Source organism: Cervus canadensis, chromosome 5 (assembly GCF_019320065.1).
Source record: "Cervus canadensis isolate Bull #8, Minnesota chromosome 5, ASM1932006v1, whole genome shotgun sequence".
NCBI lineage: Eukaryota > Metazoa > Chordata > Mammalia > Artiodactyla > Cervidae > Cervus > Cervus canadensis.
Window position 1 is genome coordinate 24,555,596 of NC_057390.1, and position 71,123 is coordinate 24,626,718.

Below are 71,123 nucleotides of genomic sequence, written 5' to 3' on the forward strand. Positions count from 1 at the left end.
CTGCCTGCCCCCTCCATTCAGCTGAGCAGACCAGAACCCTGGGGTCACCCTTGCTAGCACCCTGCCCTCGGCCCCTCATGCCTGTTCATCACATGGCTCTCTCACACCTGTCCTCTCACCTCTAACCCCACAGCCCCAGGTCCCAGCCATCAGTGCTTACTGGGGTGCAGGCACAGACTCCCAAATGTCCACTCTTATGTCCCATTCAAGGCTTTTGCAAATTTCTGGTAGCGTGAGTTTTCTAAAATGCAAAGCTGCTGTGTCTTTTCCCTTTTAAAAAGTGCTGGCTCCTCTGGTCAGCGGACCTTGCCCCCAGTGACCCAGCCCATCCTTCCTCCAGCATCTCTCCTCCCTGAACTTTCTGATCCAGGCCCAGTAAACTCCTGGCCTGACCCAGGCCCGCGTAGGTGCTCCTTTGCCTCTGTAACTTGGCATGTGCTGTTCCCCATCTCTGGCACATCCATGCTGGTCAGCCCGTCTCTCAGCCCATGCCTGACCACCTTGAAATGTTGTTCCTGATATCCCCAGTAGAGCTGTGGCCACTCTCAGCATCTCTGTCCATAAGGTCTGAGCTTGATTCACCAAATTTTTTCTTTGATCATCTTTCTGGAAAGCCTGGGTGTAGCGTGAGGGCAGGCACCATGTGAGACCCCCAGCTCAGCGCCTGGTCAGTGCCCAAGGAGCAGAGGAGTGAATGAGTATGTCTGGGTGAAACCCATAGGCCAGTGCCCCCTGCCCTCTTTCTAGGCCAGGTCCCAACTGTACAGGCCCCCAAGACACCCTGTATACAAGGCATCTGGGCCTTGCAGAAGTAATAAACATCCCAGCTATGGAGTATGATTTTATTTTTTTAAGTTTGGGTTGTTTTACATCTAGCCCAGGGCTGGAATGGAGAGGCTCCTGGCTTCCTACTCACCATGTCATTCTGGAGGGAGTTCCATGAAGGTCATTGTTCAGTCACTCAGTTAAGTCAGACTCTTTGTGACCTCATGGACTGCAGCACACCAGGCCTCCTTGTCCTTCACCATCTCCCGGAGCTTGCTCAAACTCATGTCCATTGAGTCAGTGATGGCATCCAACCATCTCATCCTCTGTTGTCCCCTTCTCCTCCTGCTCCCAATCTTACCCAGCATCAGAGTCTTTTTCAGTGAGTCAGCTGTTCGAATCAGGTAGCCAAAGTGTTAGAGCTTCAGCTTCAGCCTCAGTCCTTCCAATGAATATTCAGGGTTGATTTTCTTTAGGATTGACTGGTTTGATCTTGCAGTCCAAGGAACTCTCAAGAGTCTTCTCTTGAGTCTTCATGGAGGAGAGCAACACAAATCTGACAGGAGGCTGGGAAGTTGACCTGGTTCCATCTACCCAAGCTATGTAGCTGCTCATTTCTTTATTCATTCCACAAACATTTATCGAGCACCTACGGTGTGCTTAGCACTATCCCAGGAGCTGGGATATACATGGTGAATGAAACAGTCTCAAGCCCTTCCCTCTAGGAGGTCAGAGTCTGAGCAGAAAGACAGACTTCAGATAAACACACACGAAATCATGTGCATGAAGGGAAGGGAACGGAGAGGCAATACAGAGCAGACCTCTTCAGACAAGTGCTCAGACAGGCCCTCTCCAAGGGACAGCTTTTAAGCTGAGACCTCAAAGATGCTACTCAGAGAGCCAAGGAAAGAAAGACCCCAGGGGAGGCAGCCTGTGCAGTGGCTTGAGTGAGGGCCTCCATCCCTCTTCACACCTCAGTTTCCCCTTTTGTGGTGGGGAAGCTGCCTCCTCATGGGGCTTGGTGAGGGATGGGAAGAAGGACATGTCCAGTCAGACTCAGCAGCCATTTGAATCTGTTCCGATGTTTGTGGCAAGATGGCCGCCCCTTCTGTTCTTCCTCAGGGAGGCACCACTGCCTTTATCCTCCTTTAAGGGTAAACCACCCCTGGAGGGTCTCCTCTCAGCCTTCTCAGCTGCCCACTTCTCAGTCTGAATTCCACCATCAGAAGCTATCAGGAGACCAGATTTCATAGATGAGAGTGCTGGGACCTGACATAGAAATAGGGGCAAGAGACCACTGTGGGGAAAATAGAAGACCAAGAACCCTCAAGAATGAACCCAGTGCCTGGCATCGTGTTTGGAGCAAGGCAGGGGCTCCAGATAGGTTTGCTGAGTGAATCAGCAAACGTTCCCCACGACCTCAGACCCACAGAATGGAGACTTCTGGGTGACAAGAATTCTCTAGGGCTCCCACTCCCTACCCTTTCCCCCTTTCTTGGTTCAGTTCCAGTCTTTCCCTACTTTTCTTTCAAGCTTTCAGTGGTATTAATGTTCCCACTTTCCCAGTGGACATTTGGCTGGGCTGCTGGGATGGTGTGCGTGTGTGCGGGCACGCAGGCTATGTGGGGACTGGAGACAAAGGCCCCAGAGTGAGATTCAGGGCACAGCTGAACTGCCCTGAACTTTCCTTTTTGTTTTCAAGGAAATGCATAATCCAAGAACCACCCACGGCCCTGGCGGCTGGCTAAGCAGGGCTGGAATGTGCTGCCTTTCCCGTTAGTAATTGTTTTTTCTGGTTAGCCTGTAACCCTTCCCCTGCCATACCCTGTCTCCGGGTCCAGGCCCGCCCTTTGGGGCATGAGCAGAGCTGAGGTGGATGCCCAGGCTGCCCTCTTCAAGGTTACCCTAAATGCTCCTACCCGACCCCAAAGGGCGTGGCATTGCATCACAGACCGTCTGCTACATAGTGATTCCTCTCTGCTCTTGCAAGAGCTGCCTAGGGGGCTGTCAAGGACTTGGGGACCTCGGGAGCCAGTTTGGTTTTGTCTGGGGCCTGCTGGCCTTTTTTCCAGGGTCTGTGTGTCCGACTTTTGCCCTGTCTGTGACTCTGAGTGGGTGTCAGTAGGAGCCTGTGCAGGAATGTGAGTATGTGTAGGTGTCTGTGATCTGGGACGCTGAGGGCCCACTTGTGGCCTGAGTGTGTGTGTGTGTGTGTGTGTGTGTGTGTGTGTGTCCTGGGAGGGAAAAGAGGCTTGCTCCTGAGCTGACTCAGCGCTTCTGTTTCCCACCCACCCAACTGAGCGACTGACCCTTTCCCCAGGGCGGAGGCTACATCAGGTTTTTGCCTTTGGCTGCCCCACCCCCAAAAGGAGGGGGCGACCATGGCACCCTGGGCCCCGTCCCAGTTAGGTCCTTATCTTTAATTCGTAGGGACTCTAGAGGTCAGGGTCTTGTGCTATTTCCTGACCCTCCCAGCCGGGCCCTGTGTTCTCCGGTTCTGGAAGAATCTTCTGGGGCCCTCTGGCTGCATTTTCCGAGGTGACTGTGGCTCAAGGCTGCCTTCTGCTCAGATGCAGAGGGTCTCTGCCAAGTAAGAAGAGGCACTGGGGTGTTCCTTGGACCCCAACACCACCTCTCTCCACGTTGACCACAGCTGCCTCCTCCTCAGATAGCCCTGACTGTCGGCTTTGAATTCTTCAAGCAAACACTGACTCCCCATATGGGGAGTGGGTGCTGGTGTGGCCTGGGTTCCCCCATCTCCAGGAGGTCTGCACCTCCAGAACTCAGGAGCTCAGGATGATGGAGGGGCTGGAAAGTCAGGGGGTGGGAAGAGCCAGGGTCTCAGTTCGCAGCCTTGGGGTGGAGGCCTGCCTGCGCCCTAAGCAGCTGGAAGGGGAGGCAGTGCCAAGGCCCGGTCCCGTGTGGCCACTGAACATTTGGTGCGAATCAAAGGCTTTTTCCAGCCAGGAGAGGAATGCTGCTGAGTGGGGTTTGGGAACGGGTCTGGCAGGGCAAACACTGCCCTAATTGAGGCCCTTTTAGACTTTTAATTACAAGCAGTGTTTTCCCAAGCTTCCTAAATTGACCGTGGAGACCCGCTGGTGCTATTGCCCGTGCCAGGGACAAGGAAAAAAAAAATGTTGTTAAAGCTTTTTCAGCGAGGTTTATTTTTGCCATGTCTTGAGGTGGAAGAGCTCACACAAGTGGAAACCAGAGCCATTTGTTCTCAGAAAGCCTCCTCCAGACACAGAAGGACCGACGCCCACAGGTGTGATTAGACACTCAGATAGAACACGCAGAGGCGCAGACGCATACACCTGGAGAGTAAGACACAGGTACAGACAGACGCGGTCATGGACGCGGCCGCAGATGCTGTAAACACAAGGCTGGAAATCCAACCCAAGCACCCGGAGCGTTTTCAAAAGGAAAACATTGTTCCTGGCTCCTCATGAGGCACACCTCCACCTCCGTCTCCTCCCACCCTGCAGGCTGGCCGGGTCCGGGCCTGCTTCGAGCCCCTGTCCCCCTCTCATGGTCTGTTTACAAGGGCAGACTGCAGAGCCCCAGCTGGGTGTTCCTTATGCCAGCGAAGCCTTTGTCCTGGTCTTGTCCCAGTCCCCGGGGGATGTGACTATCTGGGGAGGAAGGCCATGCCCTTGTCTGTGGAAAGAGGACAGCTCCACAGCTGAATCCTCGGGGCGCCTTCCAAGAGAAATATCCATAGTGTTCTGGAGGCAGCCCGTCCAGGTTACAGGTTTGGAGGACGGAGGTGCTGCTGGCCACCTGAGTGCTGAGCTCTGCTTATGGACAAGCATCACCTGCATCCTAGGACCCCCTTTGGCAATGAAATCTGGACCCCAGTGGCTGGGGCCTGGGAGCCCGCATTTCATACCACTGCTTACCCCTGGGAGTGCTCAGCGTGTGTTCGCCGAGTCAGTGAATGGCTCATGCTGAGCTCGGGGGGCCCCTGACAACTCTGAAGGACAGAGTAGGTTCTCCCCCCATGGATGATCTGAGAGGGAAGCCCCCGTGGAGCCCTCTCACCCTCTTCTCTTTCCGTTCCCCTCATGCTCCACGCCTGTGGGTCTGGACACCCAGGTAGACTCCAGAATCCCTCCTCAGTGTTCAGCTAGGAGTCCAGTAATACTGCATGATAGAAATGGGCAGAGGGAGGGAAGGAGGCCAGAGACAACTCTTTCCAAACTGCCATCTTGCCAAGGGTCCCCTTGGGCCTGGGCCGTGCCTGGGCACAGAGAAGGGGGCCAGGGCCCAGGAGCAGAGGGAAGCCCCTGAACCAGGGCTTGGGCAGGGGGAGCCTTGGTGGCAGTTACAGGACGTTGCTATCGTCCCTTATCTGGGGCTCCTGGCTCTTACACCACGTCCCCAACCACCCCTGGAGTCAGGGGGCCCCTGCCGCTCCCTCCCAAAACAGACCGTTACTGGGTTTCCGTTGTCTGGGGAAGGGGCGAGAAGCTGTCTGCTTAATTAATCATGTTAGGCCACCCTGGGAAACTCATTAAGCCACCTCTCAGGGCTTGGAGCAGGAACACTGCTTTCAAAGTCGGAACTTTCTGGTCTGCCCCGTTGGGGTTCATTTTCCCTTCCACTCGTGTACACACACGTGTGTGAGAGTGTGCCTGTGTGTGTGTGTGTGTGTGTGTGTGTGTGAGTGAGCGAGCCAACATTCCCCTGTATCCTTGTGTGTGTGTTTGCGTTTCCTAGATTCTGCAAGGAACTTCCCCTGATTCTTCTTAATTACCAGCCTAGAAGAAATTCAAGATGCTCAGAGCAAAGGTCAGACTCCACCTGTTTTCCCTGCACTTCATTTTCTGGCAGTTCCCACAATAGTACAGATAAGTAAAAGATTAAGGCAATCTTTTCTAATTAAAGTAATTAAAAAACGGCGATGATTGCACCTTTCATCTGAAAGGGAAAATATTTACTCATCCAAACTGCAGGCCCTTAAAAGCATTCAGGTCTATTTTCACAGACAGAACCTCCTCCCCTCCCCCAGTCACTTCCCTCTCCTCCAGGACACACACACACAAAGGTAGGTTTATTTAACAAGAGGCAGCTTGACAGTGGCACCGTGAAAGCTGGGCCGGAGAATGGGAGCCTGTGGCAGGTTCCGAGCAAGTGGACACTTCAGCCCAGTCCCTCCCAGGTCCTGCAGGGCTTTTTCGATCTGACCAACTAATGCTTTACTGTTGTTCCTTCTCTCCACTGGGGCACCCACCTGAGGGCCCCCTGCCTCCCTCTGACAGCTCCACTTCCTTTTGGCCTCTTTGCTCTGAACTTGCTAGCATGGGGAGCTCAAAATGCAAGGCTGGATATAGCTTGTCCATCTGTCCATCTTCTCATCCTTTTAACCAACATACATGTAGTAAGTTGCCTGTGTACTTCACATCAACGGTGAAGGGGTGCTGTGGTGGAGGGGGAGAGGTAGGACAGCCCCTTCTCCCAAGAAGCACAGTCTAATAACCTTTTAAGCAAACTCCCCTTGGTTTCCCCAGGAGAAATTGAACACTTTGTGTTTTGAGGCAAGTATATCACCTAGTCTCTTGGTGAATGGGAATTGCAAACTTTTCCCTAACTAGGGAGTTTTTCCTGGGACACGTGGCAATGGAGAGAGAGATACTCTGACATTCCAGGGCCAGGACTCGAGGGATGCACGGTCTTTGGGGGGTGTGAAAGGTGTGAAGGGGCAGAGGTGTTGACTGCCCAGTCCCATGACCTAGGGGTGACACAGTCTCTACCCCATACTGCCCCCTTCTTATCCCCACTGCCAGGAGACAGGGTGTGCTCTGGAGCTGGCACAGCCAGAGTTTAAAGCAGCCTTGATGGGATAATCCCATTTAGAGGCTGTTCCCCAGTTCATGGAACATGACATGAAGAAAAATCCTGGGAACCTGCTCCAGGAACATCCGGCCCCAGCTGTCCCCTGAGAAGGACCTGGTGGCCTCTGCCTGTCCAAGCGGGGCTAGACAGTGTCCTCAGCATGACTGGCAGCTCTCAACTGCCTTCTCTGCAGAGGCATGGCCTCAAAGAGCCAGCCTGGGCAGATCTGTTTCCGCAGGGAGCCTGCTGTCCGGAGGGCTGGGCGAGAAAGAGTACTCCATGTGCTGTGTGTCCAGCCTGTTTGTGGATAGTCTTACTTCATACCCAGAACGTCTCATCAAAGACTGGGTCCAAGCCTACAGGGTGCTTCCTGTCCCACAAGCTCACTTGGTGTCAGCTGTCGCTGGACTCTGGACTCTGGCAAAGTGCTAGTCACTCAGTTGTGTCCGACTCTTTTCGACCCCATGGACTATAGCCCACCAAGCTCCTCTGTCCGTGGAATTCTCCAGGCAAGAGTACTGGAGTGGGTTGCCATGCCCTTCTCCAGGGGATCTTCCTGACCCAGAGATCGAACCTGAGTCTCCTGAATTCTTTACCACCTGAGCCACCAGGGAAGCCTTAAGTCAACTCAAGGTTTCCCTCTTTTTCACCTGGATCGACAGGTCTCATTTTACCACTTTTCTACCTGATCACCCTCAGCGGCTCTGCAGCTCCTAGGAAAACAGATTCACTGGCACAACTTGAAGCAGGGGCTCCCAGTGGCCTACCTCACATCACAGGGGACTTGATTCAGCCCTGACCCCAACTGATCTCTTCCTGCTGCTCCCAAACATCACGGGAGCCCGTGAGATGCTGTGAAAGTTGTGGGTTCCCAGGAGTGCACATGTCCAGCACACAAAGATGGGAACAGTTACAGAGCCCTGGGTGCCCCAGAACCCATACCCAGAGCCCAGCTTGAGAGCTCTTCTTTCCCACAGGCCCATCTGCTGGGTTTGTCACCAGACTACCCTACCCTGCCCTCCTCTCAACCCCGGTCAAACCCGTCCTAGGAAGCTGCAGTGCCAGGGCCTGGGCCTACAGCCTGAGTTGGGGAGGTGGACCTGAGTGGCCAGGTCAGACTCACTCAATGGATTTTCTTTGATCAGCCAACACATTTGGTGATTAAGTTGTTCAGTGGAAACAGTCCCTGGGGGACTGGAATCTTTGTTGCAAAAATAAATTTTCTCTCTAGACCTAGTTTTTATAATCTTGCTCTCTCTGCATTCTGGCTTTTTTTTTTTCTTTCTTTCTGGCTTTTGTCTTTCTAGTATCCCAACCCACTTTTATCTTTTTCCTTTCCTCCCACTGAGTCCCAAACAAACCTCCTGGTAAATAAACTCTCAGGCCGTGCTCTTAAAGAGACAGTGCATGCTTATTGCCAGCTGGGCGCTCATTCCTGCTCACTCTGTGAGAGACCCACATGTGATGGGCCGGGGGTGTTGCGGGGTCACTCTGGGACACTCACAGGAAGAAGTTGCCTTTGAGCAAAGCTGTGCTGTGCTTAGGCGCTCAGTCATGTCCGACTCTGCGACCCCATGGACTATATATAGCCCATCAGGTTCCTCTGTTCATGGGATTCTCCAGGAAAGAACACTGGAGTGTGAGCAGTTTACTGAAAAGTATCCTAGGAGAGGCCTCTCTTTTCCCACATCTTTCTGGAGGACACAAATCAGGTAGAAAATAGTTTGGGGTTTTGCTGTAGCAGAGGTAGCCCTGAATGGTACTTGTGAGGTTTGACTGTGAGACTACTATTTTCTTTTGTGTGTACGATCTGAAAAGGGTTCCTTCCCTTTCAAGTGTGATTTTAAAAATATATATTTGCATCTCTGCAAGCCGCGCCCCCCCTCCCCCACCTCCACCACCCCTATCACCACCAAGTGAATATATCTCTAAAGTGATCACATCAGATGAAGAGAAAATACAATTAAAAGGACAAATCTAGTTTGCACACAACCTGTAGCTTCACTCTTTTGTGACTCGAGGAGGCTCTGGTCTAGAATAGTATCGTTTGTGTACTGCTGGGTTGGTGCGCTGGAGTCGTTGTGGGGTGGAGTAGTGTGTGTGCGTGTGTGTACACACAAGTCTTCAGAGCCTGCGTTGGTGCCCGATCGCTGCCTTTTGAGTGTCTCTGCCCTGAACATGGTCTCCCCAGCACTGGGGATGTATACAAGCTGAGTTGTCAGGGCTGAGGAGACAGCAGTTCTTGGAGAGGCTGGGCCATTTCCACCCGCCACGTGGCCTGGCCCAGGGAGGACGGTGTCCACTCCAGGACCTGGGCTGCAGGTTCGGAGGGGCTGAGAATCAGCCTCTGTAACAGTTTCCTGGCCGGGCTGAGCTGCTCGTCCCAGCCCACATCTGAGTAGCTGACCCAGAGAAGCAGCCGTGGTCCTGCAGGGCCCCCTGTACCCTTTCCTTGTCCCTTGCATCAAGGGCTGACCTCCACCGGGCACTGCCAGCAGGCCCAACTACAGACACGCCTGAACCAGAGACCCCAGTGGAGCAAACGAAACCTAACTCAGGAGGTTTTCCCCTTTAAGAGAATACGCTCCTCAGAGGGCCAGTTGCCCCCAGGGTTCTCTCCCACTCCCACTTGGAAGCCAGGCAGAAAAATTGCCTGATGGGCAGGATTATGGGATTAGTCAACTTTCCCAAAACAGGCCCAGAGGCTCTGGGTCCAAAATGAGTTTTGGTCTGAGCCTTTCCCTGTGATTAGTGACAGATGTGTCCGTCGGGCCCACCTCCTCCCTCTCAGCTTTGCCTCTTCCCTGAGTGCTAGAACTCATTGTGTTTATTTCTGTGAAAATGGGCCCTATGGTTCAGTGGCCCAGGGCCTAAGGAGGAAGGTATTACCGATTAGACCAAGCGTCTGGCTTTGCCAACCTCTCCCCATCTTCACCAGAGAGCAGCTCCTCCTCCAGAAATCCCCCTGGACTAGAGGGATCGAGGGGGCCTACCAGGCCTTGATAGTCTATAGTCTGTCCAGCGCCTGTCTCAGATTCCTGTCCCCACTCACTGCACCCTTGTTTCTGGGTCCAGCTTCCAGGATCCCCCTACATTCTAGGCTAGGCTGGGCCCCTGGCCCTCCTGGACTTGGGCCTGCCCTGCAGTTTCAGTAAGGTGGGGAGCTGGCCAGTGCCAATTCCAGAGCTGGTGTTTCCCAGGAAACCAGATCCTAAAGACCACTCAGCTGAGGCCACCCTGCTGGGACAGTCAAACATCTGACGCTGTCCCTGTGGACAGATCTAGGGCTTGGATCTAAGCCAGGAAGGGTACCTCTTCATACCCTGCATGACCTAGAGGTCTCGTTTGCATTTAGAAATCCCTTGCAGAGGGGTTGGGAGACTCTCCTTGGAGTTCTGAGTAAAGGCTGGGGGCAATGAAATAAAATTTGTTTCTCATTATAATGCCTGTGATCCCTAGAGCTAGCATAGTCTTCCATTTAGCTCTTTGCCTCCTCCAAATCTTCTGGTAGAGCTGACCTGGAAGTCTGTTTGGAAATGAGATTTTGTGACAGCCACTGGTGTTGCCTGAACTTGGCTCTTCTGGCCTATTATATCTCAGGCCACATCCAGAATCCAGAGTCCTGAGCCCAGGTCAGATCCCAGAGCACAGTAGGAATAAGATCTGAGTTTAGGCAGAGCTCAGAGCTCTGGTGAGGCCAACTTCATACCGGGCTGGAAATGGGGACAAGACTGAGCACTCAGTCTCTCTCAAGGGAAGAGCTGGTCCTTCTTTCAAGGGTATAACATAACCTGGGAAGTAAGTAGGTCTTTTGGGTAAAAGAAACACATCTCATTAGATACTAGAGCTGGACAGAAATACAGAAAGCTCTCCTGACTTTAGCTGGGCTTCCCTGGTGACTCAGTGGTAAAAAAAATCCACCTGCCAATGCAGGAAACGTGGGTTTGATCCCTGGGTCAGGAAGATCCCCTGGGGAAGGAAAGGCAACTCATTCCAACATTCTTGCCTGGGAAATCTCATTGACAGAGGAGCTTGACAGTTCATGGGATCTCAAAGAGTCGGACACAACTTAGCAACCAAACAACAACAACTTTAGCTGGCATCAAAATCACCTGCAAGGCTTGTTAAAACAGATTTCTGGGTCCTGCAGAGAGATTCTGATTCGGTAGGGGGCAGTTTTGAGGATTTGTATTGCTAACAAGTTCTCAAGGGATGGTTGTGCTAAAGGGGACACACTCTGAGAACCGTGATACTAGCCCTCCTCTCCCATTTTACAGATGTTAGGGACGAAGCATCTTGAGCCAGGTCAGCGGGAAGTGATGGTGCAGCTGGGAGGGCAGGATTCTAACCTCCCTGTTAGCAGCCCTTCTCCTGCCCAGCGCTGCCTTGCATCAGTCCTTAAGCCCAGGGTCACACAGCTGGTAACCAGCCCTCCCTGCTGGTGACCACGGCCCACTGGGCACTGTGTAGTGCTGGCTGTGACTTAGAAAATAGGCTTGTGCCCGTAGCACCCAGTTGGTGCTAGAAATGGAAGTGGCATGTTTTGGCGTGTTCTGGCCTCCGGGCTGAAAACTGTTTATTTGGACAATTAAGAACATGACTTCGGCTGAACCACAAATTGGACGGAAAGCTTTATCTTGGGTGGCACGCTCTTGGTTTCCTCCCGTACCCTTGCAGACTTGTGGAGTGGGGCTGCATTGGACAGGGTGCAACTGGGGGTGATTCTAGGGGCTCTGGCCTTAGCTCGGGAGAGATCAGAGTATCAGGAGCAAGCCTTCTTGGTCACCCTTTGTGCTGCTGAGGGGATGGCAATGGGGGTGTTAGAAGAAGACTCAAGTTCTTTATTCAGGGTTGCTAGGGCCTCTGAGATCCCTTGAAGTGAGGTTGGGATTTTTCCTGCAATTGTCCATGAGACTCAGGATTTGCTGGGCTGTCTTCCGCTCCCCAGAGATCACTGGCTCCACTTAACTCCTTGTCCTCCTCCAGCCAAGAAAGCTCATGTCCCCTGTCCCCACTCCAGCACACCAGGGGGTCCTTGGTGCTGGTACCACCCCCTGGGCATTCCTGGGCCTCTACCACAATGAGGGGCTCATGGGTAGGTAAGTCAAAGTGTCTGGTTAGAAACCTTGAAGTTTAAGCTTCTCCCCAAACAAAACCCAAACCTCAGCCTCCCCCAGTGGCTCTGAAACGAGCTGGCCCACCTCAGACAGAGCAGGTCACGGTTGGCCACTGTTTCAAGACACGGTCTCATGACTGGGTGCTTGGGGGCTCTGTGGGGGTGGCCATGCCTGATTGCCTTCCTCCTCAAGATGCCCTTGCTCATCCACTCCTCTCTACGGCAGCAGTGTAGGCCTGCCCCATTCTCAAACCCTCTGGGGCCCTACCTGGAGCCCACCAGGTCCTTGCAAACAATGGTAGGACTTGTCCCTAGAACCTCAGCTTTTAAAATCCTACATCTTATTCTGTTTCTAAATGGTTCACATTTGTCAATCTCATCTCTTTAGCTTCATGTTGAAAAATCTTCTTGGGGCAGGAGCTGGGTCTCCTGCCCATTATAAGCCCCTGCCACCAACCCCTCTGTTCCTGGGACCCACCTGGGGTCCAGGTTGGGACTGATGACGGATTTTAGCATTCACCCCAGGGGTGAAGGACCTTAGTTCCAGGGCGTGAGGGGGTGCGGGGACAAGAGAAACACATCTGATCCTTCTTTTATCTGACTTGGCAACTACCTTGGGATGAAGCCCCCTCCCACAGCTCCCTCTCACAGCACCCCGCCACCACACACACACACCTTGGGGATGGGTACAAAGGCGGAGGGCTGGCAGGCAGGAGGGTGATGTTTTCCTTTGATAAGTGCCTTCTCGCCCAGGGTGGATTCCAGCGAAGGGGTGGAAGGCCGGCATTTCGATGGAAACAGTCAAATCCCCGGTCTATTTCTTCATCCTGGCGCCAATCCCAATTTTCCAAAATAAAAAAAGGAAAAGAGCACAACAGAGAAAATAAGCCTGCCTGGGACTGAGCAGAGGGTAGAGGAAGTCAGCATTTCCAGAGAGGTGAAAATCAGGCAAAAGCATGAAAAATCCTACTTTGTTTCAAAATTGGTCAATTGCTTCCATATTCATATAGATTGGTAAAGATGACATGGCTGGGGAAATGGGATTATAATGAGAGAAGGGAGAAGAGACAGCGAAACACAATGGAAAGCTGGGGAGGAGACTCTGGGCTGCCCATTTGCCCGCAAAGCCAGAGGCTCAAGGAGATGGGGCACCCTGCCCTCCTGCCTCGGTCCTTCCAGAGCCTGTTGGCCCAGCCTCCACCTCCGCCTGGGCAGTTTAGAGGCTCGACTGTAAGCAGGTGCTTGCCCCTGGAGCTGGGCCCTTGCTGCGTTCCCCCATTTCCTGAAGGCATTACAAATGAGAAGGGAGGCTGGGGCGAGGAGGAGCAACAGACTGGGCACTCTTCCTCCGGGAAGGATACGGGTGTAAGAAGAGGGGAGGTGGCTCAGTGGTTCCTGCCCTCCAACCCAGCCCTCCTTGACCCCCTGCCCTCATCATGCTTTGGGGGAAGAGGCTGGGCCGTGAAGGCTGTCCCGGCCTCCTTTAGAGGCAGCGCTGCTCTGCCCAGAGCCCAGCCCGCATGCTAACCAGCCGGGCAGGCCGGCCTCCTCACCAGAGGTGTGAACATGCCTGGGTGCTGGGACCGGAATGAGGCACTTTCATGGACAAGTTGGAATTCGTTTGTGAACAGTAAATTGCCCCAGTCCCCGGGGCCATTTTCCATCATAAATCTGAATGATTGGACTCAGTAGAGCCCCAGTGCTGGAGCCATTTCCAGGGCAATAGGAAGGCTGGCAGGAGCTCTGACAGGGCCGGGCCTGCAGGGAGCTGGAGCCGGGCCCCCAGCGGAGGCCTTGGCCCTGGGCCACCTCCCGCCCTCCTTCCCCACCGTACTGGGCACTGAGGGTCCTGCCTTCCTCCTGGAGAGCCTGTTCAAAGCCTGTCCTCAGGCCATTGACCTGCTGCTTCCAGCTCCTTCTGACTCCTCATTCAATTGCCTCCCTCCAGGTTCTAGTCAAGGGTCTCCCTCCTGTGGGTGCCCACAGCTTAGGGAATCACGCTCCGTGTATGACTTCAAAGCTGTGTCCCCATTCCTAACTTCTCTCCTGGTCTGCCTGTAAGATTATCCATGAGAGTGGCCCTCAGGCCAGGAGTCCCCAACCTCCGGGATTTAATGCCTGATGATCTAACGTGGAGCTGATGTAATAATAATAATAGAAATAAAGTGCACAATAAATGTAATGAGCTTGAATCATCTTGAAAAATTGTCTTCTATAAAACAATCCCCTGGTGTCAAAAAGGTTGGGGGCTGCTGCCATAGGCACCTCAAATTCATGAAACCTGAATTCATCCTCCCCTTGTCCCCATCGAAGCCCAGCCCACCAACAGGCCCAGAATCAGATTACTCTTGCTGACTCCATGATGTGGCTCTAGGTGCCTCTGCTTGCCACCAACAGGCCTGCTTCTGCCCATCACAATCCTACCCTTTGTTTAAGACCCAGCCTAGAGGACTTCCCTGGTGGTCCAGTGGCAATGACTCCATGCTCCCAGTGCAGGGGGCTTGGGTTCAATCCTTGGTTAGGGAAATAGATCCCCCATGCCACAACTAAGACCTGGTGCAGCCAAATAAATAAATATATATTAAAAAAAAAGCAAAAACCTAACCTAGTCATCAAGCACCCAAACATAAATGGTAGAACAAAGAAGGTAGAGTCAGACTGACCAGGTGCAAAACCCAGTTCTACTACTTCTGTTGTTTGGCCTTTTGGTTACTTAACCCTCTGTGCCTTGGTTACTCATCTGTAAAATGAGAGTAGTAATAGTAATACCTGCCTCGTTGGGTATTTGAAGATTAAGTGACACTAAGTGTAACATGGAAGAGTGTGTGGCACGTGGTCAGCACTCTATGTGTCAGCAATAATAACCTAGATTATGAAGCCTCCTCTGACCCTGCAGGGCCAAATCTCCATACTTGCATAGCATTTGTGTTGACACTGCTGTTGGCACGCGCCACACTTGCCTGCCTGAGGAGTGAGAATTCTTTGATGGCAATTGTCAGAAATCCACTGGCGCAAACAAAGGGATTTTCACCACAGGTATATGGTTGCTCTTATATCACCCAAGAGCAGGAATGCTGCGGCACCTTGGGCCCTGGCATTGGCAGCCAGAAATATAGTTTGGGCAATATGCTTTGTGAAAACATTCGCTTAAGCATTTTCTTTGTAGACTGTAGCCTTGAAAACCTTGCTGAAATCTGCTGCCTACCACCCTGGAAGGCAAATGCCGCTGTCCAATATGGAAAGATGGAGTCTCTCTTAGTCTCCATTCAGGAGATCAACCAGCCACTCTTGGAGAAGGGCAGGGGGAGAGGTCATGTTATGCAGGATTATTGTGGGGCTGCTCCACTATGAGAGAGGGGATGAATTTATGGAGATCCATACCACCAATGGCAAAATGTTCCCCGATATACGTTCCCCTGTCTTTCTTAGTCAAAAGAAAGTGGAAGTGCTAGTCTCGTCTGGCTCTTTGAGACCTCCTCTGTCCATGGAGTTCTCCAGGCAAGAATACTAGAGTGGGTAGCCATTCCCTTCTCCAGGGCATCTTCCTGACCCAGGGAGCGAACCCCGGTTTCCCACATTCCAGGCAGATTCTTTACCATCTGAGCCACCAGGGAAGCCTTCTTAGTAAAAGAACTCCCAGTTTTTGCTGTTCTGAATAAAGACTACATTTCCCAGCCTCTCTTACAGTTGAATAGAGCCTTGTGACTAAGATCTGGCCCAAATATCATTGAAGGGCAGGAAATGCCCTTCTTAACTCCTTCCTAGTAGCTGGACTCTAGAACCAAACCAAACCCTAGCCCTGCCACCTCAACCCATGTGACCTTGGGCAAGTTATTTAAACCTTTTCAAGCCACAGTTTATGTTGCAGTGGTAAAGAAGCCACCTGCAATGTGGGAGACCTAGGTTTGATCCCTGGGTTGGAAAGATCCCCTGGAGAAGGGAAAGGCTACCCACTCCAGTACTCTGGCCTGGAGAATTCCATGGGTTATACCCATGGGGTTGCAAAGAGTTGGACACGACTGAGAGACTTTCACTTTTCAAAACAGGAATAAACATAATATTGCTGTAATGGGGTTATTGTGAGGATTCCATGAATTGATATTTGAAGAGTGATTAGGGTGGTTTCTGGCACACAGTGCGTATTCTGAAAGTGTGGTGAGGAAGATGATAACGAGGATGAAGAAGGGGAAGAGCCGGCTGGAGCTTGAATGACACATTGGATAATGGGGTAGAGCCGAATACTGAGGGCGGCCTGGATCCTTAGCATTTGTTGAGCCACAAACACAAAGAGCCATAGCATTTTTGTGGACATGACTAGTCACCAGAAGAACTGGCTAATTGATGGCAAGACAATAGTAGAGTTTGTCTTTATCCCCTTCTTATCTGCCTGTTACTTGATTGTCACCATCTTATGTCCTGTTAGGAACCTCACATGTTATCTCAGCAAGGAAATGTTCATCTTGAAGGAAGAAAATTAAGAATGAAAAACTTAGTCCCTCAACCCCCCCCCGCCCCAATCCTAAATGATAATTTCATAGTGAGATTTCAGGCAACAGAGATTTTGAGGTTGGAGAACTTCTGCTTGAATTTTGTTAAACGGTTTGCTCTCAGAGCACCAAAGCCACATGGAACTGCCCTGGATACTGTTGCAGGAATTTCTACTTTGGGAAGTCATTACAAAAAATTTTATTTATTTGACTATGCCAGGTTTTATTTGAGGCAGTCTGGATCTTCGATCTTTGTTGGGACATGCAGGATCTAGTTCTTAGACCAGGGATCAGACCCAGGTACCCTGCATTGGGAGCATAGAGTCTTACACACTGGACCACCAGGGAAATCCCCATAAAGTCATTTTAAAGTGACCTCTTAAGGCTCTTTCTGCCCTGAGATTTAAAGTTTCTCTACTTTTCCTCTTGTTTCCCCCACGGGGCGTGATTCACTGTTGGGTAGTAGGTGCATAGGAAGGATTTATCAAGCTACTAGGGTTTCCTCTTTCAGGAATCAAGCATGAATGTCCCTTGAAGCAGTGGTGGAAAAGTTCTGCCATTTTCAAAGATCTCCTGACCAGGAGGCCTCTCCAAGGCAGTGCACTTTCTGGTTTGGGGATCAGCGCTTTTTTGAGGCCCCTGTGCTACCTGCTCTTGATTGTCCGGCAATGGGCGCTCTGAAGCCCCCTCTGGTCTGGCTGGCCTTGATGCTCGTCTGGTTCCAGTGTCTGGGCCTGTCTTCTGGCCTGGGCTGGACATGACAGCCGGCCCTTCCTGAAATGACTCAACATCCAACTTGGACTCAGTTCCAGGCCCGCCCCCAGCTCTAGGCAGCCGGTCCCACAGGACCAGGCCTGGACCACAGAGGTCCCAGCTTTTCTGAGAAAGATCCTACTGCTGACCAGAGACAGCTGTGCCAGAAATTCTACAAAATGCAAGCGCAAGCATTTTTAAGCCGTGGGCTTCGTGTTTCCTGTCCCCACGGTCTCATTCTACCAGACTCCCTGCTGCCTAGATGGAGTGCGTTCATCTCAGACTGGAGCATGTTTCCCCTCTGACCCAGCCCAGGAGCCTGCTTGGGATGGGGCTGGAGAAGAGCGGCAGAGCCCCTGCGGTTGGAGCCAGGGTAGAGCACCCCACCCCTGACCCCAGCACCCCTGGAAAACATGGTCCCTTGGGGAGCCCACTCTAGACAAAGCCAGAGGAGGTGTTTGGATCTGGGTTTGAGTTTGCACTGTGACCTGGTGTTCAAAAGCCCTTCAGGTGCCTAGGCAATGGCACCCTTGTGCCTGCTTAGGACCTTCCTGCATGCCTCTCTCCCTCCCCAACGCTCTAGCTACAGGATGGAATGAATGGAGGGGTGACTGAAAACAGGTGGAAACAATGACCCTTAACATTCGCTTGGGTCAAACCCCCAGGACCTTTGCATTTTTGCCTCGCCTGAATTATTCCTCCCTGAGCACACTGAATCCACTGCCTGGAATGGTCTCCTTCCTACACTCCAGGCTGTGGTTCAGTCCTGCCTTCAGCACCTCCCTTCCCTATCGTGGAGCCCCCAGGGACCTCTTCTTCTTCTCTGAGTTCTTTACTCTTGACATCTGCATCTCTCGTGTGGCGTTAATCCACATTCAACACTGTGACATTCATTGTTCATTGTCTCACACATCTATGAAGTGTTTTGTGTGTTTGTTTTCCATCCATTTCCCAAACACTAAACTAGCTCTTCCCAATAGGCGTATACTATGAACTATATATGTAATTTAAAAATTTTTGGTAATGACATTAACAAAGTACAAAGAAACAGGCAAAATTAGTGTTTTATTTAACTCAATATATAAAAAATACACAGAAACAATATAAACATTACTAATGGGATATTTTACATTTTAAGGGTACAAAGTCTTCAAAATCTAGCGTGTATTTTACATTTATAGGATGTCACTTTGGCTGATAAATTTTCATAGGAAACTCTTGATCTGTATGTAGATTTAATCATGGCCTCCGATGTTCTTACAAATATGACAAATATTTGACCAGAGCAACGCCTTAGCATTTCCAAGATGGAACCGTACAATCAAGGGAATTCTGGGAATTGTAGTTCTTAGCCTCTCCGGGCCATAAGGTGGGATGGTCGTGATGCTGAGCTGAGGACAAATAATCTGTCCATCATTCCATTAGCTGGGAGCTCCTAGGGTAGGAGGAGTTTCCAGATGGAAGGAGAAGCAGAGGCAGAGCACAGAGAGAGAGAGAAAGCAGTAAGTAGAGCAGGGACCCTGGATTAGCCAAGAGGGGGAGAGTCTTTGGTGATGGTAGGTGAAGCCGAGGAGGAGGAGGATGGAGGGAGGAGAAGAAAGGGTCTCTTGGGGGTCCTTGAATTGTCCCGAGCATCTAGATGCTTCAGTGTCATGAGGTGGCCAGGCTTACATCTCAATGACACTCTATGGGGGAGGGATGGGGAGAGGGTTCTCACCGATCCATGTCCCTCCCCTGACTCTAGGTGCTAAGGTTTGCTGGGACAAGAGCCTAGTAATGAGGAGACCCCCAGCTGAGGACACTAGTTTCTGACCAGTGGATAAACCACTAAGTGCTCTTTCTAGATGGTAACTCCGGAAATTGGAGGCACCCATGACCCTGTGTTCCTTCTCAAGGACTTTAGGGCTGGGCTCAGGTACGGGCTAGAGCCCATCTAGTCCCTCACCATCACCTCACAAATGAGAAACCAAAGTGAATTAAAGGCCAGGTTTTTGGTAGGGTCTAGTAGGGATGGGGGAGCCTGGTGGGCTTCCATCTATGGGGTCACACAGAGTTGGACACAACTGAAGCGACTTAGCAGCAGCAGCAGCAGTGTTCTGGCTCTTCCCAATGGGTTTTCCTTCTTGCTTTGGTCCTTCCTACTCTTCTCGCCATGTATACTCTCTCATCCTCTCTCATCCTGGGGTCTTTTTCTGATATTTCATCTTCTGAAGAGTTAGCATTGCGCATAGGTTTACAGATTTTAGCAGTGTTGGAGCAAGCGTTGAGTGCCTGGTACATCTGAACACCTTATGAATGGTTAGTGAGGTCACACGCAGTGATCAGCAGGGAAGCACACACAGGACAGAAAATCAGACCCAACAGGTCCATTGAGTCATCTGAACACCAAAGTCAGACCGTAATGTTTAAAGCAACGAAGTAGGGTTGATTTAACAAGGATTGTCTCTGGGTTCTGTCCACCCCACCCCTCACCCATCTGACCTTGTGCCTGCAATTCAAATGTCTGGCACCAGATGGCAGTGTTACTCTGCTAGGAATTTTAGACAGTTTCTCTTCTGAGAAAGGTTTTACGTTTCATTCATTCATTCATTCAACACATATTTACTGAGTTCTTATGGTATGCCAAGCACTTTCTGGATACCTGGGGTACAGCAATGAACTGAATACAAAAGCTGTGCCCTCTTGGAGCTTATATTCTTGTGCAGGAGAGGATGAATGAATGAGCAAAACATATATATATCAAGTGACAATATCAAGTATATCAAGTGACAATATCAAGTGACAATATCAAGTGAATATATCAAGTGACAACAGGTGGTATGGACAATAAAGCAAAAAAGGGGCAAAGAAGAGCTTGGATAGGGGGGTCTTATGAAGGGGAGATCAGAAGTTATAAGACCATAGAAACTTGGAGCTTGGAAATGGTATGGAGGCTTTAGGTAGGGTGTGAATAATAGAAGCAGAAGAATATTTGCATGGGAAGTGTTATAAAGGGGGCTATACTTGGCAGGTAGTGGGGGCTGGGGTGGGGAGACTGAGACTCAGAGAGGGAGAGTGACCTGCCCAAGTTTAAAAAAATCTGGAGGGCAGAGGCTGGCAGCCTTCAGTTCCAAGCCTACCCGACCTTCCTTGCTGCCCCTACCTCTTCCCAACCCCCAACTTGGTCCTGTGAGGGGCCCTCTCTCAATGTGGCAGAGACTATGAACTCTTCAAGTGCTGTGTACCTTTTTTTCCTGAGAACATTCTCCAGCCAACCTTGCCATTACTATACGCAGTTACCAAGTTCTGGCCAATGGAAACTGGACCAGAGTGATATGCACCAATTCTGGCCATAGTCCCTGAAAACTCCTCGTAGGACCTGCTGTGCACTCCTCTTTTTCCCATCAGTGCAACTGGGAGCGCAGGACTCCAGAGCCCTGGAGAGTAAGGCAGGAACCAAAACAAGGGTCCTCGGATGACCGCATGAGGGGCACCCCCACACCCGGCTTTGGACTCTGAGGTGAGTGAGTCTGGTATGTTAAGCCGTTGAGATTTGGAGTTTGTTTGTTACAGCAGCTAACTCACCCTAACTGATAACACTTGTCATGACTGAACCTAACTGAATACAGGTCCAACCTGCTTTAGTTCCCAGCCCTATGCGTAGGGGATGCCTGCTGTTTCTTCTCTCTTTTCGAGGTCATAGCTCCCATTTTCATTAGAGGAGCTTCTCCGCTTCTTGGTGAAGCTTTCCTTATGGAGCCTCTTCACCACCATCCAGAGTGGGGTGTATGACCCAAGTGGCCATTGGTGTATACCATCCTCTTGGCCACGTGATTGGTTCAGGGGTACATATATAGTGCAATCAGAGTCTCACTTAAGATTTGGGCTTTGGATGCTGGAAAAAGAGTCTCTCCTCCACTGAGATCCTGTTATGAAGAGATACTGAATGATGCGAGCCTGAAGCTACTGGAGCCGTTGCCCAAGGACACAAGAAAGAAGCTGTTGGCAAAATGAAACCAACACATTGAGGAAAGGAGGCCAGGGGGCCAGAGAGAAGATTCAGTTCTACATCCTTCCAATCTTCCCAGAAGCCAGGCCTGCCTTCAGTTTTCCTAGTTACAAGAGCCAATGACTTTTTTTTTTAAGTTGACTTAGTTTGAATTTCTATTCCTTAGCACTCAAAGAGTTGTGATTAATAAGTAATTATTGAGCCAATATGTATTGAGACCTACAGCTTATGTTGTGAGCCAGAGACTGGGATAAATTGTGAGCAGATTAGATATGAGCTGTTAGGACCTCCTGTCCCCATATATTATTAGGTAGGTGCAAACATAATTATGGTGTTGGACCATGAATTTTAAGTCATTATAACTAGGCTCAAACACATCTTTATTAATCAAAATAGGAATAATTACAATCAACACATTTTTGCCAACGAGAAATAAGTTTGCTTATTGCTGTAGCATAACCTGTGCTTCGGGATTCAGTGAATTCTTGGAAAGCAATTTCTGCCTCCTGCTGGTTGTGGAAGCGTTTGCCCTGCGAAAAAGTTGTCGAGATGCTTGAAGAAGTGAGTGATAGTTGGTGAGTGTTTAGGTGAATATAGCAGATGAGGCAAAGCTTTATAGCCAAATTTGTTCGACATTTGAAGTGTTGGTTGTGGAATGTGCTGTTGGGCTTGTCATGGAGAAAGAAGAATCGGTCCCTTTCTGTTGACCAATGCCAGCTGCAGGTGCTGCAGTTTTCAGTGCATCTCATTGTCTTGCTGAGCACACTTCTCAGATGTAATGGTTTCACCAGGATTCAGAAAGCTCTAGTGGATCAGACGAGCAGCAGACCACCAAACAGTGACTATGATCTTTTTTTGATGCAAGTTTGGCTTTGAAAGCTGCTTTGAAGCTTCTTCTTGGTCTAACCATTGAGTTGGTCATCACTGGTTGTTATATACAATCCACTTTTCTTTACATGTCACACTCCGATCCTGAAATGGTTCATTGTTGTTTCAAAAAATAAGAGAAGACAATACTTCAAAATGACGAATTTTTTTTTTTTTTGGTTAGTTCATGAAGCTCCCACTTATCAAGATTTTTCACCTTTCCAGTTTGCTTCAAATGCTGAAAGACTGTAGAATGGTCAACACTGAGTTCTTTGGCAACTTCTCCAGCAGTTGTAAGAGGGTCAGATTCGATAATTGCCCTCAATTGGTTGTAGTCAACTTCCCATGGCCAGCCACTACACTCCTCATCTTCAAAGCTCTCATCTCCTTTGCAAAACTTCTTTAACCACCACCGTACTGTATGTTCGTTAGCAGTTCCTGGGCCAAATGCTTTGTTGATGTTATGAGTTGTCTCTGCTGCTTTACGATCCATTTTGAACTCAAATAAGAAAATCACTTGAATTTTCTTTTTGTCTAACATCATTTCCATAGTCTAAAATAAACAGCACTAATAAGTTATTAACAAAAATACATAAAGCCAGAAGTGCACATTAAAAAGCTGTATAGCATAACCACATTTATTTAAGAACATGTTCTAACACCAAATGGCAAATTTCAACAATGCAAAACCTGCAGTTACTTTTGTACCAACATAATATGAATACATTTGGCATGTGGGCCTGATGCCAATATAAAACAACAGAACAAACTGTCAAGAAATGGGGTCTAATTTTTCTACTTTTCAGATTGCTGGCTTATCAGGATAAAAGAAGGAGTTGTGTGCCTTTCCTTTACCCTTCTGGAAAGCCCAGCCTTTGAGTTCTTGAGGTTTGAGCTTTCCTTATCAGCAGGAGGGAAATAACAGTCTTTGGTCTGAGTTTCCGGCCAAATGGAGAAGTTGTCAGGTTGGGGTGGGCTGCCCTGTGATTTGGAGGGCCTGTGCCCATCAGGTGGTTAAACGGGGTGGATGTCCAGAGGGCCTAGAGGGGCATGGCCTGTAGGAAGTGTGGACCTTCTTGGACCGCAGAGGAGAAGTGCTGGGGGTTCTATGGGGCATGAACCCCAGAGATCAGCCCCCCAAGAGTTGCTGAGGTGTGGCCCTGGGCGGAGGAGGGGCTGTTCTGTGCTTCGGGAAACTGGACCCCAGATGCTGAGGCTCAGAAGCCTTGAGAAAAGTCCCCAGGCCAGGTCTTCCTCAGAGTCAAGGTACCCCTTCTGCATGGACCGTGTCGGTGACAGTAGGGACAACCACGCATTGATGATTAAGCCTCTGCCATCCATTTTCATGGGCCAGGCTTAGCCTGGGGTCCTTCTACTCAATAAAACTTTCTTTATCCACTGCCTATCATCATGACAAATGCAGATTGTAGCTAGATGTAATTTATTTAGGGAAATTAAAAAAGCAACGTTTCTTTTACCCTAAATGGCTCTCCATGCATTTAATTATAAATTGTTACAAATTATGCAGGGAAATCACTGGGTTCCATGAATCCATTGAACGGAATCTCATCAATTCTGTGGGAATAAATGGTATTTTTTAGTCAATGTGGGAGTTGATCTAGGAAACCTCTTTAGGTGCTACTTAGTCTTAGGTTAAATGGAGTTCAGGGACTCGCATAGTTTCTGGAATTTATTTTCTATCAAGACAAAAACAATTGCTCGTTATATACAAGAGCTACAAACTCTCTTGATCTCATCACTCAGTATCTCAGAGGAAGATCAAGTCTCTCCAGCTTCCATAAAGAAATCTTAAGCAAAACTCTGGGGACTTCCTTGGTGGTCCAGTGGTTAAGACTCCACTGAGCGTGGAGTCCACTCCATTGAGCGTGGGTTCAATCCCTGGTCAGGGAACTAAGATCCCACATACTGCACAGTGCAACAAAAAACAAACATTTAAATAAATAAATTCAAAGTAATATAAAAATTTTTTAATTAAAAAAGAAACTTCTGATTGGCATCACTGAGGTGTGTCCATCACTGACGGTGAGCCAGTTTGTCATGAGCACTGCGTACTTGGAACGGCTAGCCTGAAGATCTTATTCAATCCACACAACAACCTTCTATGGAAAATATCATTATCTCCATTTTACAGATGAGCAGATTGATGTGGAAACAGGTTAAAGGACTTGAAATTGTGTCCTGCCTGCCTGCTAAGTTGCTTCAGTCGTGTCTGGCTCTTTGTGACCCTATGGACTATAGCCTGCCAGGCTCCTCAGTCCATGGGATTCTCCAGGCAAGAATACTGGAGTCGGTTGCCTTGCCCTCCTCCAGGGGATCTTCTGGACCAAGGGATCAGAGCTGCATCTCTTATGCCTCCTGCATTGGCCGGAGGGTTCTTTACCACTAGCATGAAGTTGTGGAAAACATTATTATTACTCACCAGCCCTGAGTTCCCGTCTCCTTCCCGGAACATGGGAGGATGGTGCTTCCCGGTCCTCTTGAAGTTAGATGAGGTCATGTGACTTTCATATGAATAGAGCTGATATTGCCACCTGGGTCCCTTCCCAGTGGCAACACTGAATCACTGGTGCTTGACCCCCAGTATTCTGCCCCCTCCGTAGTGATCGGGAAAGGCTGTGTCAGTCTGGAAGCACACCACAGGCTCTTCATATGGAAAGCAGCTGCGCAGAGCCACCCAGACATGCAGCAAGGCTTTGTGTCCATGAGCAGACCTTTGTTGTTTTAAGCCACTGCCATTTGGGGGTTATTTGTTCTTGTAGCATAACTTAGCCTATCCTGATTGATGTAAATGTCACTCAGCTAATAAGCAGCAGAACTTGAATTTGAAATGTGTCTGGCCCCAAAACCTGTGTTCATAGCTTATTCCTCTAAATTATCAACATTCTTTGGGAGGAATCTTATGCAAAATTTGCAGTTCTCCTAACTCTATTCTGTGTAAACTCTGAATTTTGACCTCCAAGAGATGCAGCTTTCTCCCTCAGCATTCATAAACCTCCTGTGTAACCATATTCCTTGTCATTCTCATCGAATGGAGTTTGGGCAAAAACAGGCGACCTGCCTCCAGAAGCAGCCAGCATGCCTAACATGGGTCTCTGCCCCTCACTGTGATTCCTATCTGGGAACTTGATTCCTGCTGGAGACTCTCTGGGGGAAGATCCAGGTAGGAGTCCAGGGTTATTCCCAGTGTTGCGCCAGGGAGGGAAAAGCCTGGAGATCAGGTTGTTGCTGTGCCATTTGCTGGGAAGGAGTGGAAGGGAAGACAGTCACTGGAGTGACAGGGAATCCAAGAATCCCTGAGATGCTAAGAAAATGAGGGAGCTGAAACCTGAATGGGGCAGCCCTGAAGCTCCCCTATCAGTGATTTAATGTCATTGGTCTGCAGCGCAGGCCTGGAGATATATATGTATATAGCACTTTATTTTTTAGAGCAATCTTAGATTTATATCAAAATTGAACATATGGTAAAAAGAGTTCCTATATATCCCCGCACAGTTTTTCTAGTACTAGCATCATTCATTAGTGTGGTACATTGTTAAAATTAATGAACAAGTGTTGCTAGATTAAGATTATTACTAACTGAAGTCCATGCTATATTCAAGGCCCCCTTATGTTAGTCTAATGTTCTTTTTCCATCCCAGGAGCCCATCCAGGATACCATATTACATTGCGTCATCATGGCCACTCAGGGACATGGCATTTTATCTGCCTGTCCTTGCTTCTGAGAACCTTGACAGGAAAACTGGTCAGGGATATCAAACTTGTCTGTTAGCTTCTCTCATGATTAGACTGGGGTTTTGAGTTTTTTTGAGCAAGGGGACTTTAAAAAGTTTTTTCCAGGTAAGTCTCACTTGCAGGCAAGATTACCCAGATGATTAACGCACAATGGACAGGTTCTGGCCTCCCCTGGGCTGGGCATACAGGGAGGCCAATACAGATCTGCAGATTGTCTGTGGCAAGTCTCAGACCTTCTTCCTGCTCTTGGAATCATCAATGCAATTGCACTTAATTGGACTTGAGCCTATTCACGCACTGTTGTTTCAGGGTGAAGAGTAACCCCTAGGGAAGAGGATGTCCCTACAGCCTCAGGGTGACCAGTCAGGGGACGGAGCAGGAGTCTGGGAGGTGGTGAGCTCTCCTAACAACAGGGAGTACATTCATGGCCATTGTGTCTGATCTTTAGATACCCACTAAACATTATGCTAGTTGGCCATCTAAAGGCCATTTTCAGTTCTGGCTAACAAGATCTAGGAAAAAATTGCTGGGAGTTGTGGGGAATCGTGATAGAAAAGCTTCTGAGAAAGATTTTTCACCCATGATCAAATAGGGAAAACACACAAAGAGAGCTCTTTTCACTTTTACTATCACCCTATATCCAGACATTGGAGGAAGTCTGAAGATGTGCTATATGGAGGTATGGCAGCCATTTTGCAACCATGAGGGAGACCATTTGGACCCTGATCCAAAGCACTGGCATCTTGAAGTTTCCAAGCCAGCTAGATAACTGCCCACCTCTAGACTTCTTGGTCTTATGGTTGAAGTCCCTGTTGGTCAGTTTCTATTACCTATAGAAAAATCACACAGAGTCTATTATAGACATCATCCTTAGAGCACAGATAAGACCTGGAGAGGGTAGGGACATGCCTGAGGTGTCCTGATGTGGAAGGACATGCTCTATCAGGGAGTGAGTGGCCGAGCAAAGAGTGGTGTCATCATTGTGGATACAAAACGGGATGGCCTTAGGCAGGGGTGGGGCATTTGGAACATCAGGAGAGGATTAGGGAGCCACTGTAAGTTTCTGAGTATGAGGGAAGGGGTAGTTGGAGGAGGCACAGGGGAGGTCTGGGGGGACTTTGGCCTGAAAGCCACACACAAACTTGCAGGTGAAACAACAAAGGTCAGCTGCCTTCCAGCAGGGCCTTCCTTATGGCCACCTCCAAAGAGCCTGCAGGAAGGAAGGAAAGGCAGTGGCTGGGATTCAGCATAGACTAAAAGGACCTAAATTTAGATCAGACATCCAGGGAGAGGCTAGGAAAGCCGCTTGCAATTCTCTCTCTCTATAATGCTTTGGCCTAAAGAGCATCATCCAGCTATGCTCGTTTAGATGCCCACCCCCACCCCCACCCCAGCAGTGCTTCATGGATGGCAGGGCTGAGAACTGTCATTTGCAAGTGAGGCCACAGCAGCACAAAACTACATGGTGGAGAAAGGCCAGACCCCTGGTCTCATGGGCCCAGGTCTCAGCCATCTCTCTGAGAAAGGAAAAAAATTTACCCGGATTGATAATAGCATTTTCCGATTTCCATGGTATAAATGCCTTGTGGCTGGTTTTGCCAACATTGAAACAAATTTCTTGCAAGTTTACTAACATTTAACAGTGTGCCCTGGCACACCACTGCTTTAGACGTTGTCCACCATGGCCCCTTCCTCCTGACCCCCGTGCCTCATCCACTTAGTCCAGGCCCACAGGCTCCTCCTTCCTTCTGGAGGCAGATCTGGCCCTCTGCCGCCCTGACCCTGGTTGTGGGTTTCAGCTCCTGGCCCACAATTTGATGCTGCCGTGTGTGTCCATGATCCACCCCCCCACTCTCCCTGAGTCCTGACCCCTGATTCCTGCTCCTGGCCTCTCCTGGTGGCTGGATGGATGGCTTGAGGGACCCACTCCCTCCTGCCTTGGCCTCAGCTGCTCCGTGTCACTGCCAGCCTGCTTGGATCAGCCCTGAGGCCTCATATGGAACATAACGTTCCATTCCTTGACGTGGGGCTGGGGTGTCTGGATGGTTGCAGATGAAAAGGCCCTGGGATCTCACTCAGAATTTCTTTCATTTTCCAAATGTCACACTCTTCCCTCCCGGTGCTCTGCAACCCCCTCAAAGTCTGGATTCCCTCCCATCTTCCTGAGGGCAACCCTCTCCTCTGCCCGCATTCACTGACTGTCTCCTTCCCTGAGTGAAGGAACGTGTCACATCTTGACCCACGGCCCTCCCAGCTCTCTGGGACCTCTGTCCTTCCCAGCTCTCCCTTTCAGATCCACCCCACTGGTGTCTGCATCTGCTGTCCTATGTCCAAAACCTACTCTTCCGTGACCCGTCCCTGCCTTTATTAAGGTCTTATCACTGTTCCATAACCCAAATCCTAACCATGGTTACTGAGGTTTATGTCAAACCCCACCACCTCCCAGCCCCACCCCTGAAGTCCCACTGCACTTCCAGCTGAACTCCTCAGCATGCTCGATATCCCTTCCTCCAGGAAGCCTTCCCTTCTTCTCTGCATCCTGAGCAAACCTTGATTTTAACTCTCCTCCCACTGTGAGGTAGTCATTTATTTGTTGATCTCTCCCATCAGGCCATGGTTTTTTTTTTTTTCTTTCATTTCAGGCCATGGTTTTTTGGGAGGAGGAGATTTATCACTCTGCCTTGAAGCCCAAGACAGTACCTGACACATGATAGGTACTCCATGAACAGGGTTTGCTTTGATGATGCCTGGGGTTAACGGTCATTTCTCTTTCAGCACTCTAGAAGCACTTCCTGTTGGATTGCCTCCCAGCTTTTCCACTAGAGTGGGAGTTTCTTGGGGCCAAGAACCTGTCCTCAGGACCCCTCTCAGCATGTAGCTTCAGGTGGGTCCTGATGGTGGGACACAATAGCTATTTGGAGGAGGGTGGGCAGAATCAGCTCTGTCCCAGATTTCTCCAAGTGCACCCCACTGTTGACTGAGGCACCTCAAGAGGCAGTTAAATTTAAGATAATTTTTTTATATGCTCACAAGCCCTTGCCCTAATTACAAAGACCCTTGGAGGAACAGGGGGTCATATGTTCTGCATGGAACCTGGGTAATAGGACGGCCACTTGGAGCAAAGACAGGAGGACTGGGAGCCAGGCAGGCCAGTTCTCAAATGGCCCACCCCATCCCAGAGAGGCCAGAGGAATCTTTGAGTGTGTCTGCGGGGCTGGGGACCTCTGGTGAGGGCGGGCAAGTCTTCTCCTCCACCCCTCCACCCACTGGCCAGCCTGTGTAGCAGGGAACATGGACTCTGACTCCCAACTGGAACCCCACAAGGAGAAATGTTCTTTTGGTTTTCCTGCTGGAATCCCACGAGCAGGAATGTTCTCGTGGTTTTCCTGTTGGAATCCTCAGGGCAGGAATGTTCTCGTGGGTTTCCTGTTGGGATTCCATGAAAAGCACTTTCATTCTTCCAGCCCCGTGCCCCTGAATTTTCAGGGGCATGGGGTCCTGAGGGATTCCCAAGTCTGCTCCCTCCCAGGCTCTACCTGCAGGCTCTGGGTATCTAATGAATGTGGAGACCTCCTGGAGTGGGGACACTTCAGCCACCGACGATGCTTCTGCTGCCAGTTCTGAGCTAAGCTCTAGTGATTTTTGTTCTGTTGCTATAATGGGGTCACCTAGAAAGTGGCCAGCTTGTCTGGGTTACGGGCTAGGGTGGAGCAGTACTGAAATGGAGAGATGCTGCCTGAATCTGGATCTGAGTTACTTAGTGGTTGTGACTATAGACACACCCGAAATTCTAAGACTCAGTTTCCTCATCTGGATGGTAATCGAATCCATGACAGAATTGTTGGGGGTGATGATAAATGAGATGACTCTCTCCATCTCCTTTCACACCAGCCACACCCTTGGCAAGGTCCAGTCTCTCTGAGCCATTGCTGGGCAGAATCTTGCCTTTCCCCTTGCAATGTCTCATCCATCTCACAACTCCACTCCCAGGGCCCCTTCCTGCTCCCAACACTCTGGCCAGTGTGGTCAAGGGTCATATGCAGGTGTCCATGAGCCCTACCCTTGTCCCCCACTCACCTGCATCCACCTCCCCTGAAGTGTTTGGCAGGACGAGGGGCCCCATTTGAACCCTGGGTGTTTGAGGAACGAGGCCAAAGGCTGAGGCCAGAGCGAAATGTGTCCAGCTGGCATGGCTCAGCTCCTGGGACAACGGTTCAGTGATTCTCCCACTGGGCGCCTCCCATCGCTACCCCCTTCTTCCACCTCCGCCCCTTCCTCCTCATCATCCCAGTCTTCCTCAGGGCACTTGTGTATTCACTTTCTCTTTGAATCCCTACGAAATCCCTAGTCAGGCAGTTGAGGCCTAGAGCACCTTCCTCATTAAGGGAAGAAACTGAAGCTCAGACAGAATAATAGTATCAGTAGCTCACGCTTTTATGTTAACTGAAAATATTTTGCAATAGGTAATTCGCTCACATGGGTGATGGATCAGAATCGCATGAAGATGTGTACAGTCAAAAGGCCTGCTGCCCCACGCCATCCCCTTTCATTCTCCCAACACAAGGTAACCCTGTTTACTAGTTTCTTAGGTATCCTTCCAAGATGGTGGTGGTGGTTTATTCGCCAAGTCATGTTCGACCCTTGCAACCCTTGGACTGTAGCCCGCCAGGCTCCTCTGTCCATGGGATTCTCCAGGCAAGGATACTGGGCGGGGCGGGGGGTGGGGTGGTCACCATTTCCTTATCCAGGGGATCTTCCTGACCCAGGGATCGAACCTAGGTCTCCTGCATTACAGGCAGATTCTTTATAGTCTAGGCCACTAGGGAAGATCCTTCTAGGATACCCTTCTGTAAATGCAAGCAAATCAGACACGTGGTCTGATTTCCTCACTCCCTGCCCAGATGGTAGCATCCTACACGCCATGCTTTCCACTCAGCATGCATCTTGGCGGTCTCTCCCCATTCTGTTCCTAGAAGGTGTCTCTTTTCTGTGCCTTTACCATAACTGACCACCTGCCCTGAATATTTGCTGCCAACAGGTGCTGTGCTGAAGGATCCAGGTGGACTGCTTTATTAAATCATCACCTCTAACCAAACACCTGGGGAGCTCTTATCATCCCCGTTTACAAATGAGCAAATTGAGGTGTAGAGAGTTAACCTAGTCAGGGGACATGCCATCTTATTCCAGAAATAGTGCTTTCATCCACCACGCACCCTCCAGGTTCTGGAAGGACCAGCCTCTTGATTTTATCTGCCTCCCAGTGAGTGGTTTGAATGCAAACATCCAGCCCTGCTGAAAGCCATAGTCTTTAGGTTGCCAACAAACACACACCCAGTTGCTCTGATTCCCCACCCACGAAAGGAACGGGTCAGAGTGTTATGTAAGTGCTTAGATATGTGCTATTGTCTCCCCAACATGCAAAGATTATTATTCCCATTTTCTGGAGGAGGATCATGAAGCTCTGAGAGGATGAGCAACTTTTGCAAAGGGATCGAGCCAGGATGACAACTCAGGTCTCAGGACTTCCTCCCGGCAGCCTGCACAGTCTGATTCCCCTTCCTCTACTTCCCTTCTGAGATGGGGAAGTGTTTCTGCTGGGGTGCCTCTCTGGGAGGGAGGTGGCGACTGTGCCTATGTCCCCACATGGCAGCTGGGGAGGCAGAGCAGGCTCTGGGTCAGCTTAGGTGGGGGTGGGGTGCTTCTTGAAGGCTGTAATGAGGGATGAAGGTTTGTCCCCTCCCCAGAACTGGGCTTCCTGAAGGATCAGACTCTGTCCCTTCCTGGGACAGAAGGATCAGACTCCCTACAGTGACGCTGGGGGCTTCTGGGAGCCTTTTCACATGAAATGGTTCAGCCAGGATGACCAACTCTGCTTGGATTCTTGCTCTTCTCTGATGCCCTGGGGGCCGGGGCAGGCCTCGAGTCACCTGCTGGCCCATCTGGCTGCTGCTCTGCTCCTCTTGGCACTCACTGTTCCAGATCACCAAAGGGAAGACATCCCCAGGGTGGGGGTAGGGGGGCTTAGGGTTTGATGGGAGGCTGACCTGTGGTCCCAGCCTGAGCAGCGTGGAACCAGGGACATGTAGGAGGGGAGCCCGGCTCTCCTAGTCTCGGACCCTGCATGGGGTCCACATTAGGGTCAGCACGAGGGGTGCCACAGATGGGTCAGGGTGGTCTCAGCGTACATCCAGCTTTGGCACATATGGTTCCATGCACTCTGCATCACCTTCCTCTGGCCCCCTCTCCCCAGACTCCTCTGCCTCCCCATCCTGCCCACCCTCCCCTCTCCCTCCAGCACTCTCCCAGCCCCGCCCGTCTCCTGGGAACACCAGCAACAATAACCACCACTTATGCTCCACAGGCCACATGCATTAAGGCTGCCATGCATCAAGCCCTCACTGTGTGCCAAGTCTGTGTGAAGCATTTACACACAGCACGTACATGCGATGTCAGTTAGTACTCGAAACGCCCCAGGGAGGAAGGTACTATCTCCTTTTTGCGTTTGAGAGGACTGAGAAATGAAGGGAACCAGAGAACCATTCAAGGTTGTGCAGCCAGTGCACATAGGAGGAATCTGAGTGAGTGTGGGCTGAGCTGTGTCCCTGGTGTGGGGAAGGAGCGGGGACACAGCTTCTCGTGGTGCTCAGGCAGCGGCTGGAGACTTCGTGCTCACCATACCGCGAGGCTATGGGCCATGGACCCGCTGGAGAAAGGAAATGGTCCACAGAGCATGTCCCTCTATTGTGGTCCTCGTGAACGGTCCCCCTTCCATCCAGCATCAGAGATAGGAGCTGGGGTTGGGGATCCACAGAAGAGTTTCCTCACTCTTCCTCAATTTATATCTTTCCATCTCTCTGCATCTTTATGCTTCTGCTTCCTCTATTTCTCCGTCTCACTGGAATCTCTTTCTTTCTCGCCACCCCTCCATCTTTCTCCATCTCTTGGTCCTGGCGGTGGGTAGTGGGGAGGCCTCTGAAGCCTTGGTGGGGTTGTGTCCTCACAGGAAAAAACCTTTAGAGATCTCAAGAACAGAGAGGCTCCTCTTACTGCCATTGGATCTTTGCAGCCCAGAGTCCAAGGCCTGCCTCAGCTTTGGAGACCCACCTGGAAGCACCCTCTTGGTCCCCGAACTCACCAGCTGCTTGAAGCATCTGCCCATAGACTTGGGGGGCTGGATGGTGTTGAGAAGCCATTTCCTCTGTGTGTGACCTGTCACCCTTTTCTATCTCCAGGGCAGGTGGCTGTTTATCCCCCCCCCCCCCAATCCAAAGGGGCCTCCCAGGGCGGAGCTGTGCCACAGACGGAGTGCCCCACCACTCTCGGATCCTACCTCTGTCTTACTCCCTTGCTCCTTCCTCTTTCACCGGCTCTCCTGTATGTCCAGACCTTTCACTCCACTTCCTGGGGCCTGGATCTGGGGGCCTGTGCCCGCCGCAGACGAGGGCACAGCCGCAGGGGGCTGCGCTCCCACATACACCTGAGTCCTTCCCGCAGGGCAGGAGGGCAGGCCAGCGGAGGGGTCACCCTTGGAAACTGTTGCCTTTTTGGCTTTTCTCAAACTTGCAAAAATGTGGCTTTGAGCAAGTTAAAAAAGAAATCAATGCCACCTCCCACAAATGATACCATTTCTCAGGCTTGCAGAGCCGGAGTGGGTAGACAAATAGGACTTTAAAAATAGCCTTGTGTTTCTCAATCTTATGGCCTCTGGGGGCTGCAGGGAGAGGCCTTGGTCCAGCATGGTTTTCTGGCCCATTGTCTGCCTGCCCCGGGTTAGGGGCGGGCGTGGGGGCTGTTTGTAGGCGCGGTAATTCCTGGGCAGAGGAGGGAGGAGAGGGAATTCTCAGCGAGGATGAGCCAGATAACACACCCTTGAATGGAGTAGCTGTTTGGTGTTTATTTTTCCCTTCTCAGGCCAAGTAATAGAGCACACTCCATTTTGAGCTTCAGTTTTCATCAACTTTTTTTTTTCCTTCCCCTCTGCTTTTCTTTTTTTTTTTTTCAAAAGTGTGCAGGGGAGACTAAGATACAAGGTCTTATTTCCATCTGGGCTCTGGCCCAATAGCCTCAACCAAAAAGTTACTTAAGTCATATTTCCATCATCTGCAGATGGCTGTGTATTTATTTCTCACCAAAGTAAAATCCCAAATGGACTGCAGATATTTGCACGAGTCACAACTGCTTCCTCCTGGCAGGGTTGGGACGCGGCTTTGATCCTTCTGAGAAAACAGAAATGTTGGCCTCAGCCCAGCAACAATGGCGCCTTTGGGACTTCCCAGAACGACCTGAGAGCTGGGCCTGGAGCGGGTGGGTTGGGTGTCTTGGGGTCCAGGGGTATCATATCCTGGAGATGGGTGTGGGGACTTTGAGAAGCAAAGCCGGATGAGTGACAGGGATTAGAAATCAAAGCAGGTAGGGTCACCGAACAGGTGACTGGCCTAGGATAACCCTCTGGAGGATGGCGGCCCCCATGTGAGCTCTGTGAGGGAAGGGCAAACCCTGGAAAATTACTCAGGGAGAAGCAGCTACTCCTGGACACAGAGCCCCTCTGTTCGGCCAGTGTGACCTGGCCCCCATCTCTTTCTCTGCTCCCTCACCCCCAGGGCGCTGAGCCTGGCACGGGGAGGCAGCCCCTGGCCTGAGCCTGGCAGGTTCAGCCCTGGGTCAGGGCTGGCAGCCAGGTTGCCACTGAGATGGGGCTCTTCTCTGCCACTCAGGAGGCACCCTCACCTCCAGGGTCGACCGCCTTTGGGGGCTCCCTGTCCGCCTCCCCAGATGGCACCTCCTGCTCCCAGGAGGAGAGGGTTTGGTGAGGATGGTGGGGGGACTCTGAAAGCTGAGGGATGGGATCTATTTAAAGGCTGAGAAGATGAACATAAGGAACCAGAGAAACAAAGAAAATGGGAAGGGACAGAATGTGGAAGGCTTGCATTCTGATCTCTTCTTTTCCTGTTTCTCACTTCCATTGATGTCCAGAGTATATTTACATTGTCCCTTCTGTTTCTTGGCTTTTGTGTCCTTTTTTGGCTTCAGGTTGCTTGCAACAGTGTTTCTGTAAAGTTGCCGCTGATAAAATCTGAGATGTGTCCCCGTCTTGGTGGGCGGGTGAGTCCTGCGTACCTCCTCTTGGGAGTTGAAGGCTTTGCAGAGGAACAGAGCTTACCCATGAAGGAGGCAGAAAACTGCCGATGCCTTTGTACCACTTCCAGAACTTTCCCGGCTTCCTTAGGGCTGTCCTTTTCTCTGCCTTCTTCCCAGCCCCATACAGTTCCTCTTACCTAGCCTGGGCACTCTTGGCATACCCGGCCGCAGGGTCTGCAAGGGGCTCTGTGCCCCAGGGTATAACTCTCTGGGTGGAGGCCCCCATGGTAAACCCAGCACCCCGTGAAGGACTCTGGGTCTCTGGTTTGGTTCCTCCCTGGCTGCTGTCCATCCGGGTCAGTCAGCAGGCCCATTCCCCACTCCAGGCCCGCCCTCTCTCTCCCCCACATCTTGGCTCAGTGCTCTGTTTTGCTTTAAGACTTTCAACAGAGCACAGAGTTGGCCACCAGTGTCTCTGGCCTGGCCCACCTCGAAGCCTGACCCTGACTCACGGCCCCGGGTCCCGACAGGACATGGTTCACACCGGTTTAAAACCTCTGGACGGCAAAGTCACAAACCATCTGCACCCTCGTCTTCCGCTCGAGACGTTATTTATGTGTGCGGCTTTGTACTCGTTGCTAAATGCGGCCTGTGTGAAGGCTGTTAATTAACCCTTTGAGAAATGAGCTTCCCATCAGGGCAGGGACAGGAACCAGGAACATGTTTGTAATCAGGTTGTTAAATGCCAATGATTTATCCTGCTTCAGATTAGCGGCTTATTGAAGCCAGAGGAAGGGGTAGAAGAGATGCCCTCCAAAAGTGGTTTAAATAAAGACTGTTTTGTGCACACTGATTGTCAGAAGGGCAGGAAATTCTAAATCAACGGTGCTCCTGGGCCTTGGTGAGGAGACAGGAGGTGTGTTTGGAAGGGCGTGGAGGTGGCGGGCCGCCAAAGCCTGCCCCTGGGATCAGGAGGAGGTACAGGCTGCTCCGGGTGATCAACCGTGAGGTTGCTTCACCCCTTTGGCCATCTGTAAAATGGGACCCTGCCTTCCTCACTGGGCAGTTGTGGAGAGAGTGGAGGAGACAGTCTGAGGTTTTACCCAAATATAAGAGCAGCCATCCAAAGGGTGATTATGCCGTGGGGACATACTGTGGGTGGAATGGGTGGTCGCGAAGGAGGAGGTGAGACTCTCCCACTTGGAGAGGGAAGGGTCCAGGGAAGAAAATGTTCAAAAGTTTCCCAGAGGGGCCTCTATGCCCTCACCCGTGAATGAGGGTCATTCTAGAATCTTCAAAGCTGGTTCTGCGAGTGTAGTTTCCCCAATGCTAAAAACAGTCCTCCTGAAATGAGAGGCCAACTTTTGGGCTGGGTCCCTCAGCCTTGGTTTCCCAACCCAGGATCTGCTGCTCTCTACCCTCCCCAGACGTGTGGAGGCAGGTGTGGGCTAGGGGTGGGCGGTGGAGGAGGGCAGGTGGACTTGGGTCTCAGGAACTGAATGGGCCATCAAGGCCTGCTGGTATTTTTGATGGTGACTCTTTACATTCTGGGTAAGACATGCCTCAAAAGCACCATTGAGAGCAAGGGCTCAGACGCTTGCACTCAGCCAAGCTTCCTGTCAAAGTCAACTAAGCCCAGAAAACAAAAAATGTATTCGCAGCCCTGAGCCTTCCCTGCTTCCCAGGCTTATTTCATTTGAAAATAGTCAGAGCTGGAGAGAGGGGAGTAAGAAGCGAAGTACAGCTTGATTCCTGAGTGACCCTGTGTCTGCTGGGGGTGGGAGTGTCGGGGCTTGTGTAACCTCTCAGAGCCAACTTCTTAGGGCATTGTGAGGAGGAGATGAGGTAGCGACTTCAGCAGGGGAACACAAAGAGTACTCCCCCCCTCCCCTGCTCCCTCCTTCCTCCCTTTCCCTCCCCTTTCTTTCCTGCCCCCTCCAGTCTCTTCTGAGATCACCACATCACCCTCTGCTGATCCATTTATAGTTATAAAATGTGCCCAGATTAAACCAGTTCAATACCTTTCAATGATTTACCCAGACAGCCAAACGCGAGTGAACCCTCAGGTGAACACAACCCAAATATCTGTATTTCAACGTTGACTCCTAAACGAAGTAAAAGTATACGTGTTTCGAGTTTTCACGTAGTTAGCTGTGCTTTAGCAAGCTTCCAGGTGATTCCGAGGCAGGCTGAAGTTTGAGAACATTATTCTAGAGAGTGCAAAGGTGCGCCCTGACCCTAGAGGTGAGGCAGGAGAGAGCGATGACATTTCTCATCTGGAGATGGCTCCAGGAGCAGGAAGGACACCTGCTCTGGCTGCCACCTTCTTCTCTGGGGCCTCTGGTCACTCAGTCAGGGTGAGGAGCTGAAGCTGCCTTCCGAGAGTTTCTGTGCCCCTTGGAGGTTGATTCCTGACTCGCCTCTATGGTGTGTCCATCTCCTCACTCTTGAGGTCTAGAGGTGACTGAGAGCATTTCTCAAATGTGTCCCACTCACGGCCCTTTGCCCACCCACCCCCAGGGTCAGTAAAGCTCCCAGCATCCCCTGCACCTTGATTTTCCCCAGCTGGCAGATGTGTCTCACTGTCTTGATTAAAATGTCCTGGGTCTGAGCTGTCCAAAATGGCAGCCGCAAGCCATACATCGCTGTTGAGTGCTTGAAATGTGGCTAGGGTGGCTGAGGAAATGAAATTTAAATTGACTTTCACGTAAATTAATTTAAATTCAAATAGCCACATGCAGCTTTTGGTGGCTACTGTACTGGACGGTGACATTCTAGAATCTCCCTCAATGCCTTCGTCTCTAATTTCTGCCTTCCCCTCACCCTTGGCAAGTGCTCCATTCCTTCCGAATCCCGTTCCACTGCATGGAGGGGAAACTGTGGCCTGAGAGAGAGGGTCCTCTAGGATACACAGGAAGCCAGGGGGACTGGGAGCCATCCTCTACCCCTACTCTGCCTTCAAGGCCAGGCCTCAGGCCAGCAGCCCCATCAGACCTTGGCCTCAGGCCGAGGTGTGGGAAGTTGAGTGTGATGAAACCCAAGCCCCCTTGGCAGGCGCCCAGCTGTGGTTTCACACTTGAGCTGCGGAGTTGGGAGGAGGCGGCTGGAGAAGACCGTCAGAGGATGGGAATTCGGATGGCCTGGCCAGCAGGGCCTATGAGCAGGAGCTGTCCCCAGGGGGGTTTCCAGGCCGAGCAGGCTGCCAGATTCCGTGGGTGCCTCCTGGTGGCTGAGGGCTCAGTGTGACCCAGGCCTTCCTGTTGCCCCTCTGTGGGGAGTGACAGAGAAGGGATGGAGAAAGTGCTGAATGAGTATATGTGACTGCATGTGATGACTGTGCGTGCGTGTGTGTGCGCGCGTGTGTGTGCTCGCGTGTGTGTGCACATACATAGAGTGATGGCGCCAGTTTCTCTAGTGAGGAAACCAGCCAGCTCACCCTACCTCCACCACCACCATCCCCTGCTACATAATTTGCAGGGCCCAGTGTAAAATAAAAACGCAAGGTCCCTTGTTCAAAAATGATTGAAGATTGCAAGAAGGTGACATCAGAACATTAAACCATAAAACCTCAGGGTTTTCTGAGCATGGAGTCCTGAGTGACTGACAGCTTGCCAACTCATGAAGCTGGCCCTGCCTCCAATGCTGGAGACAGACGTGGGACGGTCTCAGGAGAACAGAGGACCTATGTTCTGGGCCAGCCTGAGGGCAGAAGCCGGCCCATTTCTCTGCACTCAGCCCCTCGGGGTTCCTGGAGGAAGACAGAGATTTTGAGTCTATCCCAAGTCTTCTCTTAGATGGGCTGATGCCTTCACACTGGGGAGGAGAAGGCTTCAGAGACACCATGGCCGCACCTGTCCCATCCCTGCCCCAGCCTCAAGGGGGAGCCAGGGAGGCAAGATGCAGTCATAAAAGCAATGCATGTTTACGGAGTACTTACCTGGAGCCTTACTAAGTATCTTGTCAGTATTACCTTATTTGACCTCCCTGACATGCCAGGAGACAGGTACTCTTATTTGACCCTTTTGCAGAAGGAGGGGCTTCCTGCAGGGAGGGAAATGTTCTGTATCGTGATTGTGACATGCTTGTATACGTTTGTCAAGAGTCATCAAGCTCAGGGGAGTCAAACGCACTTAATGTGTGTTTTTTGTGTGTAAATTATCCCTCAATAAAGCTGATTTATTAAAAAACATATTTTGAAAATTGAGACTTTGAAGACTTGCCCGAGGTCACATTCCTGGTGAGTGTCAGAACTAGGTTTCTTAACCTAGGTGCTCAAGAGTAGTGACAAGCTGGCGCAAAGATCACAGACCCTGGGGTCAGAGAGATGAGGTTCTAGACCAACCAGTTTGTTCTTGAGCAAGTTACTGATCCTCTCCGTTCCTCGGGGTCCTCATCTACAAAATGGCCTCCAAGGTGTTGGTTTAGTTCAGGGGCCTGTGGGCGAGATGAAAGTCGCTCAGTCGTGTCTAACTGTTTGGGACCCCATGGACTGTAGCACACCAGGCTCCTCTGTCCATGGAATTCTCCAGGCAAAAACACTGGAGTGGGTAGCCATTCCCTTCTCCAGGGGATCTTCCCAACCCAGGGATCGAACCTGGGTCTTTTTCATTGCAGGCAGATTCTTTACTGTCCGAGCTGCCAGGGAAGCCCATGGGCAGGTGGTGAGGACCGCACAGTGTCCCCCGAAGCTGCATGAGGTGCTCTTGTCCTGCCGCTCGTGACTGGGCATGGGGGCAAAGCCAAGGGTCTTGTGCCATCGCCCTTCTCTGCCTCCACCAGCCCTCTATGGCTTCCAGCTCAGGCTCCGCCCCCTGACCAGGAAGCAGGGGGTATGGTGGGGGTGAGGCCCCCCCCATGGCCCATGGGGATGAGGGTAGCAGGATGACACCGGAGGCCTGGAGGGGAGGTGGTGTGGGAGGTGAGACCTCGCTTTGTGGAGTCCCTGACAAGCTCCCATGGAGAGAGCCCATTTGGGATTCAGAATGTGAAGGGTGGGAGGTGTCTGGGGGGCGCTTTCTAAGGTCCTGGTTTTTGTTGGAAGGAGGATGGAGTTTGCTGTAGGTTTTATTAGAAAAAAAAATCAAGTTAAGAACATCTTAAAAGTCAAGGATCTCCACTGCACGACTAGAAATAGAATGTGTTACTTCTAGCCTCTGGCCTCATTCCATTCATATCCCCTGTACTCTGCTGCGTTGGACTGTATTTATTTACTTCGAAGTTCCCTGACAAGAAGCTTAAGTTGTATCCATCGCTTTGGTCTCTTGACCCCTGCCCACCCAGGGCCTGACACATCCTAGGTGCTTAACAAATGCTGGTAGACCAAGAACTGAGAGCTGGGATTAGCCTGCCAGATGAGGACTTAGGCCCAAACTCCATGAAACTGCCCAGGGGAGGGCCCAATCAGGGGAAGTGGCTCTGGGTCCTCAGCAGCTTCCTGATATGCGCCAGCTCCACTGGTTCTGTTCCCAGGCCATTCTATTTTCAGTTTGGTTTGGGGGCAAATTCCATTGTTTTCATCCTAAAGAATCATCCTGGTCCCCAAGTCCTCATAAGATGTCCATCAGTAGAGTAACACATGTGTTATTCATGAGAAAGGTGAGAAAACCGAGGCTCAGAGAGGTTGGGGACTCCCCAAGGACACACTGCAAGGTCTTGACAGAGCCACGCCAAGCGCTCTGGCCTCCTGCCCGCCCCCCCAAACCCACCAGCTCCATGATACACCCACTACCGCTAACGTTCCCTCAGCCTCTGCCCTCCTCCCCAGTAATGGAACCCAGCTGGGTGGGGCTGGCCGAGGAGAGGCTCCAGCCTGGGCTTGGGCCAGCGACTCATGGAAATTGGGCCATTTTCCTGGGGCGGAAATGAGAAGCAGATGTGTTTCAGGAGCTGGGGTGCAGGCTCATGCCGTGTTGGAGGCTCAGGTTACACGAAGGAACACGTGATTGTGGCTACAAAAACAGCCGGAAACCCCCAAGGCCCACATCGTCGGGGGTCCATCCCAGGCCTGGGGGGTGGGGCGCCAAGTCTTACCCCCACCCCTTACCTCCTTGGTACCCCTGAGATAGTAGCAGGAGCGTGAGACTGGAGGGGCGAGGGGTGGGGAGGGGGGCCTTGGCTGCTGGGCCTTCTCGCCCTCACTCTGTGTGGGGTGTGCAGTGTCTGCTTCTCAGCTCAGGGCTGAGCCCTACACCAAGTCCCGGACCTCAGGAGGACACCCCGGAAGGTCAAGACACCCCGTACAGAGGCCACAGCGGCCTCCACCCCGCTGCCCCAGTTTGAGCTATGGCCCAGGCCCCGGAAGCCTTTTACAGCCTGAAACACCTGGTGTTTGACCGCTTTGCTCCAATCCTCTGGCTTAAGGGATTGTCTCTGGTTGCAATGTATCACCTTTCTAGGAAAGCATCCGGTCTTAGACAGTATTCGGACAGCCTTACCTGGGTGGAGGTAAACTTATCAACTCCTTCTAAACAAACAGCCAGTGAGGCCTGGGCCTGAGGGGAAAGGGCTGAGGCAGGACCCCCTGGGATGATGCGGGAGATCAGGGTACAGGAGGAACCCAGGAAAAAACTGGACGTTTGTGTCGAGGGCTCAGGTCCCTGCTTTTCTCCCTCAGCCAAAAGGGCAGGGCCTAGTTTTATTCATTCCTGCATACAGCTATCCATTCATTCAATAAATGGTTCTTGTACAGCCACTGTGGCCAGGGCAGTGGGCTAAGCCCTGAGGGTCCAGAGGTGATTGGGCATGGATTCCATTTCTAGGGCCTCACTGACTACTGAGGAAGCCCACCAATAAATAGCTTTGATTAATTGATTCATGCATTCATTATTGAGTATATACCATGTGTCAGCAATATTTTAGGCTCATTGAATCTATGAGTAAACAAACCAGATAGTTTTGGAAGGGGAGACAGGCTATAAAAATTTTTTAAAAATAAGTTAATTAATATGTTTAGAAGGTGAAAAGGGCTATCATTGTTGTTCATTCGCTAAGTCATGTCTGACTCTTTGCGACCCCACGGACTGCAGCACTCCAGGCTTCCCTGTCCTTCACTATCTCCCAGAATTTGCTCAAACTCATGTCTATTGAGCCGATGATGCCATTCAACCATCCTGTCCTCTGTTGTCCCCTTCTCCCCCTGCCTTCAATCTTTCCCAGCCTCAGGGTCTTTTCCAGTGGGTTGGCTCTTTGCATCAGGTGGCCAAAGTATTGAAGCTTCAGCTTCAGCATCAGTCCTTCCAATGATTATTCAGGGTTAATTTCCTTTAGGATTGACTGGTTTGATCTCCTTGCAGTCCAAGGGACCCTCAAGAGTCTTCTCCAGCACCGTAGTTCGAAAGCATCAGTTCTTTGATGTGCTGTAAGAAAGGAAGATGGAGCAGGTAGGGGGGATCAGGAGCCAGAGACTGGTCGCAGTGTTCACAAGCCTGGGAGGGTGGGCTTCCCTGAGAAGGTGAGACTGGAACAAAGACTTGAAGCTGATAGGGGAGATGAGAGTGGGTTTCTGGGGGATATGCAAAGGCCCAGGGGCAGGAGAGGACCTCGAGTGTTCAGGAGTAGCAAGAAAGCCAGTGTGTCTGGGGCGGAGAGGGAAAGGGGAGCAGGGATGGAGGTCCAAAGGTAAGGAGGACCAGGAGATCTCAGAGGCCACTGTAGGGTTTTAGCTTTTATGGTGAGTGAGATGGGAGGCGCTGGAGAGTTTTGAGCTGGGAGATGTTTATTGACTGGTTTTTCCAGAGGGCCACTTGGACTGCTGTGTCCACAGTAGCCTGGAAGAGGCGAGGGCAAGGGCAGGGGCCTGGGTCGGGAGATACTTGCAACAGTCCAGGTGGGAAGTGGTGGTGCTGTGGCGAGGCTGCAGGGTGGAGGATGGGAGAGGCACCCAAGGGGAAACCTGAATAAGGTTCCATGGTAACAGGAGAAGGGCGTGATTAACTCTGACTCAGGATGCCTTCCCAGGGGATGTGACTCAAGCAGGATCTTGAAAAATGAGCAGTTCAGCAGGCACTCAAGGGAGCGAGCATTCCAGCAACACGTGTGACAGGGAAGTCGAGAGAGAGCCAGGCCTGTCTGGGACCCGTGAAGCAACTCATAAACATCAGAGCAGAAGGGTCAGGGTAGGCTGCATCAGGGCACAGCGTGCCGCTCTGCCAAGGGTGTTGTCCTGTGAGCACCGGGAAGTTCGGGAAGGAGTTTAAGCTTGAGGGCTTAAGACCGAACTTGCCCTAAGAATAGTCCTGCAGTCACCATGAAGGGCTGGGAGGGTGGTGGAGAGCGGAGACCCAGATGGGAAGCAGAATTTGAGGGCTGACTCAGTGCAGTTGGAGAGGGAGGGAGAGAGGAGAGCTGTTTAGGGAGCAGAGAGGACCAGATGCGTGTGGGTTTGGGGAAAGAGAAGCAGGTTTAAGGAAGTTTAAGGAAGAGGACGAGTCAGTTTGGGACAGGCTGAGTTGGAAGAGCCGCTGGGAGATCAGAGTGGAGTCTCAGAGCAGCTGACGGAGGGGTCTGGAGCCCAGCGGAGGGGACTGTGTCCAGAAGCCTCGAGGGGCAGGAGGCATTTAAGCCATGGAAATTCACCAGCTAGAGGGGCACCTCCAAGTTTTTATCCTTAGGAAGATCTGAACAGAGGTATAGTTCCCTCCTCTTTGCCTCCCTCCCAAGGTCTTTTAGAGATGGGGAGAAAAAAACAATCTTGAGAGAGAAGACAAAGGATGAGGATGGGGTGGGGCTCCTGGGGTAACACTGAGAAGTCCTTGAACTGGTCCCACTCTCCCCAGGGTGTCTGCCATGGGGGCTTGAGTAGATGGAGATCTTGGTGTTGGTGTCTACGGATCTCTGCACACAGATATGTAAAGTGATGTGTTTTCACTTTCCTGTGATTCCTGTTTCCCTGTAGCCCTCCCTCATGAAGCTTATTGCCCCGTGAAGTGGAGGGGGCTTCAAAACAAGGCTTCAAGCAAGGTTGAGGCAGACAGGCTGCAAAGAAGCTGCTGCTAATGGCAATGGGACCAGGAAAGGGGAATCCAAAGAAGGCAGCACCATCCTTCAACCTCAGAGGCTTGTGTGGGAGAAACCCCAGTTAGGTGTGAGGGAAAATCCTGCTGCGAGGGGTGGGTAGGGCTTGACTCAGATTGCAGCAGGGGAGGAAACTTTAGTGACACCCCTCTGTGCAAAGCAGCGATTCTAGATGCTGCCAAAGCAATATTATGCCACCCGGGAGGTGATTTGAAATGGCTGGAGAAAGTCGTCTGGGAGACAGCTTCATGGCACACTGCTTGTTCTGGAGTGGTTGGGAAGAATGCGGCCAGGTGGTCCTAAGTCCCGGGGACCACAGAGGCCAAATCCATACCACCAGCCCTGAGCAGGTACCACATGCTTCAGCATCACTCCTCTCCAGCCTCACCCCTACCAGCGAGCCCCAGGGACCAGGAGGCTCCAGTCCTGTCCCACCTGTGTGTGTGTATAAGCATGCAGAGGCCTCCACTCAGAACTTCAACTCCCTCTTCCCACCACCATGAGGTCCATAAACATCTCCCTGCACCAGGAAATTATGTTGGCTAGGAGAAGGGGAAGGGATGAGAAAATCTTGGAAAACTCAGCAATTTTATACAAAAGAGACCGAGCTAAATGTTTGGAAATGGAGATATGTCTAAGGAGCAATTTAAAGGGGTTTTTTTTTTTTTTGCTTCTTCTTTTCTTTTTTCCCCTTTATGTCAATAGTAGGAATGATCAGATCAAGATGAAAAGAGTACGAGAAAAATGAAGAAGGATTCTGGTTTGTCCCATCTGGGTAGGTACATGTGACTCAGCTCTGCAATAATCATGTCTGTACACGTTTGCTGGGGCACCTGTGTACTTTCAATTCTAGTCATCAGCCCTTTCCTTGACTCTCACTGTGTGCTTTCTTGTGGCCAGGAGTTGAGAATAATAAAATTGTCAAATCTGTATTAATTATCTATCGCTCTATAATAAATTAGTCCAAAATTTAGCTGAAATTCATGCTTCCTGGGGATTAGAAACTTGGAGGCAGTTTAGCAGGGGGTTTCTGGCTCAGGATCTCTCATTAAGTTACAGTCAGGATGCTGGCCTAGACTGTGGTCATCTGAAGGCTTGACTGGGGCTGGAGGACATGATTCTAAGATCCGCCTGACAAGCTGGTGCTGGCTGTGGGCAGAGGCTCTCAGTTCTTCACCTCATGGATCCCTTTCTAGGGCTGCTTGGATATCCTCATGACATGATGGTGGTTTCATCCAGAGTAAGTCACCTGAAAGAACAATGTCTTTTTATGACAGCCTTGCCTTAGAAGTCTCACTTTCCCATGTGGTCCTTGCTCTCAAAAATGGTATGGCATTGCAGAATAGATGAAATTTCCCTATTGCAAAACATGATGTCTGAGTTCCAAGTGAAGTGATATGAGCTTTCTGAGGACCAAGTGAACTGCCCGATCAGGCAGCAGAAGGCTTCCTGGGAACGGGCAGAAAAACCCTGCTTCCGTGCCCTGATCCCAGTAACTCTTCCTTGTGGAAGGAGGCCTTGTACCTGTGGACTGGTCAGAAGGAGAAAACTGCAGAGGCCTGGCTGAGTGAGGGGGCTGATTCTTGCTTACTGGACAACCAAGGGTGTGTGGAGGAGGGCACTCTGAGACTAGAGAGAGGCTGCCAGGGGGTTTCTGGGGGTGAGGTAGGGTAGGGACCCTGAAGAGCTTAGACGTGACACAAGGAAGTGGATTGTCAAGTGAGGGACAGGGCTCAGTGGGTAGGGGAGGGCAGAAAACCCAGAGGGTCACACGGTCCTCTGGTGATCAACATGCCATTTTTCTGGTTGTCACCCCTGGCCACAGATGCATTCATTTGTTCAGCCATCCATTCATCCCTGCATATCTACTTGCTACAAAGACCAAGTCCCCGTCCTTGGTGAGGTTGAGGGTTGTTTGTATAATATATGAGGAGCTCATCTTCTTAGGGAGGGCTGGGGAACTGTCAGGAAAGGCTTCTCACAGGAGGTGAGGTCTGAGCTGCTTCATGAAGGGGAGGAGTAAGCCCAGCAAAGGGAAGGTGTTCTAGGCAAGGGAAGCGTCCACAGGCCCAGATGTGGCAGACCACAAGGCGCCCCTGGCATGGCCATAGCAGGACGAATGGAAGGGTGTTGAGAGATGAAGCTGGAGGGCCCAGAGGGCGTGTGGCCCTGCCTGCCTGATGGGGTGGTTTGGATTTCTTCCAGAAGACAACAGGGAGATTATGAAGGAATTTAAGCAGAGGCATGAAGGGATGCTGGCGTGTTGCAGTCCATGGAGTCGCAGAGAGTAGGACACGACTGAGCGACTGAACAACAACAGGAAGGGATCACTTGGAAGTTTGGAAAGATTGTCCTGGCAGTAAGGATGAGGATCTGGAGAGAGAGAGTCCAGGAGGATAGGGCACTAACCCAGGCTGTGGGTGCGGGAGAAGAAGCAGAGGGAGGGAAGGAGAGAAGGAACCCAAGAGGCCTTTAGAAGGCTGAAGAGCCCCCAACCCTGCCTATAGATTGAGCGACAGCCGGGACCATAGACCGAGCTGTCTCAGCTCATCTCAGAGAAGTCATGCGCTAAGCCCAGTGAAGATTTCCAGTGTTGGGCCCAGCCCCAACACTGACCCAGCCAACCCCCTCCCCCAGCCCGCTGCCCTCTTCCCGGGGTGTGTGGGGGGGCATGCTCAGTTTGATCCAACCCAGACTTTAGCTGAAAGGTGGTGAGGAACTGTGAGATGGGAAAAGTTGGGGTGGGGAGGCCCCTCGGGAACTGTAACCATAGGACAGCCAGAGGAAAGGAGATGCTGTCCTGGGGTCAGAGAGTCAGGAGAGGTCCAACCAAAGGGGAGAGGTGTGGCAGGGTTCCAGCCCTATCTTTGGGGACCTGGAAAGTGAGGAGAGAGAATCTGGCCACCTGAGAAGTGTCTGGGGGTCATGGGAGATGACCCCACACTGAAGGCTATTTCCCAGAGCCCAGAACAGAAACTGTGATCCCTGAGATTCATGAGATGGGAGTTGCATGCTTAGTCGCCTAGTCGTGTCTGACTCTTTGTGACCCTATGGACTGTAGCCTGCCAGGCTCCTTTGTCCATGGAATTCTCCGGGCAAGAACCCTGGAGTGGGTTGCCATTTCTTCCTCCAGGAAATCTTCCCCACCCAGGGATCGAACTTGCATCTCCTGCGGCTTCTGCACTGGCAGATGGATTCCTTACCACTGAGCCACCTGGGAAGCCCAAGATAGGAGTTACCCTCACCCCAAATTCTCAAACCCCTTAATGGAGTAAGCTGTGCGGCTCACTCCTCACAGCAGATGGCGCCATCGTGCTGGATTTGGTGGCTGAGGGGCCTAAGGCGGGGCCAGCAATCCCTGCCTGAGAGTGGGAGGGGCCAGGAGTCACTCTCTTTGGGGGCCCCCCAGTCCCGTCTCCCTCCCAGAGGGCCTGCTCCGTTCACTCCTCCCCACTGTCTGGGTTTCATCCCCAGGATCTTCCTGCCCGTCCCCTCTGTCCCTCTCCCCTCCATTTCTGCCTTCAACTGGGGTCACTGTGAGCTGGTTCACTTGGAGGCATCATCACAGGATACAGGAACTCTAGGCCCAGCCAGGGGAGAGACATTTGCCAATGGGAAGGTCACCATGGGGTCTTCCCTGAGTGACTCCCCCTAGGGCTGGTCACATCTTCTGTCCTCAGGAGGGGCTCAGTGCCCCTAACTCAGGGAGGGGGTTACCAGGAGGCTACCAGGAATGTTCAATAGTGGCAGGAGAGGCAGGGTAGAGAGAGCATTTGCTCTGAATGAATGAAGGACAAGATACATCAGTTTTCAGTATGGTGAACCTCCCGCTGATAACCAGTCCTGTACCTCCTACTCTCAAGGTCTTTAGCCAAGAAGGGAAACCTGAAGAACCCCTCCTTCTCTCCCCACTTCTTCCTTCCCTGGGGTGGGGCAGCTCATTTGTGGCAGAGGGGATATCAACTGGTGCTGGAGATGCATGGAGTTGTGGGGGGGTGGGGGCAGCACCAGGAGGGTGCCTATGTCAGCAAGGATGCCTGTGTCAGAAAGACCAAAGGGAGTCAGCTGGAGGGGATCTGGGCTGGCAAGGCTGACTCTGGGCCCTGCTGTGCATCTGGAATCTTCCAATGAATGTAAAAGTTGTCTCCCAAGTTGCTGTTCTGCAAGAAAGTAACTTATTGCTTGATTTGTGGCTGAGGGTGACATTGCTGATAAATCTGCTAATATGCTCGTTGCCTGTGGTGGGGGAAAGCGGAGTCTCGGCTCCTGGTCACTAAAGACCTTACGGTGCAGCTGGGGAGGGGCCCCAGGCCCAATGAGATGACAGCCTCAGTGTGAGGGAACCAGGGATTAGGTTGAGCAAGCAGGACTTCTTGGGGGAGGAAGAGATTCAGAGGGAAAAAGAAAAAGGGTTTCCCAGATTATGGAATAGTGCAAGCAAAGGCATTGGGAAGGAGCAGAAGTTTGGGGGATGGAAAGAGAAGGGGGACCCTTCTGCCACACAGAAGACACTCGGCACATTTCCAAATGAAAGAAGATGGGGGGATGAAGGGGGAGACGAGGGGGCAGAGAGCTGCTCTCAGAGGCAAGTCACCACCCCTACATCAGCCCCGCGGCACACGCTACAGTAGCAGCCTAGCTGGGGGCCCGGAGGCAGGCCCTTGCTTCCCCAGCCCCCATCCTAGGCTTGCTCACAAATATGAAGCTGAGGCTTAAAAACAGGCTTGTGGCCAAACCCCACCCCCTCATCCTCTTCTTCCAGGGCCCATCTCCACCCAATTCCTTGCAGAGCGGCAGCCACTTCAGCCCCTGCTGGAGGCAGGGGTGTTGCCACTGTGGGGTGACTGGCCGGCCAGCAACCCCCCACCAAGATGGCAGCTCGGGGAGACAGCAGGGCCTTTGTCTGGTCCTGACCCTGCCGAGGGGCCCACCGGGCTGAGTTTGCTCAGTGTTAATAATTGACCAGGTGCCCAGGGACAGGGCCCCTCCGGCCACCTGGATGAAGGGCACTCGGGGCTGGGGCCTTGGCCTCCCACAGCATCAGGTGAGACTCACCTGGGGCTGGGGAGGAGAGAATCCTGGCCTTGGGTGAGGATCAAAGAAGCCCGATGCCTCCCGCACTGCTTCCGGAGCCCAGAATGAAGTGAGGGGCAGAAAGGGCCCAGCCCAGGCTGGAAGGACCGAGAGAGGCAGGAGGAGCACCTTTCAGAAAGGGGATGGAGGCTGGAGAGAAGATCCTGGGATGCAGGTGTGAGGTTCCCTGAGGAGGACAGAGCCACACTCTTAGAGCCGGCAGCCCTCTCCCAAACATCGTGTGGCCATAGGCCCCTTCCTCAGGCCCTCTGATGAAAAATGCCAGCCAGAGAGAATGTTTGCGTTGACTCCTGGGCCAGAGGGAAGAGGGTTACAGACCCACAGCCCTGGTCAGACCACCTGTGGTCTCTGGTCCTGAGTGAGTCCGGCACTGTCCACCCCAAAGCCACGTCAGGGGGGCCTCAGCTGAGAGCAGGGAGGAAGGTCCGTGGTGATGGTTAGTTCAAGTTACAGGAGGGAGGGGAGAGGAGAGGAAAGAGAGAACAAGGTGGGGAAATGATGCTGTTTACAGCAGCACCAGCTCCAAGTGCTTCTTATAAGTGACCTCGGTCAGTCATCCTAAGGAACCCTGTGAGCGGGGTGCTGTGACTACCCCCATGTGACAGCTGAGGAAACTGGGCCTCAAGGCGATCCCCTGTCCACGTCACAGAGTTGGGAAACAGCAGAGCAGAGCTGACTCCAACCCACGACCTGGATCGCTGTCTTCTCTGCTGGGGTCAGGATGGGGGAGGGGGCAGGCAGGGGCACAGGCCTCCTGAGCAGCAGAGTGGAGAGTAATTGGGGGGCGGGGTGCAAAGGCAGGGATGACTCTGAGGTGGAAGGATCCAGCTTCTTTAGCTGCTGCGGCCTTGATACCCAATATTATCCTTAGGGAAGGAGACCAGGTGGGCTGGCCCCTGGGTGTCAGGCAAGTGTGTCTCAGGCCTCGAGAGGGACGGGTGACAAGTCTCACCCTCTCCTCAACCCCACCTCCTCTCCCCCTTTGGCTTCACCTGTGAGAAGTCAATATTGATGTTTTACGACCCAAGATAAACACACATTTTTTTCCCTCCTATACAGGGGTTATCTGGTCTGGAGGGTTAATCAGTGACCACTGGGGGTGGTGGGAGCCTCTGAGAAGAAAGCAGCTATTCAATTCGGCCCCCACCCCCAGCCCCTCCCCTGCCCTCCTCCTCCCACCTGTTGCCCCCACCTCCCCCACCCAGTGGGGACTGACCTGGCCCTGCCAGTGGGTGGGGACAGGGCATTAGGGAGCCTGAGCCTGGAGTCTGAAGGGGTGTGTTTGGGGGGACTATTGAGTGGGGTGCATCCTAAGAGAGCATCCTTTAGGCAGTCTGCCCTCTGCACAGTGGTTTTCCTCACAACAACCATCCCGTTCCGTTGGCAGGACAGGCGGGCCTGCACGAGGCTGCCGTGGCCCCAGCCTGGCTAGGCATCTGGGAGAAAGAGCGAGCACTGTCCCCTGGGAGCCGTACACGGCGGAGATGTGACTCACGTCACACAGCACACGAGGTGACCCGAGATGGTGATGCCGGCTCCTTCCCCGGCTGGGGCGTTGGAGCCCAACGTGTGGGCCAGCCCTGCCTCTCACCTGCTGTGTGGCCTTGGACTGTGGCTTAACACCTCTGGACCTCGAGTGTCTCACCTCTCCTCGCAGAGGGGTTTTGAGGGTTGAATGAGATCTTGTACGTAGAGGGTGGAGGAAATAAAATGACTGAAGTTCCGATGGATTGTGGCCTCCTCTGCCTTCTACTAGAGAAGGCCATGATTGACCTCTGGGTTGATGGCCCTTTTACTTGGAGAAACAGTGATGGACCTTTATTTAGAACGCAGAGGACCAGTGAGCACAGTGTGGAGGGGGTGTGGCTGAGCTGAAGCAAGGGGGGAAATTTTGACAAACTGTGAGGGCAGTTCCTGGGAGCGCTCAAAGAACCCAGAAACAAGTGAGAACAGAGAGATGTTGGATGTTGAGAGAAGGCTTGAAAAATACATTGTGGGGCAGAGTGGGGACCAACAGAGGAATTCTGCCAAGGGGAAGTTCCCTGGGGCAGGGAAAGATCGACACGTCTTGAAAAAGTAGTGTGTGACCTTGAATTTGAAGTGCTTCCCACATGATGCTAAAATCACTGTCCATTATTCCTAAATATGTTTAAATATCTGCTACACCGTTGAGCCTTGGGTTCCTGGTAGGTTGGAAGGGAGGAGGGAGGAGGCTGGCATCAGCTTAGAAAGAAGCGGTTCTGAATGGGGACTTCCAGCACAGGGCTAAGGACCTCGATGAGGAGCAATGCCCTTGGAGGGGCACGCTGCAGTGGGAGAAACAAACCACCCACTTCAGGAAGGCCTCTGAGCATGGGAGGTGACTCCGCAGGGCCGGAGAACTCGAAGACACACAGCTTAGGGGCACCAAGGTTACACTAGTGGAGATGTCTCTTCTTTGGTAGAGGGCAAAATATTTATTCTGAATCCTAATTCAAGACTGTATACACATCAGCAAAGATGCCTTTTAATCATGATCATGTCCCAGAGGTCTGCCATCATGGGATCGGGTTATGATGTTGGGAATTTGATGTTGAATACGTGTAGTCACTGACCCTGTGCTGGGCCCTTGGCTGTGCCTAGGATGATGATGGTGAGACAGGTCCCAGCCCTTCCAATGGGGAGGGATGAGGGAGGGGGGTTCAGGATGGGGAACACATGTAAATCCATAGCTGATTCATGTCAATGTACGGCAAAAACCACTACAATCTTGTAAAGTAATTAGCCTCCAACTAATAAAAATAATTGGGGGTAAAAAAAGAGTTCTCTCAAGAGGAGACAGGCTGTGATGGACATGACTAATTGTCCCCTACATCAGTGGTTCCCAAGCTTTTTGGCACCAGGGCTAGTTTCGTGGAAGAAAATTTTTCCATGGACCAGGAGTGAGAAGATGGTTTAGGGTGATTCAAGCGTATTGCATTACTGTGTACTTTATTTCTATTATTATTACATCAGCTCTTCACTTCAGATCATCAGGCATTAGATCCCAGAAGTTGGGGACCCCTGCACTACATCACTCCCTCCCTTTCTCTCTGTTTGTGATAGAACACCCAAGTTTTCATCTGGATACATGGCCATCCAGAGTAAAGAGTGCTTTTCATGGTCTTCCTTGCAACTGAGTATAGCCATACGACCAAAGGGAAGTGAACAAGAGTGGTGTGTACAAATTCTGAAATGCACACTCCCCAGCCTGTTTCCCTTTTCCTGTTCCCTGGAGTGGAAAATTGGGAGTGAACTATGTGGGACCACAGGGATGGCATCATCCTCCTGGGACAGGGAAGCAGCAAGGCAAAAGAAATCCAGAGTCCTCATGATGTCACAGAGCAGAACCATCAGACCAGCTTGGATTCTCTCACGGGAGAGAAAGCAACTTCCATCTTGTTGAAGCTGCTATTATATTTGGTCTCTTGGTTATAGTCGCCAAAATCTTTCCCGTATGTGATTTAAGACTACTTGGCAGTAGAGGACTGTCATAAAAATTCCTCACAGATGTGGCACTGGCTTCACAGTCAGGTGGGATGGACACATACGCAGACTGGAAAGTTGGTGACCCTTGTTAGGCTCTGGCAGAAGATTTAGTAAACTGTCATCTGCGGTCAATACCTTGACAGGAAGATCCCATGCTTTCTGAGCCTGCAAGACTAGGAGAACTTGAGAATTGGGGGGTCCTGACTGCTTCTTGCTGCATTCAGCAGATTCCCAGAAAGGAGAGATGAGCTCAGATTAGACCCAGCCAGTTTGCAAGCAGAGACAGAAGGGAATGCAGTTCTGCTAAGGGGGCACCGTGCCTGCTGCCTGCATCTAAATTGACTGAGAGTCTGGAAACTTGGAATGTCGAAGAGTTGTCAACACTAACTGCTTCTGTACCCCAGATAGAAGGTGTGACCAAAGTTGGCTCTGCACAGCCTTGGTAGAAGTTAAGACTACAGCCCTGAGCCTTTCTCAAGCTTTCCCAGGTGAGAAGTCTCTGCCAGACTGCGGGAGCCAGCTGAGCAGCCAAGATCAGATTAAGGGTGTTCCCTTTCCGCCCTGGTCTATTGTCTCAGATGGCCTGAAGATAGCAGCCATGAAGCTGAGAGAGGGGTCTGGGCAGAGCACGGAAGCCAGTAAAAAAAAATACAACCAGTTTTCAGCCTGACAAACTCTGTTGGGGCAAGACCTTTGGCTGAGTTACCTGCCCATGGAACTGACTGGAAGTAAATAAGTCCAGGAGCCTGAAAGAGGCATATTCTTCGATGCCCACTTCAGATGTGGTTGTGGAGGGTGGTGACCAGAGTCTCCCAGAGGGCAAAGCCGGGAGCCAAGGAGGACAGTGGACAAAAGAGTTACTTCTAGAAAACAGAAGGACAAGGAGTCTTTATAACATCTGACTAGCATGAGTTGGTAATTGCTGTGGACTGGGGCCATCTGTGTAGTTCCCATTGTTTTATTTTCCGCCTAAGAATTGTTTTAAAACTGTGGTGTGTGGTTCTTGTTCCATCATTGTCTGTTGGAGGAGGGTGGGGGGGGCAGATGTGTCTTTTAACTGTGTTGGTCTCCAGACCACAGGTAACCATCTCCAGATCTGACGGAGGTGTTGGGTGCAAGATGGCCTGGTGTTTGAAGTTACTTGTCTTGGAAGACAATGTACATGTGTAAAGGGTGATCACAGATAGTAAGATGGCTAAAGGTATGGACTGTGGCAGAGTGCCAGTTTGCCCCAAGATCCATTTTTCCCTTGTCTGTCTAATAATAAAACACCTGATGTATAGTGAAGCAAGTGGCCACCCAGGATAAAACTGCATTTCCCTGACCCCTCTGCAGCCTTCCGTGGCCAGAGGGATGTGAATACGGGGATGGTACGAGTTGTGGATCATATCCAAGAAAGGCAGGAGACACCCTCTCCATCCCCTCTCTCTGTCCTGATGGCCAGAAGGTAGATGTATTGGCGTGTCATGTATGTTGGTCTATGCATATGAATTCAAAACCCTAAGGATGGTAGAGCAACAAGATAGAAGGAGCCAGGGTTCTCAACGTTGTGGAGCTGAGCCAGCGTGCTGGTGGGACTTACAAGTGAGACAGAAATGAACTTGCTCAAATCACTGGTATTTGGGGGCTTTGTTTTTGTTATACCATCTTAGCTGCTAACCTAAGTAATACAGATGCACCTAAATTACTGCAATACAATAGAATAGATGTTCTAGCAGATGTATGTGTAAGGTGCTAAGGAGAGTGAAATGAAAGATGAATTCTGTTCTGGGGAAATCTGGGAAGGCTCTCAGAAAGGGGTGATATTTGAAATGCATCTTAAATGATGAGAGAACTTTCTAGATGCACAAGTGAAGTGAAAGGGAAGCCCATACTGACAGCTGGACAGCATGAGGCAAGGCTCAAAGTGGTGAAAGCACCTGATCCAGATGCACAAACACAGGCAGTTCTGAGAGATGGGACTGGTGACATAGATGGAGCCAGTTAGGAAGGACCTTGAACAACATGCTATAGAGCTGAGAGTTTATCATTTGGATCCACTGAGGGGTTTAAACTATGACAAACCTAGACAGCATATTAAAAAGCAGAGATGTTACTTTGCCAACAAAGGTCCATCTAGTCAAAGTTATGGTTTTTCCAGTTGTCATGTATGGATGTGAGAGTTGGACCATAAAGAAAGTTGAGCGCCAAAGAATTGATGCCTTTGAACTGTGATGTTAACGAAGACTCTTGAGGGTCCCTTAGACTTCAAGTAGATCAAACCAGTCAATCCTAAAGGAAATCAGTCCTAAATATTCATTGGAAGGGCTCATGCTGAAGCTGAAGCTCCAATACTTTCGCCACCTGATGCAAAGAACTGACTCACTGGAAATGACCCTGATACTGGTAAAGATTGAAGGGAGGAGGAGAAGGGGATGACAGAGGATGAGCTGGTTGGATGGTATCACTGACCTGATGGACGTGAGTTTGAGCAAGTCTGGGAGTTGGTGATGGACAGGGAAGCCTGGCATGCTGTAGTCCATGGGGTTGCAAAGAGTCGGACACGACTGAACAACTAAACTAAACTGAGGAGTTTAACAGGGAGATAACATGATATAATTTTTTTAAAAAGTAAGTCTGGCAACTGTGTGTAAGGTGGATTTGAGAAGAGAGAGCCCAGAGGCAAAGGGAAGGAACTATGAAAATGTAATGCAAGTCAATTTCAATTTTTCCCACAGAAACAATGTTATAAAAGAGGATTACACTCCTGGCCATGGGCCTGATATACAGATTTTTATAGAACTGACCACAAAACCAAACCCCAGGAGTCATAATGGTATACCCATAATCTCTACATTACGAAGTTTCTAAACAGTATATGAATAATTAAGTGGGGCCACACAGTAACTAACCACAAAAAGATGTGTATAATGTAATACAATGACTTGAGTCTCTTATTTCTGTCCTTCAAGAAATGTATTGTGTTACAAAAGTAATCTGTTTATTTTTAATAGCTTTGTTGAAATATAATTAACCTATAGTGAAGCACACATACTTCAAGTGTACAATGTGATATAAGTTTTGACATATTTAGACACTCTTGAAGTCATCACCACCATCAAGAAAATGAACATTTCCATCACCCTAAATGTTTCCTCCCATGTAATTCTTCCACCCCTCCCTCATCTACCTGTTCCCAGGCAATCACCAACTTGCTTTTTTTTTTTAATGTTCTAGAATTTTATATAAATGGTATCATGCCAGATGTACTGTTTTTTTAAATAATTTTATTTATTTTTGGCTGTACTGAGTCTTTGTTGTTGTGCAGGCTTTCTCTAGTTGTGGCGAGCAAGGGCTGCTCTCCAGCTGCGGTGTTCAGGCTTCCTATTGCAGTGGCTTCTCTTGTTCCAGGGCACGGGCTCCGGCGCACAGGCTCAGCAGTTGTGGCTCATGGAGTCAGTTGCCCCTCGGCGTGTGAAATCTTCACAGACCAGGGATTGAACCTGTGTCCCCTGCATTGGCGGGTGGATTTTTGACCACTGGACCACCTGGAAAGTCCATGGGAACTCTTTTTAGTCTGACTTCTTTCTCTCAGCATAGTAATTATTTTTGAGACACATCTATGTTACATAACATATAAATAGTCAATTTTTTTTTAATACTGAGTAATATTCCATTATACAGATATACCACAGTTTGTGTATCCAATCACCTGAAGATGGACCTTGGTTGTTTCCAGTATTTGGTTATTACAAATAAAGCTACTATGTGCATTCATGAATGAGTGTTTGCAGAAAAATATGCTTTCATTTCTCTGGGTAAATCTAGGAGTGGACTGGCTGGATCAAGTGTATGTGTAACTTTTTAAGAAACTGCCGAAAAGTTTTCCAACGTGGTTGGTGGCTGTGCCATTTTACATTTTCACCAGATATGTGCCAAGTTCCAGTTCCTCCATATCCATGCCAAAACTTGATAGGGTCAATCTATTTGAGCCATTCCAACAGGTTTTTAGTGGTATCTCAAGTGCTTTATCTGTTATTGATTAGGTTGTTTTCTTACTATTACTTTCTGAGAGTTCTTTATATACTCTGGATCCAAGTCTTTTATCAGATACATGATTTGCAAATACTTTATCCAAGCCTAAGGTCCCTCTTTTCATTCTCTTAATAGTGTCTGTTTGGATAAATTTGGATAAAGTCCAACTGATCAATTTACTCTTCTATGGGTCATGCTTTTGGTGCTATAGCTAAGAAATTTTTGCCTACTCCATGGTCATAAAGGCTTTCCTCTAGATGTTTTACTGTTTTAAATTTTACATTTAAGTCTATGGCCATTTTGAATTATATTTTGTGTCTGGTGCAAAGCGTAGATAGAGGGTTACTTTTTTGCTTATGGGCATCAGCAGAATTTTTTTAAAACACCATCGTTTTTGCATTGCATTGCCTCTGTCCCTTTGTTGAAAATCACTTCTCCACATAAGTAAAGGATAATACTTATAGATCAATTTTACCTCAATAAAGCTGGGTTTTGTTTTTTTTTTAAGTATTAAGGTCTATTTCTGGTCTCTTGATTCTGTTCCATTGATGCCTATCTTTATGTCAATAATATCAAACTGTCTTGATTTACCATAGTTCAGTTCAGTTCAGTCGCTCAGTCGTGTCCATAACCTTATAAAAAATTTTGAAATCAGGTAGTGTTTTCCAGCTTCATATTTCAAAAGTTGTTTGGATGATTCTAGGTCCTGGCACGTCCATGTGAATGTTAGAGTCAATTTTTCAAACTTCCGCTTATTTTTATAAACAGAAAACAAAATAAAAAAGTAAAAATCACAATAATTTACCACTTAGAGATTATCCCTGATAATATTTTGGTTGTAATACTTCTTTTTTTAAAAGTCCTCATTTTATCTTTTATTTATTTTTGGCCACATGACTTGTGGGATCTTAGTTCCCTGGTCAAGAACTGAACCTGGGCCCCAGCAGTGAAAATGCTGAGTCCTAACCATGGAGAATCAGGGAATTCCCTTCAGTTGTATACTTCTAGATTTCTTCTATGCTTTAAAATATTTGTTTTATTCAATGTTTATGTAACATTACATGCTAAGCAAAGAGCCAGACACGACTGAAGTGACTGAGCACATATGCTAAACACTTTTTTCAGCATTGGGTTTATCAAAATATGATTTATGTACAGTAAAATTCACTTTTCAAGGGTATGTCTTGATGCGTTTTGACATGTATATAGAGGCATGTAACTACCATCACAGTCAAGATGTATAATATTTTCATCACCCCAAGGTTCTTTTATACACTTTTTCAGTCACTCCCCTCTTCCAACCCCTAGGAATCACTGGTCTGATTTCTTGCCCTATATGTTTGCCTTTTCCCCCAGAATGTTACATAATTAGAATCAGAGAATGTGATCTTTTGTGTCTGGCTTCTTTCACTTAGTATATTGCTTTTGAGTTTCATCCACGCTGTGTATATGAGTAATATGTTCCTTTTATTGCTCAGTAGTATTCCACACCACAATTTGCTTATCCATTTAACAGTTGATGAACATTTGGGTTGTTTCCAGTTGGGGCAATTGTGAATAAAACTGTTGTGAATAAATTGTGAATAAAAAAAAATTTGTGAGTAAAACAAATAAACATTTGCATTCTGGTATTTGTGTGCACATGTTTTTCATTTCTCTTGAGGAAATACCTAGAAGTGGGATTGCTGAATCATTTGCTAAGTGAATGTTTATACATTTTGAGTCTTGGTATTCATAATGGCCACAGCTGTAAGACATACTTCACTAAATGATAGGTATGTATCATTCACTGGACCCATTAAGTCATGACATTTGTATTTCACTCCCATCCATCCATCGTGCAATTTATTTTGACACCATTTAGCTAGTAAATTTCTACCTTTCCTGGTTATTATATTTGCAAAATAACTGGAAAGCTTTGTTTTTACATTTTTAGCAAACTGATTCAAAATTTTCTTACACTCTTTGTTTGGAAAATTGTCCAAGCTTATTTCTTTAACTGTGTAGATAGAATTTTTAATAGTTGATATATTTACATAGTTTTTGAGAAAAATATCACCTTATGATGGAAACACTTCCAAATAACCATTTTCAAAATGTTCTCTCCTTAGATACTTGAAAAGGTGTTCCTCTCTCACTGTTAAAATGTTTCCTATAGGTTGACAGGAAGGACTAATTTTTGTCTGAAATATTGGTTGAGGTCACACACTATCAATAGGCACTCATCATAGAAAAGGTCAGAGACTAGAATATACTTGTTTTTCTGTTAAAAAAAAATGCACAAATTGTGCTTCGGTTTGATTCCTAGAACACCTGTAGGTTCAGAAAGAGTTTTGTGTTATACCTCTCTCTTTTACAAAGTATGAAAATATTCTTCTGTTTAAGGCCTCGTTTTTATAGAACCAGCCACACTGGTGATATGCTGGAGTACTTAGGAACGGATGAAGCCATGTACTTAGGAACGAATGAAGCCAGGTACTGGCTTCAAATGGAGCCCAAGTGGGAGGGTGCCCCTAAACACCCCACACAGCCCTCACCCCCAAGAGTCCCAGAGAACCTTCCAGAACTCAGAATAATATGAAACTGGGACTGAGGAAGGGAGGGGTCAACCCACTTATTAAATATTTGGTAAGTCTTAAGTTTCTAAATTAAAAAAACTTGACTCAATATTTTTTGCTTCACCCAAAGGTGATGTGATTTTACTTTGGACATCAAGATACAGGGAGAGACTTCCAGGGCATCTGCTGAGAGAAGCCTGCCTGTGGGTCGGACTCTGTAGGCTGGAAGCCCCCCTGTGGGGAGGAATAGCTTTTCCTTCTAATCAAAAGGAAAGTCCAGGTTCCCACATTCCTCAGTCCCTGGTTCCATCTCCTAAAGGGGGCAGGGGACCCCCTCTCCTCTACTGCCTATTTCCCTGTTTGCCTTTGATCCTGGAGGGTGGGGAGAAGCAGCCCCCCCAACCCCCCACCCCTCCACCCACCAGAGGTGGGAAGGGGCCACCAGTGCTGCGAGCATTTTCTCAGGGAGCCTCTGGGTGCACCGTCACCAGGCAGCGCCTTCATCAGTGACCAGTTGGGAGGACCAGGCCCCTGGGCTGCAGGCTGAAGCTGTGGGTGTTGGTGGGGAGCAAAGCCTTAAGGTGGGACCTAAATCTGGAGTCATTTGAGAGGCAGGCCCTGGCAAAGAGCCTCTCTACACTGCTCCCAGCTTTGCAGAGCCTTGTGCTTAGAGGTTCCTCTGTAAATATTTGCTGGATTTAGTTGAATGGAGTTGAAATCTCATTTCCTGATTCCAGCCAGGTTGGAAGGTCAAGCTGGGTGGGCTGGGCTTTCTGATTTGTGAGGGGGTGGAGTGGGAGGGACGCTAGGCCAAACTGGGCAGCTCAAACCTTGGAGGGACATCCTGAACCCCAAAGAGCTTCCTTCCAGCTGCTACTTGGCTGAGGGTCACCATCCCAGATGAGGGTCCCTGTTGGTCCAGGGTGCAGGGAAGCAGCAGGAGGGAGAGGCTGGGGGCAGGGAGGGCCCAAGGGAAGGAGACAGCCAAGCCTAGAGCCCCAGGGAATGTGTGTGCAGAACACGAGTTTCGGTTGGGCAGTCTTGGCTCCCATCTTTCAGTACTTCTTTCCCAAAGATGCTTCACAGCCAGCTCTGCCCTTCTTGGCCTGGTGCATGGGAAAGGCTCCCTATTTTGACAACGGGGAAGACCTAGGCAAGTGTGCCCCCACGTGCTCAGCAGCATTGTCTGTCCTCAACACACAGTCACAGACCCATGAGTGTACATACTTGCAGACTCGCCCAGACGGCTCCAGGCACAAGTGTGTCCCCATGGGCAGACACACAAGCACACACACTTACCTGCCCTCCATCAGACCTTCCGGCATGAATACACGTATGTGCACCCCTAGGGACAGCCAGCACCCCCAGACACAGGTCATCCCTCAGGCACAGGCAGCCTGTCCACGGGCCCCCTTGGAGGGACATGAAACAGACGGGGTCCCCCAGGCTGTGTGCTCCCCCAAGGCTGGTGTCCACCAGAGTCAGACCGCCCAGAGCAGCTGGCATGGCACAGGCTCCCATTGTGTGCCAGGCCCGGGGGGACAAAGGGGGCCTATTTCCTCCCTCTCCCCACAGCCCCTCCCGCATTGGCCGAGAGCCTGGGAGCCCAGCCACCGGTTGCAGAGGGTTAGGGAGACTCCCCAAGAGACCAGGTTCTCCATGAGGAGCTCGTGGGGAACCCCAGGCTAAGCAGGGGAGATGTAACTCCTGCCTCAGGAACCTCAGGGGAACCGGGGACCTCTTCTACTCTTTGGGCAGGGAGAAGAGAATTGGGCTTTGCTCTTTTCCTGCTCAAGGTGGGCACAGATCCCCTACAATGTCTGGGAGGAGAGTTTTGATTCTTCATCAGATTAGGACACGGTCGCTCTGTGACTCTGAATTGTGAGGGTGTGGGGGCTACAGCCTGCTGGTCGCTTCACTCCTTCACATGCCTCCATGACCATAGCCACTGTCATCATCACGCTCTCCATTTCTGATCTGACATCTTCACTACTTTTTCCAACATTTAACCCCAACCCCACCCCACCCCCATGTGTACCTTCAGCCTGTCCCTCTGTCACTGGTGATGGTACAGGTGTACCTCTAAGCACGACTGTGCTGGGCGCCTCTCATTTCACTCTGTGACAGATCTGCACCAGTGCTAGGTTCCAGGCACACTGAAGCTTATTGTTTGGTAGTATTTTATTTTTAAAAAAATATTTATTTATGTGGCTGCAGCAGATTTTAGTTGCTTCATGTGGGATCTTTAGTTGTGACATGCAGGATCTAGCCCCCTGGCCAGGGATTGAACCCGGGCCCCCTGCATTGGGAGCTCAGAGTCCCAGCCATTGAACTACCAGGGAAGTCCCAAAACTGAAGGTTCTTGCTTTCTTCCGAATACAATGCCTTTTTCTTTCTCTGTGCTTTTTTGCTCATTCACACAGTGAGGAATGCAATAGGCACTTATTGAGCGCAGGCTTACCAGACACAATCATAGGGTATTTTTATTCATTATTATTGTTATTCGTCGTTTATTTAAATCTAACTGGGCATTCTGAATTTTTATTTGCTCAATAAAATTAGCAAGTTAGTGAGGACCTAACTGAGCACCTACCAAGAGCTGTGTTTGGGAGATACAGTGAAGAAAGATTTCGTGTAGCGGGGGAGATCCAATGTAGCGGGGGAGAGTGACAAGTATATACAGCCCTACCACAAAGAGGACTGGGGCTCTATAGGGGAATTTCAGGGTGCCATGAGTGCCCCAGGAAAGAAAGTCCATACTAACAGAAAAAAAAAATCTATATTACTATGTTAGTTACATTACTGTGCTGTGCTTAGTCGCTCAGTTGTGTCAGACTCTTTGTGACCTCACGGACTGTAGCCCACCAGGATCCTCTGTCCTTGCAGATTCTCCAGGCAAGAATACTGGAGTGGGTTGCCATGCCTTCCTCCAGGGAATCTTCCTAACCCAGGGATCGAACCCAGGTCTCCCGCATTGCAGGTGGATTCCTTACCATCTGAGCCACCAGGGAAGCCCTAGTTATATTAGTTATATTTTATATATATTCGGTTTCCTTCATCGCTCAGTTGGTAAAGAATCTGCCTGCATTAGTTATATACGTTCTCGCCTGGAGAATCCCAGGGACGGGGGAGCCTGGTGGGCTGCCGTCTATGGGGTCGCGCAGAGTCAGACATGACTGAAGCAACTTAGCAGCAGCAGCAGCAGCAGCAACATATTAGTTATATATTGCAGTTATATTGCGACTATTTTAATCATAGCATTCATTGCTATGCAATTAATTCTCTTCTACATCCTGTTTGCAGCAACACTGGTGGTCTTGGGAGGGCAGGGAAGGCTTCTGGGAGGAAGGGCACTTCACTTAAGACTTGCTCAGTCTGTTCAGGCTGCCATAACAGTACACCACAGACTGGGTGACTTATAAGCAACAGAAATTCATTTCTCACAGTTCTGGAGGTGGGAAGTCCAAGATCAATGCAACAGCAGGTTTGATGCCCAGTGAGAACCTGTTTCCACCTGCTTCCAGATGGCCATCTTTCTGCTATGTGCTTACATGATGGGAAGGATGAGGGAGCTCCCTGGGGTCTCTTTTATAAGGGCACTAATCTCATTCGCCAGGGTTCTACCCTTATGGCTTAATCACCTCCAAAGGCCTCACCTCCTAATACCATCATGTTGTGGTTAGGATTTTGACATATGAACTTTGGTGGCACACAGACATTCAGTCCACAGTGAGTCTTAAAAACTCAAGGATGAGGAAGCTCCAGTGAGCACGGGGACAGGAAAGACGGGGTGCAATTCTGAGCATTGGTACAGGAGGCCCAGAGTTGGAGGCCCCCTCTCCTGGATGGAATCAACTGGGACAGGACTGGAGAAGCACTAGTCAAGGCTAGCATACAAGACTGGGCAGATAGAGACAAAGGAAACTCAAACTGTGTGCGTTGCCTCTGCTTTCTATAAAAGCAGCTTGAATACTTGGCACTCAGAAGAGGAAATGGCAGGTGTCACACTGACCTTTCGTCAGGAACCACTACAACACCCTCCCTTCCACCATACGACTCCCCAGTTGACTTGGTAGCCGACCCATGGTTGGACCTGAGGGAGGGGTTTATGACCAGACACAGACATGAATGTACATGCATGTGAGCACGTAGGACTGGGTGAAGTGGCTGGATGCCCGAGTGCATGACATCTGTTATTGTTTCATTTGTTTCAGTTTGCAAGACTAGAGCAGCAAAGAATGTGAGAAACACAAGCCTGAGTTTCAGAAACACTCAAGTTCGAATTCTGACTCTGTCACTTTGTAGCTGTTTAGTCATTAAAGGGTGTCTGACTCTTTTGCGACCCCATGGACTCTTGCCTACCAGGTTCCTCTGTCCAAGGGGTTTCTCAGGCAAGAATGCTGGAGTGGGTTGCCATTTCCTTCCTCAGGGGATCTTCTTAACCCAGATATCAAAACCGCGTCTCCTGCATGGCGGATAGATTCCTTAAAACGAAGCCATCTGCGAAGCCCGCTCTGTCACTTACTGGTTAATCTCCACTGACTTACTTAATCTCTCTGAGCCTAAGTTTCCCTCTTTGCAAAATGGGGAAAACGCCACCTAATTTTACCTTAAAACAAGCAAGCCAACAAATTAATGGGGATAATGCTAAATTTGCAGAATCGTTAGGAGGATTAAATGAGATGATGCAAGCAAAAGAGCAGGCACATAATTGACTCTGTAGAGGTTTATTTTCTTTTCCTCCAAGCACCACACCTGCTATTCACACATGAATAATAAGAGCAGAGGCATTTATCTAATGTGAATCAACCTCTTAAGATTTTCTAAGGTATTCATAATTAAGAAATGGAACATCACACTCTTTGAATATCCCAGTGAGGTTTCCTGTGTTTACAAACTTTCATAAACTGAGAATCATCAGGACTTGTTATTCACCAGTGGTACAGAACAGACTTTTGAACTCTGTGGGAGAAGGTGAGGGTGGGATGTTTCAAAAGAGCAGCATGTATATTATCTATGGTGAAACAGATCACCAGCCCAGGTGGGATGCATGAGACAAGTGCTCGGGCCTGGTGCACTGGGAAGACCCAGAGGAATCGGGTGGAGAGGGAGGTGGAAGAGGGGATCGGGATGGGGAATACGTGTAACTCTATGGCTGATTCATATCAATGTATGACAAAACCCACTGAAATGTTGTGAAGTAATTAGCCTCCAACTAATAAAAAAAAAAAAAAAAAGATTTAAAGAAAGACCCATATCTGGGGACAGTCAGGTTTTTCCATCATTAAGTTTCTGCTGGTCACAAATGACCAGCAGAAACTGTTTTCCTTATTCCAATTTAGGAATTTCTCTGGGATGTGTTCTCAGGACTCCCACAGAGTAATGGGCCATCTGTAGCTTTTCTGGTGCTGTCAGCACTGATCTCCCCAAGCGGACGCCTAAATCTGTGATCTGTTCTGCTAATCTCAGGGAAAACCGTGTTTTCTGGGCTTCCCTGGTGGCTCAGATGGTAAAGAATCAGCCTGCCGTGCAGGAGACCCAGGTTTGATCCTTGGGTCAGGATTGAACCTTCTCCTTGGAGAAGGGAATGGCATCCTACTCCAGTATTCTTGCCTGGGAAATTCCATGGGCTGAAGAGCCTGGCAGGCTGCAGTCCATGGGGTCGCAAAGAGTCAGACACGACTGAGAGACTGACTCACACTCACTTTCTCTTGCCTCTGCTTTGAACACTGAAGAAGATCTCTATTGTGGATTGAATGTTTGTATTACCACCATCCCCGCATTCATATATTGAAGCCCTTGCCACCCGGTATGGCTGTATTTGGAAATGGGAAGTAATTAGCGTTAAATAAGAGCATGAGAAACTGAATCCAGTAGGACTGATGTCCTTACAAGAAGAGGAAGAGACATGAGAGATTTCTCTTGCTCTGCACCTGCACAGGGGAAAGACCATGAGAGGACACAGAAAGAAGGCAGCCGTCTACAGCCGTGAGGAGAGCCCTCCCTAGGCAGCAGATCAGCTGCCACCTTAACCTTGAACTTTCAGCCTCCAAAACTATGAGAAATGAATGTCTGTTGTTGAAACCACCCAGCCTCCAGTGCTTTGCTACGGCAGCCCGAGTGGACAAATAAGCCTCTCTGCTCCTCCCATGCCTGATCTACCCACGACGGCTTTGTCTCAAACTCCTGCCAGCACATGACACCAGTGCCCCTCTCTGCTTCTAATCAGCGGGTTTCCCCAGAAACCAACTTTCCACGCAGCCCATTCCCTTTCCTCTTAATCAGGTTCAGTCTTCATCGAACGGGCTTTTTTTTTTTTCCGAGCTTTGTTTTTATTTATGCATCTAATTTTCACAATAGAAGTATGAAGGATGGATTATTATAATGATACTCATTTTACTGATGAGGAACCAAAAGCATAGAGAGATTAAATCAATTACCCAAAGTCCCTCACGCAACCAAGATCAGAGTTTGGCCTCTGAAGCATTGAATGGACTTCTTTGCTCACTGTGCTGAAGGCAGCAGAGTCTAGAAACTGGCATTTTCTAGGCACTTTTCATCTTTGAAGTGCTTTTCCCGCCCCCCAAATCTGTATGGTAAAGCATACCCAAAGGGCACAGCAGTTTTTAAATGGTGACGCCATTGAGTGGCCGTCTTTGGAGTGCTCACTCTGTGTTCTTGAGGGGTCGGGAAACAGGGGAAGATGGTATGTGAATGCCACCCCCCCACCCCCAAAGGGCTGGGCTCCCTTGGGCTATCATTTCTTCGCTCCTGCTCTTCCTGTCCTCAGCCTCCCTTCCCCACTCCTCACCAGCTCACCCAGTTCTAGCCCACCACGCTGGCTCGGGTCCACCCTTTCTTCCCCCTGTCTTACTTCCCTTTTAGACGGTCAGCCCCCTGCAGGGGTGGCTGTGTCTCTCTCACCTTTGTGAATCTGAATGACCAAGAGCTTGCCGTGATTTACCGCTGTGCTTACCTGTGTTCTGTTTCCAATCTCAGTGTTAATTCCCTTGGGTAGTTTCTCTTGTCCCCATTTTACAGAAGAAGAAACTGATTCATTGAGACAAGTTTCCCTGCCTAGAATCAGGCCGCAGAGGAAGGAACTGGGGTTCACACCGGGCCCCCTGGTAACAATCTCCTCTGCTCCCTCAGCCCCCAGCCCAGGCCCAGCCCTTGATGCCTTTCCCGAGCTGCCGTCTCAGAGCCCCTTTCCCTCTGTCTGACCCGCTTACATGCTCCCCTAAGTGCGAGTCTTCTTCAGGACTCTTTATTTTCAGGTACACTCCTCTAGAACACCAGTCCGGGAACCCACAGCACCTACAAACAGAACCTGCACATGGCGAGCCCTTGATTACTTTAGGTGAAGAAATGAACCCTGTTTTCCTAACTAGACATCACGTCCTAAGCAACAGAACACACCTGCCTAGCTTCTGTCCCCAGCACAGGGCTGGGCACACTGTGGGACTTCCTCCCCTGCCCACTGGACACTCCTGACTGTCCCACCCCTGCCTCCGGCTGCTCATTATAAAACCCCCCAGACTAGCACCCATGATCCTTGCCCCTGCTGCCGGAACTCACATGTGCCATGATTGTTAATACGGCCTTTCCTTTGTCTCTCTGAATCAACATTAGCTTTGCTAACTCCCTTCCCTCCACCTGATAAGGATGGGGTAACGGCATCTGGACAAACTTGGGGTGTGCTTTTCTTGCCTTGTCAGAACAGCAGCTCCTATTTGGCCAGCGATGGGCTGGGAGCCAGCCCCCAACAATGGAGGCCTTGTGAGCCGGCCTTGGGGGTGTGCTGCGAGCCTGCAATTCAGCACACACACAGCCCTTCCGGCTGCCGCCTTCTTATCTCCTGCCGCCGAGCGCTTGCCAGCGTTGGGGGTGTAACCCAAGCCCTGTAATTGCATGTCCCGATAGAGCATTGCTGGGCTTGGGCCACCGCTGTACATTGCACCCCAGTGAGAGTGCTGGGGACTGTCACCATATCCTGTGGGCACTCCTGTCTGGGGAGCCTCTGGCTGGGGGTCCTCCACTCTTCTCCCAGGGGTCTTGGACTGACTAGGAAACCCACAGCACAGGGCAGGCCGTCTCAGCTTCCCACACCTCAGAATCAGTGTGTTGGGGGACCCCCCTACTCCAGTCCAGACACAAAGAATGGTTTCTCTTTTCTGCACATCCCCTCACCCCCAGCCTGCTTTGTGCTGTTCTTAGTCTCCCTTTCTCTGGACTCCTCCACCTCTTTCATTCTGCTTGCCCATCTTATCTTCAGCTTTGTCCTGCCTTCTTTCTTGGCCTCTCCCCCTCCATAGGACCAGCCCCTCTTTCCATTTTCCTCCTCTTCTCTGGGTCTTCTCCCACAGAAGGAGCTTGGAGGGCAACTCTGTCCGAAAGCTCTAAGATGTGGTGGGGGAAGCAGTTAACTCCAAAGACCCCTCCCATTCACCCCAAGAACACCATCCTGGCTCACCAGGCACCCCCTCCCTGCTGGGCTATGTGCTTTGGACAGTGCCTGGGACGCAGTGCACTATGGGGCTGAAAAGACCCTGGCCCTCCCAAAACTTCCTGTTTGGGAGAGAAAAATGGGTACTGAAAAAGTCTTCAGGTGGCAAGTGCTGTGATGAGTGACAGTGAGGTCTAATCTGGGACTTCCCCAGTGGAAAATTAGAATTGGTTTCTTTGCACTGGAACCATTTGTTTCTAGTAGACCCCTTGTCACCAAATTGTATTCAGTTTCCTTTGCAGGTTTCAAGAGGATGCCTCTGGTTGCCATTAACAACCAACAATAAGAGACAGTGAGCTCACAGAGATGGGGGAGCCCATCAGAATAACACAGGAAGAGGTGATGAACGCCCGGCATCATGCTGGGGATGGAAAACACGGAGGGAAAGACCGATTCAAGAGCATCAGGCTGGTAGAAATGGTACATGGGGGGCTCGGATGCAGGGTGACATGGGAAGGAGGCACAAATATGGCTCCCAGTTCTCTTGCTAGGTAGACAGAGATGCCATTTACAATATGGGAAAAGTGGGACAGCACATATTTGGGGCTGGGAGGGAAACCAAGAGTTCAGCTGTAGACATGTTAAGTTTGAGATGCCCAGGAGATGACAGCATTAGCATTCCTACCCTCCTTTGCTGCAGTAGAAGCCTACTGCCTATCCCCCTGCCCCAGCAAGCGTTTCTGGTTGAGTTGTCACATTCACAGCCTCACTTCTACAAGCACACAGAAACACAAAAAGGTGTGATTCAGGCTGCCCAATCAGAGCACTGACCCCTGCACACAGAGATGGTTCTTGGGACAAGCACACACGGGGGCCTCTGAGGAAGAGAGGACTGCACTCTTCTCTGAGTTTGCTAGCTACAAGGAAAGGTACAGCTAGCGCTGCCAGTGGCTTTGTTCAGCCAGAGAATAAAACCCACACGGGAGAAACTCTGATCAGGAGATGGAGAGAGACTAAGCTCTGGCAACACCGTTTGAACCTCTGGGTACATCCTTACCTGAAGCTAGATCCTCTCTTTGATCCAATACCTGACCTCATAAAATCTTTTTTCCCTCTAGGAGCTAGTTTGAATACTTCTCCATGTGACTGAAAGAGACAATCCAATAAGACTAACACCATATCCTGGAGGTGTCAGGTGGGCCTTCTGGAACAAAGACAGATGCAGGAGTGGAGGAAGTCAGGTTCTGAGGAGGGATAGACACATGAAACCATGGCCGGAGATGGACATGATGGAATCAAAGGACATGGGACTCCAACATTCACCTTTGCTTTCTTTCTCAAGTCTCTACCCTCCAGGTAGGTGCGACTGTGGGACTAAATCAGATTAAAAGGATACGGGTGAAAGTCCCGTGGGGGCTTTCCATTTCCCACTGGATGGTGAGAACTGCAGGAGTAGCTCTCATGGACTTGGTAGCCTTGGACTCCAGTAGACCCTGCCTGATGCCCCGTGGAAAACTGAAGCCCCTCTTCCACCGTCTGCCAAGAGTATTGTTCACTCACAGTTCAACTGAATCTGCCCCCAGAAACTGCTTTTTATGTTTCCTTCCTGGGGGGTGTTAAAGGGGGCCTGTATCCAATAACTAGTGGAGGAGCCAGCCCAGCTCCTCGCCTTAATTGAGATAACTTTGAAGGCCATCCCAGCTCCTGAGCTCCTCCGGAACTGGTTGAGTCCTCTGTTATGACTGCATCATGGCTCAGCTCTGCCCTTTGCCCTGTTTTACCTCCATCACCACCCCCCGCCACCCACAATGAGAGTTCACTCCCCAGTAGGATGTCTGGCTGCACATCTATCTCAGAGTTCGTTTCCTGAGTAATCCAACCCCTGACAGAAGCTGTCTTAGACTGTGTTCTGGAAGCAGTATGCTGAAAATAGTGAAGAAAAAAGGTACAAGAAACTTGAGTTCTCTAAAACCACTAAGCCCCAGTATCAGCCCTGAACCATCAAGGTATATGATAGAAAAACAAGCAAAAAAAAAGAAAGACAGAAAAACCAACCTTCTATTTTGTTTAAGCCAATGTAGTTTGAGGTCTTTGTTATAGCAGTCTAAACCATATTCTGATTAACATAGAATTTGATATCCAGAAGTAGAATGTTAGATGTGGCAAAATTGTAAATATGAGGCCTTGTGCTATTGTCAGACAGTGAGCAGGTATTTCAGGTTGGGAGGCTGGTGACCCGTGCTATGCAAAACAGTTGGTAACAGTATCTCATCTGATATCTTGGAAGACAGTTCACATACCTACTGAGCCTCTGGTTCTGGAGGAAGTGGTTAGAAAAGGTGCAAATATTGGTGGGTATAGTCTTCTCCCCACATTTAGCAAGGTCCTGGAAGAGAGAAAAACAGCATAGAAACAGCAGTTTGCAAGCAGAGATGAAAATAAACAGACCTGTCTATGGAGATTCTTCCTGTCTGGGGCCAGTAATGTAAGTTGACTAGGAATAATCTAGTATTTGGAACCTCCACATGCTGAGAAAGTCAACTGCTTCTGTACCCCAAACTGAGGAAGTGACGTGAAGGGACCCTGAAGAGGCGGGCTTTCCCAGGAGATAAGACTGTGGCCCAAGCCATACCCAGTCAGTTCCCGTTAAGAACAGCCTGCCAGACAGTGGGAGTCAGTTCAACAGCCCAGAGTAAATTAAGGGTGTTGTCTTTCCACCCAGGCCTGCCAGGTTAAGTAACTGCATGAAATATTGTTAAGTTAAGAGAAGGTAGGAAGGACTTCCCTGGTGGTCCAGTGGTTGGAAGGCTGCCCACCAATATAGAGGAGATGGGTTCAATCCCTGGTCCAGGAGGTCCCACATACTGTGGGAAAACTGAGCCGTTGTACCACAACTATCGAAACCCGTTCACCCTAGAGCCTGTGCTCCGTAACAAGAGAAGTCACTGCAACGAGAAGCCCACACGCCACAAGGAGAGAAAGCCCATGGGCAACAAAGAGCCAATGCAGCCCCAAATAAATAAATAAATAAGAGAGAGTGAGATGGACAGATTATAGAAGCTGGGAAATAAATGTGCACAAATGTGTCTTCTGGCTTAAAAATTATGGCTACACCAGCTTTTTTCACTGGGCTACTTGCTTATGAGACAGATTAGAAATAAACAGACTGTAATTATATTGGTTTTTTAAAAAATAGTTTTATTGAGGTATAATTCATATATGAGAAAGTTCACCCTTTAAAATTGTACAATTCTGTGGTTTTTAGTGTATTCAGAGTTGTGTAACTGTCACCACTATCTCATCCTAGAACACTTTCATTACCTCCAAAAGAACCTCATTTTTCACCATCTGTAAAAGTCTCCGAGTCCAGAGTCTCAATTCTGTTCCAGTGGTTTATGTCACCTATGCCAGTACTACACTGTGTTAATTACTATAGTTTTGCAGTAAGTTTTGAAGTAAGGTGGTATGAGTCTTCCAACTTTGTTCTTCTTTTTCAAGACTATCTTGGCTACTCTGGGTCCCTTGCAACTTTGTATGAATCTTTTTTTTTTTTTTATGGTATGAATCTTAAGATACATTTTCCATTTCTGCAAAAAAAAGAAAAGCAGTTGGAATTTTAATAGGGATTTCATTGAATCTGATCTGTTGGCCATTTGGGAGAGTATTACCATCTGAACAATATTAAGTGTTCCAATCCACAGACATGGGGTGACTTCCATTAATTTAGTTATTCTCTAATTTTTTTTAATGATGTTTTATAGTTTTCAATGTACAAGCCTGGAACTTCTGTTGCTGGATTTGTTCCTATTTAATCCTTTTCAATACGATTGCAATTGGATTATTTCTT

General features: G+C 49.9%; 2 long non-coding RNA genes across 2 annotated transcripts in view; both read left to right on the forward strand.

Annotated features, from left to right (window-relative positions):
• Window positions 1–27,005: 27,005 nt before the first annotated feature.
• Window positions 27,006–33,848, forward strand: LOC122441615. The gene is made up of 3 exons (XR_006269406.1): window positions 27,006–28,451; window positions 30,031–30,131; window positions 30,606–33,848. It is a non-coding gene; the product is annotated as an uncharacterized LOC122441615 (long non-coding RNA).
• A 33,735-nt stretch (window positions 33,849–67,583) lies between these two features.
• LOC122441618 overlaps window positions 67,584–71,123 on the forward strand; it is a 5,696-nt gene continuing 2,156 nt past the window's right edge. Inside the window, exons 1-2 of the long non-coding RNA XR_006269409.1 lie at window positions 67,584–67,756; window positions 68,395–68,632. This is a non-coding gene — a long non-coding RNA (uncharacterized LOC122441618). The remainder of the gene's footprint in view (window positions 67,757–68,394; window positions 68,633–71,123) is intronic.